General features: G+C 47.8%; 2 protein-coding genes across 2 annotated transcripts in view; one reads left to right on the top strand and one right to left on the bottom strand.

The window, feature by feature from the left end:
• Positions 1–24,665: 24,665 nt before the first annotated feature.
• Positions 24,666–53,628, bottom strand: caly (calcyon neuron-specific vesicular protein). Its single transcript, XM_078428515.1, has 5 exons — positions 53,408–53,628; positions 42,044–42,196; positions 39,233–39,352; positions 38,696–38,809; positions 24,666–30,926 (listed from the first exon to the last, which is right to left on the bottom strand). Exons 2-5 carry the CDS (start codon positions 42,170–42,172, stop codon positions 30,723–30,725), a joined length of 567 nt encoding a protein of 188 aa, XP_078284641.1. The 5' UTR covers positions 42,173–42,196; positions 53,408–53,628; the 3' UTR covers positions 24,666–30,722.
• A 12,293-nt stretch (positions 53,629–65,921) lies between these two features.
• The window catches only part of LOC144609994 (uncharacterized), a 16,451-nt gene continuing 10,283 nt past the window's right edge, over positions 65,922–72,089 (top strand). Inside the window, exon 1 of the mRNA XM_078428422.1 lies at positions 65,922–65,997. Coding sequence (XP_078284548.1) covers positions 65,990–65,997 — 8 coding nt within the window. The 5' untranslated portion in view covers positions 65,922–65,989. The remainder of the gene's footprint in view (positions 65,998–72,089) is intronic.

Below are 72,089 nucleotides of genomic sequence, written 5' to 3'. Positions count from 1 at the left end.
GTAAATTAAACTAAACTAAACTAAACTTATCTAAAGTAAACTAAACATCAGTGAAACCCTCAGATATAATCCACACCTGACTACCAATGGATGCCTGTCATCTGTCAAAGGGTTAAGCAACTTAGTGTTTGGAAACTTTTCTCCTGCAAGTCATGGTGAATAGAAGGATACAGCTTGGAAATAGCCTCTTCGGCCCATCGAGTTTGTGTCGACCGTTAGGCACAAGCACGTTTAGCCTGTGCCTGCATTAGGCCCATGTCCCTCCTAACCCTCCCTCTCCATCTGTCTGAACATTGTAAGTGGATCTGCCTCCACAGCTTCCACTGGCAGCTCATTCCAGGTACGGACTACCCTCTGGATGAAGAAATTGTCTCTGGGGTCTCTCTTAAATCTTTCCCCTCTCATGTTAAGCCTACATCCTCTAGTTTTGGAATCCTCTACTCTGGGGAAAAAGACCGTTCACTTTCTCCATGCCGGTCATAGTCTTGCACAACTCCACAGGGTCACCCCCCCCCCACAATCTCTGCTTCATGTTTCAAAGCGGTTTCAATGTTCACCACCTCAAGGACCCAGCCATGATCCTTAAGGCAAGCAGCAGTACGATCCCCCCCCCCCCTCCTGCCTGACCAGAACACGTCTCTCAGAGGCATTTGGATGACATGTTGACCTGGATAGTCAGAGGTAGTCGTAGCTTGGTTTGCAATGCAAATGCAGCAACACTTTGAAAAGGAAAAGAGAAGGATTAAGGTCAGTCTAAGATGCCTTTGGGCTTTGTAGATTCCCAGTTACAGAATGTTCCCATTACGCATGACCGCACACTCTCACCAAGGGACAACATTGCCATATTCCACAGCCTTTCACTTTTCATTCTCTTATGACGTAAAGGCACCACCCAAAGCTCTCAGCTTCTCATCAGCAGTTAGTGCAAAGCCCAGGTGTATTCAAAGGAACTGCCAAAGTCAACAATGAGAAACATAAGTTAAAAGTGAAAGGGAGTTTCAGAGCACTAATCTGCACTTCCAGTTATACATCATCCATCAGTCTCTTCCAATGCTTCTTGCCGATTTATGTATCAGTTTTTAAATAAAACCAGACCTGAGAAGCAGAACTAGAAAGGTAATTTCTTTTACTGCTCTTTCATTATTATTAAAATTACTTTGGAGCCGGAGTAGATTTTTCCAATTCTCAATCATGAGAGTGACCTATGTCTCGGTTTCAAAGGCAGTCAGTTAAAACCACAGGAAAGCTGCTGGGTTTGGAGTCTGAAGCACAGACACAGATAGATGCTCGGTGGGGATAAGGAACCAGAACCATTGTCTTTGAAGAGTGGAGATGCACCAAGCTGGAGAATCTACAGCAGACAAACAGCTCACTGGAGGCTTGGCTGCTGCTTCACCTCACACTAATATCATGGAGTCATAGAGTCATACAGCACACAAACAGGCCCTTCGGCCCAACTTCTCCATGCCGTCCAAGATAATCCATCTACTCTCGTCCCATTTGCCTGCATTTGGCCCATATCCCTCTAAACCTTTCCTGTCCACCTATGTCTAAGTGTCATTTAAACGTTGCTTTTTAACCTGCTTCAACTACCTCCTCTGCTGCTCGTTAAATGAACCCATCACCCTCTGTATGAAAAAGTTGCCCCCTAAATCTTTCCCCTCTCATCTTAAACCTCAGCCCTCTTAATTTCCCCACAATGTAGATGGACTGTGCATTCATCCTCGCTCTGCCTCTCACATCTCTCAGATCAGCCCTCAGCCTCCTGTTGTCCAAGCAATAAAATGCCCACACGGAAACCTGCAAATCTCCATGATCATCCCTTTGGCCCATCTTGTCCACGGAGACCAGGTTTACAGACGGGGCTCGTCCCAGTTACCTGCATTTGGCTCATATCTTCCTAAACCTTTCCTATCCATATATCTGTCCAAATGTCTTTTACAAGTCGTTATACAATTTTCTTTGTGTCTCAGTACAGACAATAATTAACCAACACCAATACCAATACTTATTGATCATGACATGGAGATGGAAAGGGAATGGGATGTAATTCCCAGAAGGGATAGAATGTGCAGATACAATGAACTGCAGATGCTGGAATGTTGGATGTTGGAATCTTGATTGAAACACAAAGTGCTGGAGTAATTCAATACATCGGGTAGCATCCCTGGAGGGCATGGATAGATGACCTTTCAGGTCAGGATCCTAATTCAGACAATTGAGTGCGAACGTGTGTGAGGAACGAACTTTGCTGTGGCTTCCCAGCCCAATAAATGCGGGATTTCTTCTGAGAGAGGATTTTACTTCATGGTTACGATGAGGAATCTTGGCCATGTGCTGAGAGTTGTGGTGAACACATCTTGAGTTCTTCCAGAACTTTGCCACCAAGGCATCGTTATTCTTATTTGGATTATGAAAATAAGGAGCTAATGTGGTCATATCCCGTGATAGCAATTAGCCAATGTAGCAAATGTCATGGGTGACAGTTTTAGATAAACAACCTGCTGTTCCTTCATTAAACTGCAATGAATGCACAGGGGACCATGATCTTTCTGCCTCTGAATCTCTGACCAAACCTGCCTTCAGGGACAGATAAAAACAGAATACTTGTCAAAGTTAATTTGATGGCAAAACATTCCTTGTTGTTCATTTGTTCACTGACAGTAGGAGCAATCTCACTCATTCACACACTCACTGACTGACTGACTGACTGACTCACTCACTCACTCACTCACACATCCACGTGCGAACTCCTCTGGGAAATCCCGAAGGCCACATTTCCACGGTGCCTATCAAATGTCCTTCAGCACATTGCATGGTGCATCACAGAGCAGTCTGGGCAGTATAGTAAGTCCAGGACTGTTGCAGTATTGTCGTGGTGTAAGCACAGTTGCAGCCTTGTAATGCTGCTGCAGTATTGTGGGTAACATAGGCAGTGGTGCAGTGGGATAGGTGGTAGAAACTGCGGCAATGTGTAGACACTACTACAGTGTGCAGACACTGTTACACGGGTGTAAACCCTGTTGCAACAAAGTAGAGCATGTCGCAACAGTGCAGGGATTGTTGCAATGGTATAAAGTCTGTTGCAACAGTGCAGAGATGGTTTTAATGGTGCAGGGATTGTTGCAATGGTGCAGGGATGGTTGCAATGATGCAGGGCTTGTTGCAATGGTGCAGGGATTGTTGCAATGGTGCAGGGATTGTTGCAATGGTGCAGGGATTGTTGCAATGGTGCAGGGATGGTTGCAATGGTGCAGGGATTGTTGCAATAGTGCAGGGCTTGTTGCAATGGTGCAGGGATTGTTGCAATGGTGCAGGGATTGTTGCAATGGTGCAGGGATTGTTGCAATGGTGCAGGGATTGTTGCAATGGTGCAGGGATTGTTGCAATGGTGCAGAGATGGTTGCAATGGTGCAGGGATTGTTGCAATGGTGCAGGGATTGTTGCAATGGTGCAGGGATTGTTGCAATGGTGCAGGGATTGTTGCAACAGTGCAGAGATTGTTGCAATGGTGCAGAGATGGTTGCAATAGTGCAGAGATGGTTGCAATGATACAGTGACGTTACAGTAGCGTTGTTCCAGATTCCAGCCACCCTGGAGTGAAATAATTCCCTCTCGTCATGTTAAATGGCTTGTAAAGCTGCAGCAAGTAAGAATTTCATTGTTCCGTTGCCGAGAACACAACAATTAAACACTCCACTCCCAAAGGAACAGCTAGAACATTGGTAAATAGAAACAGAACTCAGATGGAATCCTTCCATGGTTATCAATGATATTTGAAATAGGGAGTCTGGATAAGGAGGTTGTTGTTAATTCAGTATAGTTTAGTTCAGTTTAGTTTATTGTCACAGGTACTGAGGTACAGTGAAAAGCTGTTGTTGCTGTGTGCTATCCAGTCAGAGGAAAGACTGTACATGATTACAATCGAGCCGTCCACAGTGTACAGATACAGGATAAAAGGAATAATATTTAGTGCAAGATAAGGTCCAGTGGTCAGATTATAGATAGTTCATGGGGCTCCAATCAGGTAGATAGTTGCTCTAAACTGCTATATATTGTTTCCCTCTCCCCACACTCTCAGTCTGAAGAAGGGTCTCAACCCGAAATGTCACCCATTCCTTCTCTCCAGAGATGCTGCCTGACCTGCTGAGTTACTCCAGTGTATTGTGTCTATCTCTAGTTGGTGATGGGATGGTTGAGTTGCCTGTTAGTAGTGGGGACAGGCAACTCAACCATGCCTGTGAGGAGGCAGGCTGATGAGCCTTGGCCTGTACAATGCCCCAGGACAGGGACTATTTCACTTACTGATTGCTAAGTGAGATCACAGCGAAACAGAGAAGGGCCGAGAATTGTGTCTGCAACTTTACTACCAGAATTAAATCATTTTTAATATGTTTAAGTTGTGAATGATGCTAAAACTGAACAGAGCATTGGTGAGCAGTCAATACAGTTGCCATGGGCTACTCAACGCTTACATCTGTTCCAGCCAATTAACTCATGACAATTGTCTTTGGGTACATTACAAACATTTAATACGATCCAGATCGCTGGCTGTTTAGTTATTGCTTAATTTAATTAATTTTATCTTTTCATCAAGACCCAGTCTGCAGCAGGGAAATGCTGACCAACATGCTGGGAAGTGAACTATGATGTATTACGGGTTGGGGGGTGGGGGGGTCTTTGGGGGGGAGGGGGGGTTGAGGGGTGGGGGGGTCTGTATCTTTCCCATCTGAAGCTGTGGATGAAGCGCATGCCTTTGAAAGACTGCGAGGGGCGATGTGTGTGGGTGGGGATGTGTGTGGGTGGGGGTATGTGTGGGGTGGGGGTGTGTGTGGGGTGGGGTTTGTGTGGGTATGTGTGGGGTGGGGGTGTGTGTGGGGTGGGGGTGTGTGTGGGTGGGGGTGTGTATGGGGTGGGGGTGTGTGTGGGTGGGGGTGGGTGTGGGTGTGTGTGTGTGTGGGGTGGGGGTGTGTGTGGGGTGGGGGGGTGTGTGGGGTGGGGGTGTGTGTGGGGTGGGGATGTGTGTGGGGTGGGGTGTGTGTGGGTATGTGTGGGGTGGGGGTGTGTGTGGGGTGGGGGTGTGTGGGTGGGGGTGTGTATGGAGTGGGGGTGTGTGTGGGTGGGGGTGGGTGTGTGTGTGGGCTGGGGGTGTGTGTGGGGGTGTGTGTGGGGTGGGGGTGTGTGTGGGGTGGGGGTGTGTGTGGGTGTGTGTGTGGGTGGGGGTGTGTGTGGGTGGGGATGTGTGTGGGTGGGGATGTGTGTGGGTGGGGGTGTGTGTGGGTGGGGATGTGTGTGGGTGGGGGTGGGTGGGGATGCGTGTGTGTGGGGATGTGTGTGGGTGGCGGTGTGTGTGTGTGTGTGGGGGTGTGTGTGGGTGGGGATGTGTGTGGGTGGGGGTGCGTGTGGGTGGGGATGTGTGTGGGCGGAGGTGTGTGTGGGTGGGGATGTGTGTGGGTGGGGGTGTGTGTGGGGTGTGGGTGTGTGTGTGTGTGTGGGGGGGTGTGTGTGGGTGGGGGGTGTGTGTGTGGGTGTGTGGGGATGTGTGTGTGTGTGGGGTGTGTGTGTGTGGGGTGTGTGTGGGGTGGGGGTGTGGGTGGGGGTGTGTGTGGGTGGGGGTGTGTGTGGGGTGGGGGTGTGTGTGTGTGGGGTGTGTGTGTGTGTGGGGGTGTGTGGGGTGGGGGTGTGTGTGTGTGGGGTGTGTGTGTGGGGGGGTGTGTGTGGGATGCTGGTTTACAATAAAAAGACACAAAGTGCAGGAGTAACTCAGCAGGTCAGGCAGCATCTCTGGTGAACATGGATAGCTGATGTATTGGGTTGGAACCTTAATGTTTCAAGACATGTCCAATGTAGAAATATTTCTTCTTTCTCCAAAAAGGTCATTTTTTAATATATAATATATTTCTTTACTAATATATGTACGCTGGAATCTTTATCAGCACTCGGTGAAGGGGTAACTCGTTAAGTAACTTTCTATTGATCAGAGTTCTTTCATGGGATTGGCGTCTCAGGCAGCTTGCTGGAGCCCACTAGTTGGTCACCATTGGGCAGGTGGGTGCCCGTGAGTGGGTGAGATGTGAATGGTGGGAGTGAGCAAGCACTGGACCGTTGTGAAGAGCTTTCCTCCTGGACAGTGCAAGTCTGGTGCTGGCTCGACGGGCCGAATGGCCTCCTCCTGCACCTATTGTCTATTGTCACGCCCAGGCCCTGGTGGATGATTCATGGAGATGGCAGTTACTGTGCCTCATACACTGTGGCTCTGATAACCATCCAGGTGAGCTCAAATCTGACCTGTACTGCATTTACATCTCTTTATTTGAGTCCCGTTTATATGTATCTTCTTTGTATAATGTCTTGCACTAGTCTGAGACAATATAATGATTCATTCTGAGGGGCTGTATGTAGCATGCCTCTGTGTATACACATCTCATGATGCGTCACAAGATTTCAGGAGTTAATGTACGTCTTAAATGCAGAAATAAACCATTGCAAATTAAATCATGAAGGGGTAAAAACTGGCATTATAACATTAAATGCATGGACAGGTAACGCTTCATATTGGGACCCTTCTTCAGACAAGGGTCCCAACCCAAAAAGTCACCCATCCATGTTCTCCAGAGATGCTGCCTGACTGCTGAGTTACTCCAGCACTCTGTGTCCATCTTTGGTATGAACCAGCATTTGCAGTTCCATGTTATTAAATATTAGATGCATTGTTGGAGATTGTGTGATGCATCCTGGGAATTGTCCTTGAGGAAACAATGGGCAGCCAAGCCTTGTTCCCTCAGTCATTCAAAGAGTGAGAGACTTGATTGATGCGCATGAGATGCTAATGAGTTGTGGCTGGGTGGATGTGGAGAGGACCTTGCCTCCTGTGGGAGAATCTAGAGCTCACGGTAAGCGGTCATCCATTTACGACAGAGATGAGGCAATTACTTATTCAGGAGGGTCTTGTTACTTTGCCAAAAAGTGACAGAGCAGAACCTTTGAATAATTGAACAGGGATCCTGGATAAGCAAAAAACCCCCCACAAAGTGCTGGAGTAACTCAGCGGGTCAGGCAGCATCTGTGGAGAACATGGACAGGTGACGTTTCACAGAGTGCTGGAGTAACTCAGCGGGTCAGGCAGCATCTCTGGAGAACATGGATAGGTGACGTTTCACAGAGTGCTGGAGTAACTCAGCGGGTCAGGCAGCATCTCTGGAGAACATGGATAGGTGACGTTTCACAGAGTGCTGGAGTAACTCAGCGGGTCAGGCAGCATCTCTGGAGAACATGGACAGGTGACGTTTCACAGAGTGCTGGAGTAACTCAGTGGGTTCCATGTGCCACCATCTTGTGTAATTTGAATTTTGTTTGTAAATTATAAGAAACAAAATATGCCACCTCAACATCGAAAACATGAAAGAAAATACAATAGCTCACTACAAAAAAGAAATACTTTCCCCATATTTTGGAGGCCTATTATAGCAGACAGGAAGCTCTGGGGCACTTTGGAAATGTGGTCTTCACTCGAACAGTTTTAGTGCTGTCAGTCAAGATCCTGAAACAATGCTGTAAATTAAATAATATCAAGTAATTATTGGCCATTGGGAAACCTCTCTGTCCCTCTTCCATTCATTACCACAGGATGGTTTACGTACACCTGGGACAGAGCACGATGTGAAAGGCAGCCCCTGTGACCATGCCACACGCTCTGTCAGTGCAGGCTGGGCCTCCCCAGAGAGACGGGGTGCAGGGTCTGGCGGGGGTTTGATCTCTGTGTGCCTGAGACCTTGGTTCCTCAGTCACCCCCTCAGGAGAGCTCATCAAAACATTAATTGCCAGTTGGTAGACACAAAACACTAGAATAACTCAGCGGGACAGACAGCCTCTCTGGAGAAAAGGAATAGGTGACGTTTTGGGTCTTCTTCAGAAGAAGGGTCTCGACCTGAAACGTCACCTATTCCTTTTCTCCAGAGGTGCTGCCTGAACCGCTGAGTTCCTCCAGCTTTGTGTGTCTATCTTTGGTTTAAACCAGCAGCTGCAGTTCCTTCCGACACATCTTAGTTCCCAGTTGTCTGTTCCCTTTAATTAATGGGCTTTGTCTCCATCAACATTACTAGGAGCTCAGTGGCAGTCATCAGTCCAAGCCAACCACTGAATACTGCATCTACTGCAGAACAAATGGGGCAATTGATTTCCAGCACAAATCCTGTTTACTGAAAATATCCAACGTATTTGCTGTGACTTGCATCATCTGGCCAGCCAGTAACACATGTGCTGTGAAATATCATTACAGGCTGTTTTTGATCCCTAAATGGATACCATTCAGAATTTATCCCAACAGCGGTATGAGATCATTAAAACCAAATGTCACAAGATTTCAAAGCCTGAATGGATGCCTTTCATGGCCCACCTCTCCATCTTGCTCAGAACATGCATGTGTGTGTGTTCATAGCCATCAGTTATAGTCAATTTGATCCACAAACATAAATAACAACAGGAAATGCCAAAAATACCCAGGAGGTCAGGCAGCATCTGTGGAGTAAATAGATTTAGCAACGGTGACCTTTCATCTACAACTTGTATTCCACGTACATGCAGGTACTTTGCTGCGTTGTGCCTTCTTCTCCTTCCCCTGGACAGGTAGGTTGCCAGGATTAGATACCACTCTAATACTGAAGCCCACCTCCAGAGCCTGGTGGACAATGTTGCCCCTAGATATGGACCCACAGAAACTGGTGTGGGACACGCCATTTCCATCTTTAGCATTATTCACATTTGAACATTTTCCTGTGGTTCTGCCTTACTTCAGATCAGACACTCTCCCATCCATTCCCCTTTGGCGTTTGGCACCAGGTGAAGTAAGTCTCCCCAAGTCAACATCCTCCGACATTTCCATCACCTCCAACAAGTCACATCTTCCCACCTCCACCCCTTTCCACCTTCTGCAGCGACCACTCCCTCCACAACTGCTTGGTTCACTCATCCCTTCCCGTCCAAACCAACCACTCTCCTTTGGTACTTTCCCCTGCAATCGCAGGAGATGCAACACCTGTCCCTATACTTCCTCCCTCACCTCCATCCAGGGACCCCAGCAGCCTTTGCAGGTGAGCCAGAGGTTCACCTGTTGGTGAGTCCACATTTGGAGCATTGTGTTCAGTTTTACTCACCTTGCTATGAGAAAGATGGCATAAGTGAAAAGAAACGGAGAAGATTTACAAAGATACTGTGAGTGTGAAGTGTGAAGGCTTCAGCTGTTGAGAGACATGACTTTATTTCTTGGAACACACGAGGCTGAGGGATGATCTGATAAAGGTGTATGAGTGGAAGATAAGGTGAATGCACATATCAAGAACCAGAGAATGTAGACACAAAATGCTGGAGTAACTCAGCAGGTCAGGCAGCATCTCGGGAGAGAAGGAATACACACGTCAAGAACCAGAGAACATCGGTTTTAAGGTGAGAGGGGAAATATTTAATGGTAGTCTGAGGGGCAAATTTTCCACACAGAGTGGTGGGTATATGGAATGAGCTGCCAGAAGAGGTAGTTGAGGCCGGCATAAAAACAACACACTTGGACAGGTACATAGATAGGAAAAGTTAGAGGGACAAATTTGAGGAAGGATATTCTTGCTATTGAGGGCGTGCAGCGTAGGTTTACTAGGTTAATTCCCGGAATGGCGGGACTGTCATATGTTGAAAGACTGGAGCGACTAGGCTTGTATACACTGGAATTTAGAAGGATTAGAGGGGATCTTATCGAAATGTATAAGATTATTAAGGGGTTGGACACATTAGAGGCAGGAAACATGTTCCCAATGTTGGGGGAGTCCAGAACCAGGGGCTACAGTTTAAGAATAAGGGGTAGGCCATTTAGAACAGAGATGAGGAAAAACATTTTCAGTCAGAAAGTTGTGAATCTGTGGAATTCTCTGCCTCGGAGTGCAGTGGAGGCCAATTCTCTGAATACATTCAAGAGAGAGCTAGATAGAGCTCTTAAGGATAGCGGAGTCAGGGGGGTATGGGGAGAAAGCAGGAACGGGGTACTGATTGAGAATGATCAGCCATGATCACATTGAATGGCGGTGCTGGCTCGAGGGGCCGAATGGCCTACTCCTGCACCTATTGTCTATTGTCTATTGTCTATTGATATGGGCCAAACGCAGGCAAATGGGCCAGGCTTAGATGGGGCATCTTGGTCAGAATGGACAAGTTGGGCCGAAGGGCCTGTTTTTGGTCTTGCTCAATGAGATGGTGATGCTTCTATTAACTAGGCTGATCACAACCATCCATTTGACTTATGGCAACTTTAAGACTTTGCTGACTGTGATTGTTACTGCAATTACGTGGTCCTGAAGGCAGCTGTGTTGAAAATAAAACAGGGATGATGTCAGAGTCATCCCACGAACCACTGGCAGTTTGGCTCAGCTGGATGTTCGTTGGGGAAACACTGCCATCGTGAGTTTGCCACTGTATCTGCCAGCAAGCCGAATGATCAGCGTGCTTTCATGATCACACCATGCTAGAACATCATAACACATAACTCTCTGCACAACACAAAACTCTCAGCTACAGATAACGCTATGATACAGATAGATAGAGTGGCCAGTCAGAATGTTCTCCCAGGGTGGGACTGTCCAAGACTAGAGGGCATAGCTTTCAGATGTGAGGGGCAAAGTGAGAACCAAGCGTGGTGGTTGGAAGATGTCTGAAGAAGGGTCTCGACCCGAAACGTCACCCATTCCTTCTCTCCTGAGATGCTGCCTGACTTGCTGAGTTACTCCAGCATTTTGTGAATAAATACCTTCGATTTGTACCAGCATCTGCAGCTATCTTCTTATACACCAAGTGTGGTAGTGGTGGAAGCAGATACTATAGTGATGTTTAAGAGGCATATGGATATGCAAGGAAGCAAGGGATATGGATCCTGTGCCACAGAAAGCATTTTATCGGGATGCATCACAACATGGTTTGGGAACAGCTCCATCCAAGACTGCATGAAATTGTAGAGAGTTGTGAACCTAGCCCAGACCATCACGCCAACCATCCTCCCTTCCATTGACTCCATCTACAACACGCTGCCTCAGCAAGGCCAGCAGCATCATCAAGGACCAGTCGCTCCCTCTTCTCCCCTCTCCCATCAGGCGAGAGGTGCAGAAGTTTGAAAAAGCACCCCTCCAGATTCAGAGACAGTTTCTTCCCGGTTGTTATCAGGCAACTGAACCGTCCTTCCACCAGCCAGTGTGGCCCTGACCTCCCATCTACATAATTGGAGACCTTTGAACTATCTTTAATCGGACTTTATCGAACTTTATCTTGCACGAAAAGTTGTACACTTTATCCTTTATCTGTGCACTGTTGATGGCTTGCTTGTAAACATGTATAGTTTTTTCCTTGACTGGTTGGTACACACCAAAAGCTTTTCACTGTGCTTTGTACATGTAACAATAATAAACTAACCTAACCAAACTAAGAGATTATTTTAACCTGGCATTATTTTTGACACTGGCACTATGGGCCAAAGGAACTATTTCTGTGCTGTGTTGTTCTATGTTATAGTGCCATGAAAGTGAACGTGTTTAAGTTAACAAATCTCTTTAAAATCTGGACTGATCAGAATAAGTGAACACAGTTTGAGGTTCGTCACAACTTAGTCAGTCTTATGATCAAAGTGAAGGGGATTAGAATGTACAGCACAAGTTCAGTGTATTGTTTCAAACCGTGAACCGTTAATATTGTTGCTAAATCATAACCACGAATTATCATTGCTTTGGTAAATTAAATTCAAAAATCTACAGATGCTTGTAATCTGAAATATAAATAGAAAATGTTCAAAATACTCAATAGACAATAGACAATAGGTGCAGGAGGAGGCCATTCAGCCCTTCGTGCCAGCACCACCATTCAATGTGATCATGGCTGATCATTCTCAATCTGTACCCCGTTCCTGCTTTCTCCCCATACCCCGATTCCGCTATCATTAAGAGCTCTATCTAGTTCTCTCTTGAGAGCATCCAGAGAATTGGCCTCCACTGCCTTCTTAGGCAGAGAATTCCACAGATTCACAACTCAGAAGGACAGGCAGCGACTGCAGAGAAAAAAAGCAGTTACCATTTTAGATGACAGGCCATTTCACCAATTTTCACCTTTGATCTGAAACATTGACTCAGTTTCTCTCTCCACGGGTTCTATCTGACCTGCTGAGTATTTGCACCATTTTCTGTTCTTTTTTACCGCTTTTCGCTAGTTTTATTAAATGAGAATATTTGGGAGAAATGTACATCAAAATGTACATCAAATCGGAACGCATTTGTTGAGCCAAGGGGTTGTGCCGAGCTGTTCATCTAACTCTACTGAGGACTGTAATTGTTCCAAGGCTTTACTGACGACGGGAAAAGATGTTGAAAACATTCAAGAAACAAAATATCTGTCCACGACCACAGCTCGAAGTATTTCTAATGCTTATGAGAAATATTAAAAATAACAACCTCTAAATCGCCTGCCAACTTCAAATTATTATAAAGGTTCCAGATATCCTTTCAAACCAATTGCTCTATAAATGCAGACTTATGCAGAACTTTAGCCAGTTATAAACAATAAGTACAGGCTGTAAAAAGAGCAGTTGGTTCCATTTCAGTGGTTACCATTAATTGAATGGAAGTAACCACTTGCCGGCCTTAAAAAATCAGAAATGCACATTGAATATAAAACCACTTCCACAAACAATATCAGTGGGATTATTTGAGCGTTAATAAGCTGCAATGGTTGTGCCTCAGTTGGTTACGTAACATTTCAAAGGTTCCAGATAATATTGGAGAACTGATAAAAGCAGTGGAACTCTTTGGGAAGTGGGGAGGTCAGTAGATTGTGAGAATGTGGCCTGGAACTATGTGTATGTGTGTATGTGCCAAAGGGAAGCTGGCATCTTTTGTACATCACACGGTACGTTTAGGTTTAGGTTTATTATTTTCATGTGTACCCGAGGTTCAATGAAACATTTTGTTTTGCATGCTGTCCAATCAATTCAGAAAACATTATCCATAATTACAGTCCGTCCTCGTTATTACGGACCTCTTTATAACGGATTACAGTTATAGTGGGCAGAGCCCCCACAGTAATCAACCACTACTGTCTCTGAGAACACAGGCTGCTAGAACCACACAGAAACAAGCCCAGCTCGGGATTGAACCAACCTGCACTGATCAGACCAGACAGAGGCCAGGACTAGAAGGCATCTGCTCATGCCTGAGAGATACCGACACAAAGTGTAACGCCAGCCGTTGTGGGATTTACCCCTTACTCAGGACAGAAATCATTCTGTTGTGTTTTACATGAAAGGTGTCTTTGAGCTCAATAGTTCCAACAATTATCTCTCAATTAACCTAAACTCAACTCAACTCAACTCAACTACTAAACTAAACTATAAATTTAATTAAAATATACAATACTAAACTAAACTAAACTTCTAAACTAAACTATAAATTTAACGAACCTAAACTAAACTAATAAATTAAAGTAAACTATAAATTAAACTAAACTAAACTAAAATATAAATTTAACTAAACTAAACTATGAATTTAACTAATCTATAGTATACTAAACTAAACTTCTAAACTAAACTATAAATTTAACTAAACTAAACTATAAATGTAATTACACTATACTATACCATACTATACAAAATTAGACTAAACTAGGCTGGACTAGACTAGACTACACTAAGCTACACTATACTATACTAAACTAGACTATACTATACTATACTATACTATACTATACTATACTATACTATACTATACTATACTATACTAAACTAAACTAACCTAGACTAGACTATACTATACCATACTAAACTAAACTAAACTATAAATGTAACTACACTAAACTACACTATACTATACTAAACTAAACTAAACTAGACTAGACTAGACTATACTATACCAAACTATACTAAACTAGACTAGACTAGACTAGACTATACTATACTAAACTAGACTAGACTAGACTAGACTAGACTAGACTAGACTATACTATACTATACTATACCATACTATACTAAACTAGACTAGACTAGACTAGACTAGACCATACTATACTAAACTAGACTAGACTAGACTAGACTATACTATACTATACCATACTATACTAAACTAGACTAGACTATACTAGACTAGACTATACTATACCAAACTATACTAAACTACACTAGACTAGACTAGACTAGACTATACTATACTAAACTAGACTAGACTAGACTAGACTATACTATACTATACTATACCATACTATACTAAACTAGACTAGACTATACCATACTATACTAAACTAGACTAGACTAGACTAGACTAGACTAGACTAGACTAGACTAGACTATACTATACTATACTATACTATACTATACTATACTATACCATACTATACTAAACTAAACTAGACTAGACTAGACTATACTATACCAAACTATACTAAACTAGACTAGACTAGACTAGACTATACTATACTATACTATACTATACTATACCATACTATACTAAACTAGACTAAACTAGACTAGACTAGACTGCACTAAAAACCTCTCACCTTTGGGGACTCCCCTTGTGATAAAGTTGCCCTTGCTGTTACTCTCTGCAGATGCTGTGTACCTCGTGTTATGACGTTAACAGCATTCTGCATCATTATCATTCCCTGTGGGGCTTTGGCTGCTCTCCGTCAGTTGACTCTCTCCTCCGTTTCCACGGCAACTGTGATCTCCGCAGAGCTTTGTTCAGGGCAACATTACCTCTGCGTGTCCCACTCCACCAGTCCGTCATTCACCCCACATGGTCATGGCAAGACTAATCCCTTTTCTTTTTCTTCTCTGACCACACTGTTATTTTAATGTCTCTGCGGTTCATTTTATCCGTCCTACCTGTGATGAATAAATTGCTGTTGACCTCTGTGCGGCCTCACCCTCTCCACTTCCAGTTGGAACCATATTTGCATGACTTCATCTTCTTACTATGGTTTACCTCAAGAACACAATTACTCTCAGCTAATCTTCTCAATTCTCAAGTCAATTTCATCCTACAAGTGCACATGAAGCCAGATTCCTGTTGTCTGTTGAACGTGGAATTTATGTGCAAGGCATGGTCCAGAGGGATTTACTACTTGGTTGCTTTTATTGGATTACCTTCCCTAAACCCCTGCCTCCATTTTCCCATCTCGATGTAGAACTCCAGTGGACATATTATCCTTCCCGGCTAGAAACCTCGACACTTTTAATTCCATCTCACGCCGGCACGTCTGAACACCCACCCCGCCTCCTTCCCTTAAATGTCACGGAAAAATAGTAAGAAACTGTAAAGATGAGTTAACAAATGGAGGAACAGAGGTGAGGAAGGGGAAGAATCCAAAACTGGGACTTGAAGATCAAACAGTCAACAGAATGGAGATAAGGCTGTTCCTGGCCAAGATCCAATGCTACAAACTAGGTTTACATTATCCCTTGTGTTTGCCTAGACCTATCCAAACATCAGTCACAAAGCTAGCACAGGGGCCGGCCGCTTAGGTTATTGGCTGACACTTGAGAGATTTTCCAATGTGTGCTTGCCTCTTTCCTTGGGGAGGAAGTGAGAATTTAATGGAGAGAAAATTGAGGAAATACTTAAATAAAATGAATGAACTAGGGAGGAAAGTATTCTCCTAATTCCAATGGAAGATGTAAATGTATTACATTGGTAATTTTACATTCCTTGCACTGTGCTCCCCAGAGAGTGATTGTTCTACAATCTAATGTTACCCAGTTTTACTTTTATTCACTGGACTTAAATGCAAGAAATTGAGCCAACATTTTAGTTAAGCTTCTCAATCCAGATTTAAATGATTAAAAAAGAAAAGGAAATGAATTTATATTAGATGCAAAGCATTTAAGATCTGCAATCCCTCATTGGAAATAGTATTGAGTACCAAAGTTGGGACATCATGTTGCAGTTGTACAAGTCTTTCGTGGTACCACACTTGGAGAGTTTGTAGTTGTGGGTGCCCAGGTACAGATGAATGTCATTAAATTGGAAAGAGATTCACCAGGATGTTACCTGGGCTTGTGGGCGTGAGTTATTGAGGGAAGTTGGTTAGGCTAAACATTGTTTCTTTGAAGTGTCGCGGGCTGAGTGGTGATTTTGTTGGAGGTGTGCAAGATCATGAGGGGCATGGATAAAGTGACCGCTCACTGTCTTTTTCCCAGGGTAGAGGATTCAAATACTTGAGGACACAGGCTTAAAGCGAGAGGTGGGAGATTTAAGAGGGACCTGAGGGGCAACTTTTTCATGCAGGTTAATCTATAACTGGAACAAACTGCCAGAGAAGGCTGTAGAAGCAGACACAATTATGATTTTTAAAAGTATTTGAACAGATATATGGATGGGACGAGTTTAGAGGGATATGGGCCAAATTATGGGCCAAATGCAGGCAAATGGGACTGGCACAATATGTCAATTTGCTCAGTATGGACAAGTGGGCCTAAGGGTCTGTTTTTGTGCTTTACTATACAATGAATACATGACTCTATAACAGTGCCAGTAATAATTTCCAAAGACTATGAAATGAGAATGCAAAGAGCATTTGTACTAGACTTCAATATTCCAGTAAATTCTGGGCACTTCTACCGGGAGAAGAATGTTATCCTCAAGGGGAACAAGGCAACCTGTGGTTACGTGAAGTTATTAAACATCACACAAGGAAACATGATGGAAGCTGGACTAATATTCTTCAGCAAAGAGTTTACCGTGGTCCAAGGGAGGTTCACAAGGTGACAAAATTGTAAGGCCAGTTAATCCAAGGAAGCTGGTGACCACAGAAGCTAGTGACCACAGAAGCTAGTGACCACAGAGGCTAGTGACCACAGAAGCTGGTGACCACAGAAGCTGGTGACCACAGACGCTGGTGACCACAGAAGCTAGTGACCACAGAACCTGGTGACCACAGAAGCTGGTGACCACAGAAGCTGGTGACCACAGAAGCTGGTGACCACAGAAGCTGGTGACCACAGAAGCTGGTGACCACAGAAGCTAGTGACCACAGAAGCTAGTGACCACAGAGGCTAGTGACCACAGAGGCTAGTGACCACAGAAGCTAGTGACCACAGAAGCTGGTGACCACAGAAGCTGGTGACCACAGAAGCTAGTGACCACAGAACCTGGTGACCACAGAAGCTAGTGACCACAGAACCTGGTGACCACTGAAAGTTCAAGTCTAAATGTAAACAATAAAAGTCTGTTTTAGATGATGCATTGGACATATATTGAGATAGTTTGGAAAACTGCTGATGCTGGCAATAAGATTATTTTGAATGCAATCAGATGTGTTTTGAAGAGGCAAGTGAATGAGTCATTAATTCGCAGAGTCACACAGCACAGAAACAGGCCCTTCAACCCAACATGGCAACCATGATGCCCAATTAAACTCGTCCCGTTTGCCCTCATTTGGTCCATATCCCTCTAAACCTTTCCTATCCATGTACCCGTCCAACTGTTTTTTAAATGTTGCTATTGTATCTAAAAGACATGTACACTTACCCTAACAATCTGCCTCGTGGTGAGAGTTAAATTGAGAAATATGTTCATCAGTTATAGGAGCAGAATTAGGCCATTTGGCCCATCATCTACTCCACCATTTAATCATGGCTGATCTATCTCTCCCTCCAAACCCCATTCTCCTGCCTTCTCCCCATAACCCCTGACACCTGTACTAATCAAGTATCTATCAATCTCCGCCTTAAAAATATCCACTGACTTAGCTTCCACAACCTTCTGTGGCAATGAATTCCATAGATTCACCGCCCTCCGACTAAAGAAATCCCTGCTCATCTCCTTCCTAAAGGAATGTCCCTTTATTTTGCCCTCTGGTCCGAGATTCTCCCACTAGTGGAAACATGCTTTCCACATCCACTCTATCCAGGCCGCTCACTATTCAATGAGGTGCCCCCTCATCCTTCTAAACTCCAGCGAGTGCAGGCCCAGTGCCGTTAACCCTCTCATCCCCGGGAACATTCTCGTAATCCTCCTCTCGACCCTCTGCAACGCCAACATATCCCTCTTCAGACGTGGGGCCCAAAACTGCTCACAACACCAACCTGTCACTGAAAACATTGAATAAGTTTGTCCAAGGATGAACTTCCCGTTTGAGTTTGTGCTGCCTCTTGTCTTCCATCCTCAGATGCTCTCAGGGATATGTGGTTCTCGTGACCTCTTGTGCCATCTGCAATAAGCAAACAGGCCTTTCGCCCCCTGGAGGCACAGAGGAACTGCAGGTGCTGGAATCAAACAAAGTGCTGGAGGAACTCTTCCAGTCAAAGAGGAGGACAGTGGACCTGGGGAGAGATGGAGGCGGGGGGGGGGGGGGGGGGGGGGGGGGAAAGCGGGGGGGGAGCATGGGGAAGGGTGGGAGTAAGGGGACTGGGGAGAGGTGGAGGGGGTAGGGAGCAGAGGGACTGGGGAGAGGAGGGGAAGGGAGGGGTCTTGGGGATTTTGCAGACCATAACACAGAGGTGTGAGGAGACACAGCTGTAGGTGACCCTGTAATGTGACAACTGCAGAGAAAGTTGACAGAACGCAAACACAGAGCGCGGATAATTCGCTGCTTTCATTTCATTTACTGCGAGAGTTAATAGCTTTAGAAGACCGCCTCCGTCTAGCGTGTGCTGTATTTAGATGCCCCGTGCTAATATCACTTGTACAGAGCGTGAGAAGGCAAAGCATGAAGCTGTAAATCATGGGAGATGTTATCACGTGAAGGCTTCAGGGCATCGGATCAGATTGCACTCTGGCATTTTAATAGAGGCTTTGCCCCGTTTATTTAAATGGGTTAATATGGTGTGAGCGGAGAGAGTGGGATTTGATTAAACAGAGGAGAGATCATTCTCAGAAGTGGCCAGACAGCAGTCTTTAAATGGAGGGGAGGGGTAGGGGGATGGGGAGGGGTAGGGGGATGGGGAGGGAGGGGTGGGAGGATGGGTAGGGGGAGGGGTAGGGGGATGGGTAGGGGAGGGGGAGGGGGATGGGGATGGTAGGGGGATGGGGAGGGGTAGGGGGATGGGGAGGGAGGGGTAGGGGGATGGGGAGGGGTAGGGGGATGGGGATGGGGAGGGGTAGGGGGATGGGGATGGGGATGGGGAGGGGGATGGGGAGGGGTAGGGGGATGGGGAGGGGTAGGGGGATGGGGATGGGGAGGGGTAGGGGGTGGGATGGGTAGAGGGGTAGGGGGATGGGGAGGGGGATGGGGAGGGGGATGGGGAGGGGGATGGGGTAGGGGGTAGGGAGGGGGATGGGGATGGGGAGGGGGAGACAGCGGTTTTTAACTGTAATTTTGAGGCAGATTGCACCAGTTCGCTTCAACATTAAAAGCCACAATGTGCTCTTGCTCCAAGATGAAGTGTCGTGTCAACTTAGTAGCACGGTGTGTGTGAACATAGATGTGACAGAGATGGTGGGGAAGACACAGATAGACACAGATAGACACAGATAGACACAGATAGACAGTTAGACACAGATAGACACAGATAGACACAGATAGACACAGTTAGACACAGATAGACACAGATAGAAACATAGAAACTTAGCTGCAGGAGTGGGCCATTCGGCCCTTCGAGCCAGCACCGCCATTCAATATGTTCATGGCTGATCATCCAAAATCAGTACCCCGTTCCTGCTTTCTCCCCATATCCCTTGATTCCGTTAGCCCTAAGAGTTAAATCTAACTCTCTCTTGAAAACATCCAGTGAATTGTCCACCACTGCCTTATGTGGCAGAGAATTCCACAGATTCACAACTCTTTGCGTGAAAACGTTTTTCCTCATCTCAGTCCTAAATGGCCTATCCACGGTCTATAGACTCAAAGTAAAATCACAGATAGGGGAGGAGAGCAGTGGTGGGGGGCGGTGGTGGGGGGCAGTAGTGGGGGGCAGTGGTAGGGGGGGGCAGTGGTAGGGGGGGGCAGTGGTAGGGGGGGCAGTGGTAGGGGGGCAGTGGTGGGGGGGGGGGCAGTGGTAGGGAGTACCATTGTAAGCAGGATCAGGAGGCAGTGTATGCAGGCAGGACAGCTGCCGATGAAGGGAGAACATGTTGGTATGCGATGCACGGTGTAAATTGGAAACAGATTGAGCATCTTAAATATAAACCTGCTCCACCAATAATGAGGGTTGAAGCATTTGCAAGAATGATTTCTAATTTGTATTCCAAGGAGCTTGAATAGTTTTCCAAAGTATGAGACCAATCTAAAAATAAAATTCAAAGCACAGCTCAGCCATGTTCCTTGTCGATTGTTGATTTAAGATGTTTGTTCTTCCTGAAGTTGTGTGAAAGCTCTGGTGTGTCGAGAGACCAACACTAGCTTTGGTGAAACAAGCTGTGGCTCTGGTGAACTTACAAAGCAAATGGGAAATCGCATTTGGCATCTTGATTGTTTTTTAGAAAAAAAGTCACGTTCAGCTTAGGCAAAGGGCACAGGCGCGTGGGGACAGGGTCTCACATGAAGACCCGGCCTTGTGCACCCTCACGCAGGGGTGGAGTGGGGGAGGGGGTGAGGGGAGGGGAGGGGTAGGGGGATGGGTAGGGGGATGGGGAGGGGTAGGGGGAGGGATAGGGGATGGGTAGGAGGATGGGGGAGGGGTAGGGGGATGGGGAGGGGTAGGGGGATGGGGAGGGGTAGGGGGATGGGGAGGGGTAGGGGGATGGGGAGGGGTGGGGATGGGGAGGGGTGGGGGGATGGGGAGGGTAGGGGGATGGGGAGGGATGGGGAGGGGTAGGGGGTATGGAGGGGACAGGGGAGGGATAGGGGATGGGTAGGAGGATGGGGGAGGGGTAGGGGATGGGGAGGGGTAGGGGAGGGATAGGGGGATGGGGAGGGGTAGGGGGATGGGGAGGGGGGGTAGGGGGATGAGGGAGGGGATGGGGAGGGGTATGGGACGAGGGAGGGGTAGGGGGATGGGTAGGGGGATGGGGAGGAGGGATGGGGAGGGGTAGGGGGCTGGGGAGGGGTAGGGGGATGGGGAGGGGTAGGGGGATGGGGAGGGGTAGGGGACGGGGGATGGGGAGGGGTAGGGGATGGGTAGGGGGATGGGGAGGGGAATGGGGAGGGGTAGGGGGATGGGGAGGGGTAGGGGATGGGGAGGGGTAGGGGACGGGGGATGGGGAGGGGTAGGGGATGGGTAGGGGGATGGGGAGGGGAATGGGGAGGGGTAGGGGGATGGGGAGGGGTAGGGGATGGGGAGGGGTAGGGGGACGGGGGAGGGGTAGGGGTATGGGGAGGGGTAGGGGGATGGGGAGGGGCCGGGGGAGGGGTAGGGGATGGGGAAGGGTAGGGGGATGGGGAGGGGTAGGGGGACGGGGGAGGGGTAGGGGGATGGGGAGGGGTATGGGACAGGGGAGGGGTAGGGGGATGGGGAGGGGTAGGGGATGGGGGAGGGATAGGGGATGGGGAGGGGTAGGGGGATGGGGAGGGGTAGGGGATGGGGAGGGGTAGGGGGATGGGGAGGGGCCGGGGAGGGGGAGGGGTAGGGGATGGGGAGGGGGATGGGGAGGGGACGGGGAGGGTAGGGGATGGGGAGGGGGATGGGGAGGGGGATGGGGAGGGGACGGGGAGGGGGAGGGGACGGGGGAGGGTAGGGGTAGGGGGATGAGGGAGGGGTAGGGAGATGGGGAGGGGTAGGGGGATGGGGAGGGGTAGGGGGATGGGGAGGGGGTGGGGAGGGGGATGGGGAGGGGACGGGGAGGGGGAGGGGGAGGGGTAGGGGACGGGGAGGGGTAGGGGGATGGGGAGGGGTAGGGGTAGGGGGATGGGGGAGGGGTAGGGGGATGGGGAGGGGCCGGGGGAGGGGGATGGGGAGGGGTCGGGGATGGGGGAGGGGCTGGGGGAGGGGTTAGGGGCACTGATGCTCATGGGACCTCCTCCTCCTTCTTGATCACAGTGTCATCTTGGATCATTCCATCACTGTAAAGTCATTACATTTGTGTCTGGGAGCTCATGGGGTTACCGACTGAAAGGATGAAGAATTAACAATGGAAGTGAATAAAGATTTGAAATGAGTGGTACGTGGAGTTGAATCTCCGGCCAGCAGCAGGTGGTGATTCCCAGCTTCTCCTGAGACATCTCAGTGACATCCAGCCACGAGGATCATTCTGAAGGTCACATCGTGAAACGTCACCGGTCCATTCCCTCCACAGATGCTGCCTGACCCGCTGTTCCTCCAACACTTTGTGTTTTGCTGCAAGTATTTAACAGGTGTTGATATTTTTTAATAAATCACTAGAGTTGGTGTTGCATGGATTTTAATTTAGTAACTTAGTTTTATAAATTCCAAGGAAGATAGTGAATTTTCTAACATTTTACTGCACATCGACCTAGTTGGAAATGACAGATGTTTGTATAACATTTTCAGAATATTAAGTTGTAAGCCAATATAGATGGTAATCTAATTTCAAAATACTTCAGCATATTGGTGGTAAATTAAAAATTGTCTTGTTCTGAATATTAAATGAAAATCTCAGCAGGTTAAAATTTCAGAAGCATTTTGAAGTGGTGTAATGTAGCCCAGCTAAACACTGATTTTGTTTGCTTGTGTGGGTGTGATGTGTCAGTAAGGCATGGCGCCATCTCTAACCTGGACATGTTTATTCACCACGCTTAGCTAAACGATAACGTGAACGAATTAGAGCTTTGTTTAGACTAAAAGTTAAATTAATATTTTACAAGTTAAAGTCGCCACTGCTGGTTATATAGGTGGAAAGATTGTTGATGTGCAGCTTACATGTTTAATTGATATGAATACTGTCACCTTTTTGGCAACAAATAAAAGCACTGGATCTAAGTAGAAACAAGGAGCTGGAGATTCTGGTTTACAAAACCAGACACAAAGTGCTGGAGTAACTCAGCAGGTCAGGCAGCATTTGGCTTCTGCATCTTCAATAAGTGATAGTAGAATTAGGCCATTTGGCCCATGAAGTCTCCACCGCCATTCAATCATGGCTGATCTATCTCTCCATCCTAACCCCATTCTCCTGGCTTCTCCCCATAACCCCATGACATCCTTTCTGTTCACATATCAGCCCAAATGGCTTCTAAAAGCTGTAATTGTATCCGTTTCCGTAGCTTCCTCTGGCAGCTTATTCCAGATCCGGATTACCCTTCGAGTGAAAAAGTTGCCCTTGAGGTCTCTCTTAAATCGCCCCCCTCTCACCTCAAGCCTGTGCCCTCTAGTTTTAGAATCCTCTACCTGGGAAAAAGACTGTGAGCTTTTACTTTATCCATGCCCCGTGTGATTTTGTGCATCTCAGTGTCGTCACCCCTCAGGTTGCTACCTTCCAAAAAAGGAGTGTCGATTTCAGCAGATAATTCCTGTTCTTGACAAGAACATCTCTTTGCCACAGCAGTGTTTGAAGTCAGCACGACAGAATCACGGAGCGGACTCGATGGGCCGAGTGGCCTAATGGGGAAGGGAGCCCTGGTCTGTGTGTGGGCGCTGAGTGGCTTCCCAATGTGGGCGCTCTGGGTCTGATACCACGAGATAGCCAGGTCTTGTGAGAAGTGCCACTAGTTTCCTGTGAACACAGTGGCAAACCCATAAACAGCTTGTCAGCCCATAATAAAGACAAGAAGCTCCCGATTAATGGGAAAGCACAACGTGGCCCTGCAAGTGGATGTAGCTTGTGGTCTGGACCGCAGGGAGTTGAGTGAGAGCCTTTGCTGAACGTTCCAGCACTCCTCAGATCTAAGTTAATGGGCAGTTTCACCTCCTGACTCCATCCCAGTAGAAATACAGTTTATAGAACTCTAAATATGAAAGGAAATCTCCATTTAAAAATTGCATATTTTTCCCGTAAGACGGCAGCACAGAAAATCTTTTGAAGTCCGTCTTGCAAGTTTCAAAACACCTTTTAGCTACTGATTATACAGGAAAGCAGTTTCCTTTACTTTGAAGGCATGCTGATAGAGGGGAGGGAAACCTTCATTAAAATCCCCGAACAGACTTAGTTGCTGCCTTACTGCCTAACAGTGGTGTCAGGGCTTTTCATTGAGCTGCTCAGAATAGGTAGCACCTGTAACTCAAAACACATACTTTACTGCTCAGGAAACCACAGCTGGTTGTGTTCGGCCTCCCTTCTCACTACACATACTCTCCACCTTCCAACGGCCCTCTGACAAAGGAGGTACAAGGTGTGGAACAGAGTCAAAGTGTTTCATTGTCAGATTAAATTGTCTTTCCATGTTTAATTATCATTTGTACCGGCATCGAAAACAAGAACATTCTTACTTGGTGGAGCAGGACCCCAAAACGTATGTCATAAATACACAATAATCAGCAATACAATAGCTTAATAACTGTAATACCAGGCACCCTAATGGTGCAAAACCAAAGTCTGCAGTACAACCATCGACACAGTCCATCGACGACCATGGTTTACGTCAGAAACAGGTACAGATTTCAGGCCTTCTTTCCCGATCAATAAGACCATGCATGCTCCTTTCCACTGACTGGTCAGCACGCAACAAAAGCTTTTCCCTGTACTTCGGTACATGTGACACTAAACTCAACCCAACCTTGGCCCCACCGCCACTGGCCCCACCGCCACTGGCCCCACCGCCACTGGCCCCACCGCCACTGGCCCCACCGCCACTGGCCCCACCGCCACTGGCCCCACCGCCACTGGCCCCACCGCCACTGGCCCCACCGCCACTGGCCCCTTGCTCTACCCATGTCTGCACTGACCACAATGACACCCACCTACCTGCACGTTTCCTTTAGTTTACTTTTAGTTTAGAGACAGAGTGGAAACAGGCCCTTCGGCCCACTGAGTTCATGCCGACCAGTGATACTAGTTCTATCGTACATACCAGGGAGAATCTGGTAATTAACCTACAAGTCTTTGGAATGTGGGAGGAAACCGGAGCACCCCGAAAAACCCACGCGGTCACAGGGAGAACGTACAAACTCCGTACAGACAGCACCCGAGGTCAGGATCGAACCTGGGTCTCTGGCGCTGTGAGTCATGTGTCCTCTATGCCCTGTCTGTTCAGGAACCTGTCCATGTGTCCTGTGTATAAACATAATAAATGCCTATCCAACAAATATATTCCAGTGACCATCATCTAAAGGTACTGATTTATTGGCGCATGTGACAATGCTGAATTAATTCAGGACTCTGTTCATTTACTTCTTGCACTGATCCTATCACTGACTGTATCAGCTTAATGCAACAATTACTCCACTGGGAAATGCCAATACATTGCGGTCATCTTTCATAATTCAGAGAAGCAAGTTCGGTTTCCAATTCCAGATGGTACTTCATCATCCAATCAGTTTTCACATTTGCAGTACGGATTAAAAGCTACCAAAGAATGTCTTCAGCTTCAGAGTGGAATGTGGGCTTATGTGTTTCTGTAAACATTCAGGAACAGCTTCTTGCCCACTCTCATCAGACCACTGACTGCAAGGGAATAGACCCCATCTCCCAACCCATCTGTCTGTGGATCCTGTAGCACTATAACATTATAATTCTAAACTCTGATATCTTTCACTCAGTCAACTGTTGGCGGCACGGTAGTGCAGTGCTAGAGTTGTTGCCTTAGAACGCCAGAGACCCTGGTTCGATCCTGACTACGGATGCTATACCCGAAACGTCATCTATTCCTTTTCTCCAGAGATGCTGTCTGACCCGCTGAGTTACTCCAGCCTTTTGTGTTTATCTTTCCTCTAAACCTATCCTATCCATGTACCTGTCTAAATGTTTCTTAAATGTTGTGATAGTATTTGCCTCAATGACTTTCTTTGGCATTTGGTTCCATCTATCGCCCTTTGTGTAAAATAAAGTTGTCCCTCAGGTTCCTATTAAATCTTAAACCAATGTCCTCTCATTCTTGATTCCCCTACTCTTGGTAAAAGACTGTGCATTTACCCTATCAATTTCTCCCATGATTTTGTACACCTCTATAAGATCACCCCTCATCCTCCTGTGCTCCAAGGAATAGAGTCCCAGCCTGCTCAACCTCTCCCTACAGTTCATGCCCTCGGGTCCTGGCAACATCCTCGAAAATCTTTTCTGCACCATTTCCAGCTTAACAACATACAGTATTTCCTATAACAGGGTGACTAAAACTGAACACAATACTCTAAATGTGGCCTCACCAATGTCTTGTACAACTGTAACATGACCGCCCAACTTCTATACTCAATACTCTGCCTCATGTAGAGTCTGATTTGATAGGATAGCAAGCGGAACAAGATTTTAATTGTATCTCACTGCACATGCCAATAATAAAACACATGACAATACTAAATCCGCAGATGGAATCAGGAGAGTTATATAGGAATCCACCCCTATCAGCATAAATAGTGGGCAGCACAGCACTAGAGGGCCGGAGACCAGGTTCGATCCTGACGACAGGTGCTGTCTGTACAGAGTTTGTACGTTCTCTCGCGTCGTTTTTTCTGGACGCTCCAGTTTCCTTGAAAGAAGTACAGGTACATTGGATAATAGACTTTGGTAAAATTATAAATTGTCCCTAGTGTGTGGGATAGAACTAGTGTGGACAGATTAGTTGCTGGTCGGCACGGACTTGATGGGCCGATGCGCCTATTTCCGCGCTGTTTCTCTAAACGACTTTAGACCTCAAAGTAAAGTCTCCTTTGTCCTTCACACGTGTGTGCAGCGTCCCACAGCTCCGTCAGTGAGATGCAGGGGTGGGGGAGGATGTGCCATTCTCACTCTGACCGCAATGTTGGGGCAGTTTACACAGACTCTCTGCAGGAGCAGGTCATGCATATTCAGAGGCCAAGGAACTCGTGTCTGAAGAGAAATCAGCCCATTTATTTTATTGGTTTCAAAGCAAGTAATCATAATCTCCATTTGGCACTTAAACACCCCAACGTGCTGGCTGCAATGCACAGCTCACAAGATCTATAAATACATACGTGTTGCTAAATTAACAGTGTCACACCGTGAACATTGGCTGGTGCTAAGACGTTGGCTGACAGATATCACAACAGTATTACAACATTCACTACACTTATTAGAAGCAACGTCTCATTAGATTTTTAGACAAACAAAGGCGACCTGCAGCAACTTAATTAAAAATCTGTCAGCTCCTGAGCTTCTGCTCACAAGTGAATGTGACAGGAGAGGGGATCTCATTAGTGGCACAGCAGGTCACACAGACACAGACCAGCGCTACACATCTGCTGCAAGATGCATCCCGTCTCAGGCACCCCGCAGCACATCTGTCCAGTGAGACAATCCACACATCTGTCCAGTATGATCCCATCCACACATTTGCCCAGTGATCCTATCTACACATCTGTCTAGTGATCCTATCTGCACATCTGTCCAGTATGATCCCATCCACACATCTGCCCAGTGTGATCCCATCCACACATCTGCCCAGTGATCCTATCTGCACATCTGTCCAGTATGATCCCATCCACACATCTGCCCAGTGTGATCCCATCCACACATCTGCCCAGTGATCCTATCTACACATCTGTCTAGTGATCCTATCTACACATCTGTCTAGTGATCCTATCTGCACATCTGTCCAGTGATCCCATCCACACATCTGCCCAGTGATCCTATCTACACATCTGTCCAGTATGATCCCATCCACACATCTGCCCAGTGATCCCATCCACACATCTGCCCAATCCTATCTACACATATGCCCAGTGATCCTATCTACACATCTGCCCAGTGATCCTATCTACACATCTGTCTAGTGATCCTATCTGCACATCTGTCTAGTGATCCTATCCGCACATCTGCCCAGCGTGATCTCTAAACATATCTGTCCAAATGTGATCCCATCCCCACATCTGTCCACTGTGATCCTATCTGCACATCTGTCCAGTGTGATCCTATTGCACATCTGTCCAGTGTGATCCTATTGCACATCTGTCCAGTGAGATTGAGTCCTCACATCTGTGTGCAGGAAGGAACTGCAGATTCAGGTTTACACTGAAGACGGATACAAACTGCTGGAGTATCCCAGCGGGTCAGGCAACATCTCTGGAGAAGTCTGAGGAAGAGTATCCCAGCGGGTCAGGCAACATCTCTGGAGAAGTCTGAGGAAGGGTCTCGACCTGAAACGCCACCTATACCCTTTTCCCAGAGATGCTGCCTTGCCAGCTGAGTTACTCCAGCTTTTTGTGTCAATCTTGACTCACATCTGAGCAGGTGATATCACATCATCAACTGTCATAATCCACAATGCAAAGTGGAAGCTTGGAGATTTGTGTTCTCACATACACCCCCCCAACCTCCCCTCAGAGCTGGACTAAACTGCTTGCCCTTTAAACACTGTGATGCCCGGAAGGTACCCGGTCTACACTGCCCCAGTACATGTCTCCTTGCGTCTGCTTGTTGGTCTGAGTGCATCCTCGGAGAGCCAGCTTTCAGAGACCAGGTGGCATGGGGGAATCTGCACGCACAGTCTGCTGCTAATTCCAAGTATCAATGCTCCGGGCAGCTGGAAGGAGCTTTGTGCCTCTACCCAGCTCGGTAGAATATACTCATTTGGCAATAAGAAGGCAGTGGTCAGTGGCAGGGCTGAACTGTCTGCCCTATTGCTCAAGACTCTGGAAAAAAAACAGCACACAATGTTCTGGGGTAACTCAGCGAGACAGGCAGAATCTCTGGAGAGAAGGAACAGACGAGCTACCGGGATGGGACCTTTCTTCAGACTGATGAACCCTTTGCTGTGATGAACTGTTAAGTGCATCGGATACTGCTCTTCCTTCACCACTGCGAGATTATGTCACCAGACAAGCCAGACAGACTGTGTCCTTTACTCTCCCCGACTGGCAGAGAGCCTGCCCCATTCAGGCTCCCCGCTGCCGATTCCCTCCAGATGTGGATCTACTGGTGGATGTATTAACATAGTCAGAGTTGTACAGCACGGAAACAGGCCCTTCGGCCCACCTTGTCCATACTGGGCTAGTTTGCCTGCGTTTGGCCCATAAATCCCTCTAAACCATTCCTATTCACATATCTATCCCAATGTCTTTGGCAGCTCATTCCAGATAAGCTCTACCCTCTGAGTGGAAAGATTGCCCCCTCTGTTTGCCTCCTCTCTGGCAACCTCTTCAAGCACTATCCAGATGGCTGCATCATCAGTCCAAACCATCACCAGCCTGGCCTAACCCCACCAAGACAATGTCCTCCACCTCCCTCAAGCTCCGCAACATGAAACCATCTCCTCCCGTTCCCAACTCTGACCAAACGTCATTGATGTGAAACATTATCCGGTTCTCTCTCCACAGATGCACCCTGATTGTCTCCAGTTCTTTCACACTTCCAGCGGCACAATCCTTGCAAGAACCCCATCAGAAGGATGATTGAACCAAACATTGGGATGATAGGAAACTCGACTTAAAATTAATTACAATTACTCAAGACCAAAATTATTCGTAAACCACAGAACATGAACAATTTACATTTCATTATTACTGTAAATCAAGACAGTTTTAACGATGGTTGGCGTGGCGATGCTGGAGATGGTAACTCTCGGTGATCCTGGCTCTGGGCTACAGTGTAGGTACAAGGGTAACACACAAGTACAAGAGCAATGGTGTGCTGGCTCAGTCAGTGGGAAACCACAAGCAGTGGGCAATCCTGGCTCTGGGCTACAGTGTAGGTACAAGGGTAATGCAAGCACAGTGTACATCACAAGCACAAGTACTAGATCAATAGTGCGCTGGCCCAGCAGGTGGGAAACCAGAAGGGGGCGGGGGGGAGGGATAAATAAGTAAATAACATTATGCATTTCAATAGTCGTTGTTCACCCAGTATCTGCAGTGTGGAGACTCCACCATCTGCCATCCACACCGTTGTCCAAGCAAGTCTCACCTACATTTGGTTCCATCACCAGTGCAAAGCTGCAAGAAGTCTACGTGTTTGGCTGAGATTAATTGAACACAAACTGTTAACGTGAGGCTGCATCTGTGAATCGCCTGATCATTCCTTCTCAGCTGTAAATGATCAGGACCTTTATTTCAGGCACGCCTTCCTGCTCTAACTGCGGGTCTCTAAAGAGAGGACACACACTCTGCCATGGGGTCGGGGAGAAGGAGGAAGCCAATCGCATCTGATAAAATGGAAACAATCACAACACCGTCACAGAAATACTGGCAAGCATTGTAGTAGCTGGCAGGAGTTAGAATGGACCTACTGTGGCCCAACTGCATTGCAGGATCCCACAAATTATTCCACAGGCCCTTCTTAAACCTGGTCCCTGAAGCCGATTTGGATGAAAATGCATTTACAGTTCAGTCCTGCTGCCTCTATCTATGCAGTCGGGTTGGATTATACATTGCTGGCCAAGTTGACCTTCACTTTGACCCCAACATTAGCTGGACAAACTAACCGAGTTAATTATATGATATGATGTGATTGTGGTTCGCTCCCCATTTCTCTCTGTCTCTGATACACCAGACTCAGGTAAACAAAACTACACACAAACACACACACGCATGCGCACACACACACACATGAACACTCTCTCATGCACCCTATTGCACAGACAGAAACAAATGATCACACACACTATGTGTGTGCACACGCCTACAATATTGCACAGACTGACTCGTGCACTCAGGCATTCACACAAACACTCACTCACACATCCCCAATCGAAAGTCCGGCTCCTGGCAAGTAGATTTATATAATGCTTGATTACTCAATAAACAAGAGGAGATTGATGTGTTCTCCTTCTCGACTCCTCTAATGATGAGGGGCGGTCGGCTCATCCTTTGATTTTGCTGGTGCTTTCAAGGCAGGAAGCACCGGTAGCCAGGGTGAGGAGAGGTCGGGGATGGTTCTCTTGGCCTGGCTTAAGTGGCTAATGACAGTGTAGAGGCTTCCCCTTGGTCCAGTCTCCTGCTGGGAGTAATACATCTCCAGTGCCGCCGGGCTGCAGTGTTTGTGCTGCAGGAGAAACAAGTCAAACATGAGTGAGAGTGGGCGCCCACCAAAGATCCCCCACAATAGACCACGTCCTGGATCAGGGATGTGCGAGACGTTTGTACAAGATGCTGCTCAGGTGAAGATGTGAAGACCTTGCTCAATGTTCTTGTCTTCACTACATTGACACATTTACAACTGAAGCACATACGAGATGTCAAGAGTCAAACATGTTGACTTGTCATATACACAGGCTAGGGAACAATATACTCTCACTTGCTGCAGCTTTACAGGCACATTAATGCAAAAATGCAACAAATAAAAATATTCAGTGGTGTGGCACAGTGGTGCAGTTCGAGAGAACTACTACCTCACAGCATCAGAAACCCTGGTTCAATCCTGCCCACGTGTGCTGTCTGTGTGGAGTTTGCACTTGGCCATGTGAGTTTACTCCGGGTGCTCCGATTTCCTCTCATGTTCCAAAGAAGTGGGTGTTTTAGGTTAATTGGCCTCTGAAAATTGCCCGTGGCGTGGGAAGTGGATGAGAAAGTGGAATAACCCAGAACCAATGTGAACAGGTGATTAATGGTCAGTGTGTACTCGGTGGCCAAATGGTTTGTTTGTATGCTGTTAAACTCAAATTATCAGTTACTCCAGGTAAAGCACACCTTAATAATGCAAACCAAAGTAGGTCGTGTAACCTACACATAGCCCAGAGTAGACTCTTGCTGAGATATGTCATTGGAGATATGTTTCTCTTATTTCTTTACTTCATAGGTGGCCATTTGGCCCATCAAATCTATGCTAGCCACGACTGGGGCATTCACGTGGTGCAACTATTCAAACGATGGGCAGGGTGTGAACACAACAGAATAAGGGAGAAACCAGGAACTACAGATGCTGGTTTCCAAAAAAGACACAAAGTCTTTCACAAAGACGTAATTCTGTAGGTCAGGCAGCATCTCTGGAGACCAGGGAGAGGTGATGTTTCACAGAGTGCTGGAGTAACTCAGCGGGTCAGGCAGCATCTGTGGAGAACATGGATAGGTGACGTTTCACAGAGTGCTGGAGTAACTCAGCGGGTCAGGCAGCATCTGTGGAGAACATGGATAGGTGACGTTTCAGGTCGGGACCCATCTTCAGACTGATTGTTGAGTTGGAAGAAAGCTAGAAGTGAGGTGTGACAGGTGAACACGGAGAGGTGGGCTTGTGATGGGCAGATAACTGGACAAAAGCCAAAGATAAAAAACCCAAAGGTGTGAAACAAAGGGAGTGATGAGTTGTGAATTGTCCATCCAGAGGAGGAATGTGGGGGCAAGGGGAGGAAAAGGTGCGAGTCCAGGTGGGGCACGGTGGAGGGGGCATGGGAGGAAAGGGGGTGTGGGGAGAAAGGGGGTGTGGGGAGAAAGGGGAGGGGGTTGTATTCAATGATCATACAGTTGGGTTGTAAGCTATCCTAATGGAATATGCAGTATAGCACCTGACACTTTGTCCCGTCGCTCCCCTTTGCCGGCATTCTCTCCCCCCCCCCCCCCGCCCGTCCCACAATCAGTTTGAAGAAGGGTCCCGATCTGAAACGTCACCTACTGCTTTTTACAGAGATGCTGCCTGACCCACTGAGTTACCCCAGCACTTTGCGTCTTTTTTTGTAGATATACAAGGATTTAAAGCGTAGGAAGATGCTGCTTTATACCAAAGACAGACACAATATGCTGGAGTAACTCAGTGGGTCAGGCAGCATCTCTGGAGAAACAGAATAGGTGATGTTTCAGATTCTGCCCTGAAACGTCACCTATCCATATTCTCCAGAGATGCTGTCTGACCCGCTGAGTTACTCCAGCACTCTGTGTCTATAAGGAATTTCATTGCTGCTTTGCTATCTGTGGGCTCTGGTCTTCAAACAAGTGCAAGAAATCCTACTGCACACCAGCTTATTAGTCACACAACGGTTGTGCAAGAAACCACAGTGTTTCATTGACACTAACAGCGTTTCTGCCCTGAATAATTGATGTATAAATTTACATTGCAGAGAGGAGCTTGCAGAGACTGACAATGCATCCTGTTGCTATGGTGAATCATGAATTTTCAAGCAGCTTCACAACAGGACGCAGCGCTTTGCTGCTCTCACCCAGGCCCCATTGTCCAAGGACAATGCACACTAACCTCCATTTTGTTGCCAATTTTCAGCTAACTAGGGAATTATAGACCAGTGAGCCTGACATGAGTATGTTGAAAGGAGCAAAGAGGTCCTTCTACAGTTGTACCGGGCCCTGGTGAGACCGCACCTGGAGTACTGTGTGCAGTTTTGGTCTCCAAATTTGAGGAAGGATATTCTTGCTATGGAGGGAGTGCAGCGTAGGTTCACTAGGTTAATTCCCGGAATGGCGGGACTGTCGTATGTTGAAAGGCTGGAGCGATTGGGCTTGTATACACTGGAATTTAGAAGGATGAGGGGGGATCTTATTGAAACATATAAGATAATTAGGGGATTGGACACATTAGAGGCAGGAAACATGTTCCCAATGTTGGGGGAGTCCAGAACAAGGGGCCACAGTTTAAGAATAAGGGGTAGGCCATTTAGAACGGAGATGAGGAAGATCTTTTTCAGTCAGAGAGTGGTGAAGGTGTGGAATTCTCCGCCTCAGAAGGCAGTGGAGGCCAGTTCGTTGGATGCTTTCAAGAGAGAGCTGGATAGAGCTCTTAAGGATAGCAGAGTGAGGGGGTATGGGGAGAAGGCAGGAACGGGGTACTGATTGAGAGTGATCAGCCATGATCGCATTGAATGGCGGTGCTGGCTCGAAGGGCTGAATGGCCTACTCCTGCACCTATTGTCTATTGTCTATTGTCTATTGACATCGGTGGTGGAGAAGATGCTGGGGTCAATTATTAAAGATGTAATCGCGGAGCATTTGGATAGCAGTAACAGGATCGGTCCAAGTCAGCATGGATTTACAAAGGGGAAGTCATGCTTGACTAATCTTCTGGAATCTTTTGAGGATGTAACAAGTAAAATGAATAAGGGAGAGCCAGTGGATGTAGTGCATCTGGACTTTCAGAAAGCCTTTGATAATGTCCCACATAGGAGATTAGAGGGCAAAAATAAAGCACATGGTATTGGGGGTAGGGCATTGACATGGATAGAAAATTGGTTGGCAAACAGGAAACAAAGAGTAGGAATTAACGGGTCCCTTTCAGAATGGCAGGTAGTGACTAGTGGGGTGCCGCAAGGCTCGGTGTTGGGACCGCAGCTTTTCACAATATATATTAATGATTTAGATGAAGGAATTAAAAGTAACATTAGCAAATTTGCAGATGACACAAAGCTGGGTGGCAGTGTGAACTATGAGGAGGATGCTATGAGGATGCAGGGTGACTTGGATAGGTTGGGTGTGGGCAGATGCATTATAATGTTGATAAATGTGAGGTTATCCACTTTGGCGGCAAGAATAAGGCAGATTATTATCTGAATGGTGTCAGATTAGGAAAATGGGAAGTTCAATGAGACCTGGGTGTCCTTGTACATCAGTCACTGAAAGTAAACATGCCGGTACAGCAGGCAGTGAAGAAAGATATTGGCATGTTGGCCTTCATAATGAGAGGATTTGAGTAGAGGAGCAAAGAGGTTCTTCTGCAGTTGTATAGGGCCCTGGTGAGACCACACTTGGAATATTGTGTGCAGTTTTGGTCTCCTTATTTGAGGAAGGACATTCTTGCTATTGAGGGAGTAGTTTCACAAGGTTAATTTCCGGGATGGCGGGACTGTCATATGATGAAAGAATGGAGCGACTGGGCTTATTGAAACATATAAAATTAAAGGATTGGACACGCTAGATGCAGGAAACATGTTCCCAATGTTGGGGGAAGTCCAGAACCAGGGGCCACAGTTTAAGAATAAGGGGAAGGCCATTTAGAGCTGAAATGAGGAAAAACCTTTTTACCCAGAGAGTTGTGAATCTGTGGAACTGTCTGCCACAGAAGGCACTGGAGGCCTTCTCTTGTTCCCATCTCCCCCGACTCTCAGTCTGAAAGGTCTCGACCCGAAAGGTCACCCATTCCTTCTCTCCAGAGACACTGTCTGTCCCACTGAGTTACTCCAGCAGTTTGTGACTATCTTCCATTATGTCGCCTAATCTATTCTAATCCACTGTGATTTCTCCTTCAACTTTGGTTGCTCCTCCCTGGGCATGTATAACATGTCTGACGATCAGAGTCTTGTGTAGGAAGGAACTGCAGAGAAGGAATGGGTGATGGTTGGGGTCGAGACCCTTCTTCAGACTGAGAGTCAGAGGAGAGGGAGACATTGATATACGGAAGGGTTAGGTGTGGAAACAACAGATCAAAGCAGACGATGATCAAGGAGAATGTGGAATGGCTCATTGTTGGCTGAGGGGCAGTGACAAGGGGGCATACAGTCAGTAACAGTCAGATCCTCTCGCTTCCTACAGATCTGTAATGGACACTGTTCTGGGCGGTGCGGGTCAGAGTGGAGGTGCACATCCCCCACCCACCCACCCCCCACAGCCCATCCTGCGGTCACTTCCACTCCCAACTAGAGCTGTCCACCTCACAACTCCCACAGCTGCAGCATAGACAGCTTACTGTCGGGTTGCATCACACCTTGGCTTGGGAACAGCTGTGCCCCAGACTCGAAACCTTTCCTATCCTATCCATATCTTTGTGCGTATGTCTGTCACTGTGTGTGTGTCCATGTGTGACCCATCATGTCTGTGTTTCCACCTCACCCCCCCATCCTAAATGGTGACTCCTTATCTGAATCCATGCCCCTTAGTTCTACATTTCACAACTAGGAGAAACTCAACACCTCCATGAAGCTGCCTGTCCTGCTTGTTTACTCCAGCATTTTGTGTCCATCTTCGGTGTAAACCAGCATCTGCAGTTCCTTCCTGCCCACCTGCCCATCTCCCTCAGAACAGTTTACATTTCAATGAGACCTCCCCTTCTCCTGTATACCACCCAACCAGCAAGTCAAAAACGCTTGCAACAATACTTTGTTTGATTTGGCAATTAACTTAGTGAACCTTCCCTGAACTCCCCCCCAATGCAATAAATCAATCCTTAAACCAGGAGGGCAAATCTCCAAACTATCCAGTACTGCAGATGTGTGCTCACCAAAGCCCTGTGCAGATGTGGCAAGACATCCAGACGTTTGCATTCCAGGTCCCTCACAAGAAATATCATACATTGTACATGTACATTGGATTAGGTTTAATCCCGTGTAATTAATGTTTCCAGACCTTCTGACATTAACAGCTTGAACATTTGTTCGTTGCTGGAGATGGTGATGTAGTTTGTACATTCTCAGCGATCCAGATGTGCAGATGTTTAGCAGTGTTGTGTGGTGGGACAAGGGGCCGCAGGAACCTGGAGAAGATCCATGGACGTTGGGCTCAGGAGACGGCACAATGAGCAGCAGATGCTGAGGAGGAATGTCACTGGACCAACAGAACATCACTTTTCTATCTACTGAACCTTTTACCGTGTGGACTGTTTGAATCTATTTTCTTAATGGTATTGAAAACCTCAGTTACCCATCTCAAAGACATTAATCCAGGCCTGATAAACCTCCCAGACTTCACCTCACTATATGCCCCTATTCAGCTTGTCTCCGCAGATCATTAAATAAGGCATTAGATTGCTAGGTTTGTATCACCGAGGTCATACATTGGCAGGACTTCCCCATGTCTCCAAGGCCTGGTGCTGGGGTTATACACATGATGAGTACATTCTACACCATGTGTGGGCATTAGAACACTAAAGCACTGCTGAATTTATCAAACATTCAGCAGAACACTTCAGATTATTTTGTTCTTGCATTGCATAAAGACTGTTCTCATTGGATTTACATAGAACAGTACAGAAGAACAGACCCTCTGGCCCACAATATCTGTGCTGACCATGATGCCTGATTAAACTAATCCTGTAGAGTGAATCCACAGGATCAAATATTGTTGTATTGGCAAGAATCAGAACAGGACAGGTTTGTTCATTCAGAAACAGTTTTATCTCAAACAAGAATTGCTGCCGCAAATGTCAGTGAACAAATGCCATCCTTTGCTTTCTGAATGACTGCTGTTGACTTACAATGGAATGAACCTTTGTGTGCTTGAGATAACCACACAAGTGCTACGGGAATTAAGCTAAAGTGGAATGGATTTGTTCTGTGGCTGAAATGCAGTACCAGGTTTTGAGAAAACTCAATAACTACCTGGCCACGACAGTCTGACGAGAACAGTAATCGCAACTCCCTGCTTGTGAGATAGCCACCATGGAAATGATAGTTAACCAGGGTCAATTCTGAAATTACACACTTTCACCCATCAATAAAACCATGCAGGGAAGCCAAATATAGCTAGCTCGTCACAATGGCAACAGAAAGACTTTCATATGGACTTTTAAGTCAATGTGACTGCTATTGTGACAAACCAAGAAAGGAGCCCTGCCAAGGACATACATTTAATGTCCCAACAACATGGAATGGGTTCATAGTGTTCAGACCATCGCGGGTACTGACCTCCCCATCATCTAGTGGATCTACAGAGGGTGAGGTGAACACTGCCCGGTCCATCACGAGTACTGACCACCCCATCATCTAGTGGATCTACAGAGGGTGAGGTGAACACTGCATGGTCCATCACGGGTACTGACCTGATTCATTTGACACCTGGCATTGGGAAGAAGGTACAAGAGCCTGAAAGCCATGACCTCCAGGTTCAGGAACAGCTTCTTCCTCACAACCACTACAAACACCAACCAAATTTCGAACTACAAATGGTCTTGTTTGCTCAAGAGACTCTGGGCTTTTGTTTTGATTCGCTCTAATATCAGAGATTTTTATTTATTTATATTTGTCTTTGTTTGTTTATTATGTTCACTATGTACACTGTGTGTAGAGGCTTGTGCAGGAAGGAACTGCAGATGCTCGTTTAAACTGTAGACACAAAATGCTGGAGTAACTCAGCGGGACAGGCAGCATCTCTGGAGAGAAGGAATGGGTGACATTTCGTGCCGAGATCCTTTTTCAGATTGTTGCTGTTGCAAGTAAGAATATCATTGCTCCATTTCAGTACATGTGACAATTAAACACAGACTCTTGAATGTGCAGAGCCTGGGTGCAGAGTGGTGCAGTAAAGTGTTCAGATAACGAGTCATAGATCACACACGATCAAAAATACACCATTGAAGGGTGAAGCTGTGCAGTGGCAGTGAGCTGTGTATTGTTGTCGTCAGTACACGACCATTGTGCAGTACATTGTACGTTGCTGAATGGTGCTTCAGTGTAAATCAGTGGCATAGTGAGTGGTACTGTGTGTTGGTACAGTGACTACACAGTGTATTGGTACAGTGACTACACAGTGTATTGGTACAGTGACTACACAGTGTATTGAATAGTGTTTTGCACCACTGTGATATAACAGTGTTGTGTGCAGGAAGGAACTGCAGATGCTGGTTGACACCGTAGACAGACACAAAAAGCCGGAGTAACTGGGCGGGACAGGCAGCATCTCTGGAGAGAAGGAATGGGTGCCGTTTCGTGTCTGAGTGTTGTGCGATGCATAGATATATTCCAGCAGGCAGCACAATGGTAGAGTTGCTGCCTCACAGCGCCAGAGACCCGGGTTCGATCCCGACTACGGGTGCTGTCTGTACGGAGTATGTACGTTCTCCCCGTGACCGCGTGGGTTTCCTCCGGGTGCTTTGGTCTCCTCCCACATCCCACAGCCGGCATGGACTCGGTAATGCATGGAAGTCACAGAAACTTGATGTCAGCTTACCTTAAATACAAACCCTTCAGGGCAGCTGAGCTGGTCGTACCAGAAGGCCTTGTACATGACCAGCATCAAGAGGCAGGCAAGGAAGGCCATGGTGATGAGGATCAACCCTGTCAGCTGCACAAATCAAAGCAAATAACACCATAAGACAAAGGAGCAGGGGAGGCCATTCAGCCCATCTAGTCTGCTCCACCATTCAATCATGACTGATCTATCTTCCCCTCTCAACCCCATTCTCCTGCCTTCTCCCCATTGCCCCTGACACCCGTACTAATCAAGAATCTATCACAATACCCACTGACTTGGCCTCCACAGCCGCCTGTGGCAATGAATCCTACAGATTCACCACCCTCTGACTAAAGACATTCATCCTCATCTCCTTTCTAAAGTGCGTCCTTTTATTCTGAGACTGTGCCCTCTGGTCCTAGACTCTCCCACTGCAGGTAATATCCGGTAATGCCTGTAAGGAGGTCACATAATGGGAAGAGCAAGGACCAAGGGGGCAGAACGTTTGGACACGCGGCGGGTGGTGCAGATTACCTTGACTTTCTCAGAGAACTCGGCGTAGAAGTTAATGTTGAGCTTCTTGATCCCAGGGATATGCAACTTCTTCTTCTTCTTCTGCTGGATCTGGTACTCAGTCCTGGTCTTCACCACCACCTGCAGTAGGACACAGATACAGAGGTCAGATTCAGCCAGCACAAAGTGCAGAGGGATTCATACACAGAGTCTTTTACCCAGGGTGGGGGAATCGAGAAGCAGAGGACATACATTTAAGGAGAGAGGAGAAATATTTAACAGCAAACCGAGGGACAACCTTTTCACACACAGAGGTTATTGAGTACATGGAACAAGCTGCCTGAGAATGTAGTTGGGGAAGGTACTATAACAACATTTAATAGACACTTGGACAGGTACATGGATGGGAAAGGTTTAGATGGATATGGGCCCAATGCAGGCAAATGGGACTGGTGTAGATAGGGCATGTTGGTCAGTGTGGGCAAGTTGGGCCGAAGGGCCTGTGCTGTGTGACATTGGTCTCCCTGCCCCTATTAGACAATATTCCAGTTTCCCTGCCCAACTCTCGGGAGTCAGGAGTGTAATCCTCACACAAACAGACTCTGGCTTCACAATTCCATCCTTTTCATTTACACCAGCTGCTTTAATCTGTTGTTTGTTCCAACCATCTTCCTGTCACAATTCTCCCTTCCCTCACCCGGTACCCACCACGTTTTGTCCTCCCTCTTCTCTCCCAGCTGTTTTTCCACCTCTCCCTACAATCAGTCTGAAGAAGGATCCCAGCTCGAAATGTCACCTACCCATGTTCTCCAGGGATGCTGCCTGACCCGCTGAGTTACTCCAGCACTCTGTGAAACGTCACCTACCCATGTTCTCCAGGGATGCTGCCTGACCCGCTGAGTTACTCCAGCACTCTGTGTCCTTTTTTGCAGCAAAGTAATAGATGGATGTGAAAGGGATGGAAAAGGCACATTGGTGCCAGGGGTGAGGACAACGCCAACCACTGACGGCTCCGTTCTTGTGCTACACCTGGCACCAGGTACACAGGGAAGGCTGAGATACTCTCCCTGTCAGCTTCCAGCAAAGCCCAGCAAGCCATCTCACTCACATTCTGCCAGTCCCCCCCCACATTCAAACTTCACTAGGTTAATTCCCGGAATGGCGGGACTGTCGTATGTTGAAAGGCTGGAGCGATTGGGCTTGTATACACTGGAATTTAGAAGGATGAGGGGGGATCTTATTGAAACTAAGATAATTAGGGGATTGGACACATTAGAGGCAGGAAACATGTTCCCAATGTTGGGGGAGTCCAGAACAAGGGGCCACAGTTTAAGAATAAGGGGTAGGCCATTTAGAACGGAGATGAGGAAGAACTTTTTCAGTCAGAGAGTGGTGAAGGTGTGGAATTCTCTGCCTCAGAAGGCAGTGGAGGCCAGTTCGTTGGATGCTTTCAAGAGAGAGCTGGATAGAGCTCTTAAGGATAGCGGAGTGAGGGGGTATGGGGAGAAGGCAGGAACGGGGTACTGATTGAGAGTGATCAGCCATGATCGCATTGAATGGCGGTGCTGGCTCGAAGGGCTGAATGGCCTACTCCTGCACCTATTGTCTATTGTCTATTATTGAATGATAAAATAGAGGTAAAGAGTTGGTTTCATAAAACCTTTATTACTTCTAAAACTGTCTATTAAAACTAGATCAGAGCAGTTAAAAGGAGAGCACATCTCCAAACTGTATCCAGCACTGCAGATGTGGGCTCACAAAGCCCTGTGCAGATGTGGCAAGACATTCTGACTTTTGCATTCCAAGTCCCTCACAAGAAAGATCACACATGTCCATGTACATTGGATCAGGTTTAATCCCGTGTAATTAATGTTTCCAGACCATCTTGAACATTTGTTCGTTGCTGGAGATGGTGATGTAGTTTGTGCATTCGCAGTGATCCACACATGCAGATGTTTAGCAGTGTTGTGCAGTGGGACAAGGGGCCGCAGGAACCTGGAGGAGATCCATGGACGTTGGGCTCAGGAGATGGTACAATGAGCAGCAGGTGCTGAGGAGGGATATCACTGGAGCAACAGAACAACGGCCTTTCTTAATCACCGGTTACTTTACTGAACCATTTACCTTTTGGACTGCTTGAATCTCTTTGCTCAATGACACTGATCCGTTAGCCATCTCGAAGGCATTAATCCAGGCCTGAACACCACCTCATTAAATGCCCCAATCAAGCTTGTCTCCACAGAACATTAAATATATCATTACTTTGCTGGATTACAATGGACCAATCACAAAAACATTGGCCCGTTCCCCCTCAAACACAGAGCTGGTGAATGGGATTGGCCAGTGGCCTGGTCACTCGTTTCAGTGGATCAACAACTCTGCTGCAGCTTGTACTGGGACAGGAGCAGGAAATGGCCACTAAGGACCAGCGTAGGTGGGCTTCTTGGTCGACTGGTGCTGTCTGTGTGGAGTTTGCATGTTCTCCCTGTGACCATGTGAGTTTCCTCCGGGTGCTTCGGTTTCCTTCTCCCACATCCCACAGACGTGCGGGTTTGTAGTTTATTGACCCTCTGTAAATTGCCCCTAGTGTGTCGGGAGTGGCAGAGAAAGTGGGATAAGACAGGACTAGTGTGAACGGGTGATCAATGGTCAGTTTGGATGGTGTGCTGAAGGGCCTGTTTCCATGCAGTAACTAAACTAACCTAATACAAAGAAAGCCCATCAACGCCTCTACATCCTGCACACATTGAGCAGGTTTGGGACGTCACCGAATGCTGTATCGAGTTACTCCTAGTGTAAGGAGGCGATCGTACTGACTGGATGTCCACATACCTTCTCAGGAAGGGGCTGCTCCAGCTGGTTGACATCTAGCGGAGTGATCAGGGGGATGTTATCAAAGCCATCGTCCCCACCCTGCTCCTTCAGCGGCTTGTCGGAGAAGCTGTACCCAGCCTTCACCATGATGAAGCTGGCGATTAGAACCACCTGCAAAAGAGGGAAGAGGTTTGTGAGGAGCTCACTCTGAACAAGGAACTGCGTGCATGTAGACTGGCCCCAATCACACACTCCACTGTGCCAGGGGGTCATTGCGAATCCACTGAGGGAGGCTTGGGTCCGTAAGACAGACCCTCCTTCCACACGTAGACACAAAGTGCTGGAGTAACTCAACGGGACAGGCAGCATCTCTGGAGAAAAGGAATGGGTGACGTTTTGGGGCGAGACCCTCCTTCAGACCCGAAACCTCACTCATTCCTTCTCTCCAAAGATGCTGCCTGTCCCGCTGAGTTACTCCAGCATTTTGTGTCTATGTTTGGTGTAAACCAGCACCTGCAGTTCCTTCCTGCACATACATTCCACACATGTAGTTGGACCCACTGAGATTTACGCCATTTTGTGATTGTATTTCAGGGCCAGTAAAAGCAGCTCCGAAATTCCTCCAACATTTGAAAACTGCATTATCTCTCTCATTCTTCGCTTTCACTATTTTTACTGCAAGAAAATAAACAATGACTGAACGACTACGTTGCCAAACTGTGACTTCAGTTTCCCAGCTCCTGCCCTGATTTGTGCTAATGGGTGCTGGCAAGACATCTCGACTTTTGCGTTCCAAGTCCCTAATCCATGACCCCGCTCATCTGCAGATCAGCAGCCAGGGATGGTCTTTGCTCTCAGTCTACCAGCCGTCTCGACCCAAGGCTCCTCCACATCGGACGCTGCCAGAATAAAAGACTTCTTGATATTAAATAGTCAGTGGCCGTTTACCCCAGGCAATACATCCAGCTCCCTTACACAGCCACAGCGACTTTGGTGGGTGGCTGGAGCCTCCAGGACCTGTTAAAATCCAGCACTCTTTCATCAACCTTCTCCCAGCCCAAACAAGCATGTCTCTTTCCAACAGGACAATCTACTGACTCTCTCTCAAAGGCATTTAGCATTTCATACATCTCAGGTAATGATATCCCTCTGGGTCATGTCCAACCCAGTTAGTCTGCATGTTACAACATTGCTTTATCTGCATCGATGTGGATGTTCACCTTGTGGATTGTATGATTGGTGTACTGTGATTTAACGTTGACATGGGCTGCAGAGTGGCCAGGACCCAGGTCCAATCCTGAGCTCAGGTGCTGTCTGTGTGGAGTTTGCACGTTCTCCCCATGATCGTGTGGGTTTCCTCCAGGTGCTTCGGCTTCTGCCCGAAGACATGCGGGTTTGTAGGTTAATTGGCCCTCTGTAACTTGCCCCTTGTGTGTAGGGAGTGGATGAGAAAGTGGGATAACATGGAACTGGTGTGAACGGGTGATCGATGGTCGGTGTGGACTCGGTGGCCGAATGGCCTGTTAACTTGCTGCATCTTTCAATCGGTCAATTCCCTACTTTGATTGGAGACTTTGCTCACTGACTAAATAGTTGCTGACTTGCTGGTTCCAGTATTGACTGCTCTGGTTATATCCAGCCTGCTACTCTGGTCAAGTCCTGCCGTCAGATCTGACAGTTTAACTGCTGAAAGTAGATCCATATGTTTACCCTACAATTCATTCATCCCGTTACAGAACAAAGACTACAATGTCAAGGAGGTTAGCCATGTGACACTTCACTGTTACATCAGCCATAGTCAACACAGTTGAACTGATGATAGAAGTGAGAGTGGTGAAGGTGTGGAATTCTCTGCCTCAGAAGGCAGTGGAGGCCAGTTCGTTGGATGCTTTCAAGAGAGAGCTGGATAGAGCTCTTAAGGATAGCGGAGTGAGGGGGTATGGGGAGAAGGCAGGAACGGGGTACTGATTGAGAGTGATCAGCCATGATCGCATTGAATGGCGGTGCTGGCTCGAAGGGCTGAATGGCCTACTCCTGCACTTATTGTCTATTGTCTATTGTCAAACAGCAAAAGTACTTGTGGAGCTAAACAAAACTAACAGAGTGCTGGAGCAACTCAGCGGGTCAGGCAGCATCTCTGCAGAACATGGATAGCCAACATTTTTGGTCGGGACCCTTCTTAAGCCTGATTGCGGAGGAGAGGAATAAAGAAACCTGGGAGAGAGGAGAGGCAGGACAAAGCAAGGCAGGTAATAGGTGAGCACAGGTGAGGGGGAGGGGGGGTCAATAGGCAGACAGTTGGATAAAGCATCCCATGATGTGGCCTCCTCCCCTCACCTGTATCCACCTATCACTTGCCAGCCTTTGCCTCACCCCCACCTGTTGTCCAGCTTTCTCCCCCCTACTCCATCGGTCTGAAGGGTCCCCACCAGATACGTTGTCTGTCCATTCCTTCCACAGATATTGTCCGACTTGCTGGAGATCCCAGCAGCTGCAGTTTGCTGCGTCTCTGAGTGAGGCAGATTATCTCGCTGTGGGATACGTGTCTCCATCGCATTAAAGCTACATGAGGACAACCCTTTGTACTTGGCAATATTTAATAGAGTTTTAAATGTATTCCCTCGGTTCCTCACCAGCTGGTGACCAGGGCTGCCTCCACTGGTCTCCTGTGCTCTGCCTCCACTGGTCTCCTGTGCTCTGGCTCCACTGGTCTCCTGTGCTCTGGCTCCACTGGTCTCCTGTGCTCTGGCTCCACTGGTCTCCTGTGCTCTGCCTCCACTGGTCTCCTGTGCTCTGCCTCCACTGGTCTCCTGTGCTCTGGCTCCACTGGTCTCCTGTGCTCTGCCTCCACTGGTCTCCTGTGCTCTGCCTCCACTGGTCTCCTGTGCTCTGCCTCCACTGGTCTCCTGTGCTCTGGCTCCACTGGTCTCCTGTGCTCTGGCTCCACTGGTCTCCTGTGCTCTGCCTCCACAAGTCTCCTGTACGCTGCCCCATAAACCTCATGGCCCATTTCCCTTTACTTTCCTTCTGTCAATGGAAAGGAATGGAAAATTGGGGTCTGGACCCCAACAACTGTGCTTTGTTGCTTCACACCCAACCTCACACTGGGCACCAATCTGGTATTTGTGAGATCTCCCCACCACACAATCTAGAACTTGTGGTTGCCAGAGGATTGGAAATCTGCCACTGGTGGAGATTCTGTTTGTGTGCTGGCAGGAGACCAAGGAAAGAAATGATAGAGAGTGCGATTATCATGTCATCTTGATCGAGATTCATTTAAAAAAATTCAATCAAAGTTGCCTTTGGAATAAATTGCTTCTGTAATAGATTGTTGTAATTGATAGATTCTGATGAGTGCTTGAAACTATGGATGCTCCAGAAGAATATCTGGCTTCTATTGTTACATTAATCAGGGAACTCAAACCCCAATCAAACCCCAGGGTGAACATTAACAATGCGGGGCAAAGCCGTGCAGCGGGTAGTGCTGCTGTCGGCTTCAACCCCGACTTCTGGTGCTGCCTGCGTGGAGTTTGCAGGTCCCACTGGGTTTCCGCTGGGAGTCTGATTTCCTCCCACACGCCAAAACATGTCTGAAGAAGGGTCTCGACCCGAAACGTCACCCATTCCTTCTCTCCAGAGATGCTGCCTGACCTGCTGAGTTACTCCAGCATTCTGTGTCTATCTTTGATTTAAATCAGCATCTGCAGTTCCTTCCTACACAAAACGTGCCGTGACTCCCCCGGTGTGGGTGAGTGGCAGGAACACAACGCATGAGAGACAGGCTTACTGCTGTAGGATTGTTACTGTCACAGGTGCCCAGGTACAGTGATGGGTCACCCAGGTACAGTGATGGGTGGGGGTGGGGACTGAGTGCCAGCACAGGCCCCGTGGGCTGAATGGCCTCCCTCTCTGATACAAGATAATATGATAAATGAGGCAATGCTGCCCCTTCCACGGTTGTATGTCCTGCCAGCTCTGCCTTTAGGAAGCAGGAAGGTCTGGATCAGTCCCAGGCTGATGGGTTGGGCATTAGAGAGACTCATGACCCCAATGTTTCCCATGCACAGTCCTTGGGTGGGGAGGGATTAATGCACGATGCAACCCCACCACCCACCCTGAAACAACCAGTGGCCCTCATGCTGAAGGTTGCCCCACACTGGGCCACCCTGTGGGGTATCCTGCCGATACCAGCACCTGAAACGTTCATCCCTCTCCCTCCACAGATGCTGCTTGACCTACTGCCTTCTTCCAGCAGTTTGCTGTCTGCTTCAGATTTCAGCATCTGCTTTATGAAGGGCAGTTGTTATTCCATATATTCCATGCCCTGTAGCTGTAGCCTTGCTTCCAGCTGTGACCTGACTGCAGGAGTATAATCTAACCAGATGCTGCCTGACCTGCTCAGTTACTCCAGCACTTTGTGAATAAATACCTTCGATTTGTACCAGCATCTGCAGTTATTTTCTTACACTATCTAACCAGGTATAATCTGATCTGAGTTAGAACATTACCAGTGTGAAATGTATGTGTAGCAAATGTCAGAAAACTTCACATGATCACAAATAGCTCATCTTAACCTTCACACATTATCTAGGCCACTTTCATCTTGGAAAACAAGAAAATAAAATGATGCCACAAAGAGATACAGGAGTGAAATATCAGGGCGCCGACAGGCTTATCCACTTGTGCGTGTGTGGCGTTTCTAACGAGAAACCTCTCTGGTCTCTGAAACTCAGCGTGTCAGACAGCATCCGTGGAGGGAAATAGAGTCAGTCATTGAGCCAGGAAACAAGTCCTTCAGACCAACAATAAGATAGACAAAATGCTGGAGTAACTCAGTGGGACAGGCAGCATCTCTGGAGAAGGAATAGGTGACTTTTAGGGTCGAGACCCTTCTTCAGCCCAACACATTCGTGCCAACCAAGGTAGTCCTATTTGCCTGCATTTGGCCCATAACCCTCTAAACCCTTCCTATCAATACAAGATCATAAGACAGGAGCAGAATTAGGCCATTCAGCCCATTTATTCTATCCCGCCATTCAATTATGACGGAACTATCTCTCCCTCTCAACCCCAATCTCCAGCCTTCTCACCGTAACCTATGACACCCGTAGTAATCATGAATCTATCAGTCAATACTTTACAAATACCCAATGACTTGGCCTCCACAGCCATCTGTGGCAATGAGTACCATAGATTCACCACCCTCTGGTGAAAGAAATTCCACATTATCTCCATTCTGGCTTTAAGGTGAGAAGTGCAAAGTTTAAGTTAGATGTCCAGGGCATGTTTTTTTTTTTAACACAGAGGGTGCTGAATCTATGGAAGGCACTGCCAGGGAGGATGGTGAAAGCAGATGCTATAGTGGACAGTTAAGAGACTTCGAGACATACACATGGATATGCAGGGCATGGAGGGATATGGACCATGTGCAGGCAGAGAGATTAGTTTAGTTTGGCATCGTGTACAGCACAGGCATTGTGGGCTGAAGGGCCTGTTCCTGTGCTGTTCGATGTTTTTCATTTGCAAGTTATTTGAACTTGTGTTTCGAAACATTTAATAACACATTCTTCTTTTTAAATTAAGGCAATGGAATAGAAATATATTTTAAATAAATGTGCTGAATCAAAAGGCAATTAGATTATTGCTTTAGCCGTGGTAATTTCACTTCTATGCCACATAGTGATGGAAGTTGTGTGAACAAGTCATCATGTTTTGCTTACAGAAGAGGCAGTTCACTGCCCAACCCGGTTCCCCACCCTGGCAACAGCAGACTCACGCCTTATTGCATCGACATCCTCACGCTCCGAATCAGAAGCGATGGAACTCTCCAAATACTCCACTTTGCACCAATTTCCTCGGTCTCTCTACCACAGCACTGCAATGCCGCTCAGCATGAAAGCAATTCTGACGTTTGTTTGATGTACAAGGAGGCTTGTATCAGAGGAGAACGTTGAAGAAAAAAGGCAATAGGTTGAAAATCTTGCATGCAAAGCATTGAGTCGCAGAGCCTGGAGTCAATCACAGTGGAGCCATGACAAATCCCCATGCCAGGAGATTCTTAAAATTCCACTGCCTTTTGCATTCATCTAATTAGTTTCTGTTTGATCTGACAACAGCAGTTTATGGCTATGAAGCTTTAGCTTCAGGCAACAAAGGGGTGAATATTGTCTCACCAATTTATGCAGGCTGGAGACACTAATGAGAAACAAGTTCTTCCAAATATGCAGGAGAGAATAAGTGACCTTCTCTACGGGGGGTTATATGATGCCCACCCCTTTTGTTACTCTGCATCTAATTAATTTTCAATCACAACAATGATATCCATCCCCAAATTTCACATTGCAAGTCCTTTAAGTAATTACCATAATAATCCGGGCATTTTTAGCCCTGACCTCTGAAGGTACCTCTGAACTTTCTAGCGGTCTTTTCTTTGCAAATAGCAATAGTGAACTCCAATGTAATTTCTGTACATTCTGTTGCTTTGCACGAAGTTGGGATTTTCTGCAATTCTCTGGAAGCAGCAATGGACCTTCAACCCAAACTCATCACCCAATCTCAATCAGGCAATGCTTGGATTTTAAAATCCTTGGCCTCTTCTTGAAAGCATGATCGAGCCTGCAGTCCCCAGTCCCAATGCCTCGACCTTTTCTTCCACTGATCAATTGTTAAAGCATCGTGGAACATTACTCAGAGGCACAAGAGGATGCAATGTTGAAATCGTGAGCAAAACTCAAAGTACTGGAGGATCTTGATTCTTGATTAGTGCAGGTGTCAGAGGTTATGGGGAGAAGGCAGGAGAATGATGTTAGGAGGGAGAGATAGATCAGCCATGATTGAATGGCGGAGTGGACTTGATGGGCCGAATGGTTTAATTCTGCTCCTAGTCATGTCCTCGTGATCTCTGTGAGTCAGGCTTTGTCCATTCTGCCCACCCCCTCCCCCACACACCTCTGGTTTCCTGCATTCTGTCCTCTAATCCCATCAGTCTGGAGCAGGATCCCTCCACAGATGCTGCTTGGCCCACTGAGTTCCTCCAGCACATTTTTGGAATATTACTTATGGTAATATAAAATCAAGTTGTATTTTAAGTTTAGTTATATTACGACCTAGTCTCCATCTGTTACATCCCAACATGGCAGAAGAGTCCGTCCAGCAGAAACATTGTTACATTCCTTCATTGCAGGCCCAGCCTTCAGTACAACCAACAATATTACAAGAGACTGCAGGTGCAGGAATCCTGAGCAAGAAGCAAAGTACTGGAGGAACTCAGCGGGTCAGGCAGCATCTGCAGAGGGAGATGATGTTTGAGGACGGGATCTTTTTTCAGACCGGGTGCCCAGCTGGCCTTTCACAGGTTGCCCAATGAACCATGCAGCATCTGGGAGGGCAGGAGCTCAGCCCCAGGGGTTGCCCCCCTATGGGGGGGGGGGGGGGGTGGAGAGGGGGTTATTACTCCTTATCAGCTAATGTAACTTGTAATCCCACCATGACAAGACATTCAGCATTGATAAATAACGTACATGTTCATGGGGGCATGGATAAGGGGAACGCTCAGTTACTTTTCCCTTTGAGTAAAAGATTCTAAAACTCGAGGGCACAGGGTTAAGGTGAGGTGGAGAGATGTAAGAGGGAGCTCAGGGGCAACTCAGGGGCGGCACGGTAGCGCAGCGGTAGAGTTGCTGCTTTACAGCGAATGCAGCGCCGGAGACTCAGGTTCGATCCTGACTACGGGCGCCGTCTGTACGGAGATTGTACGTTCTCCCCGTGACCTGCGTGGGTTTTCTCCGAGATCTTCAGTTTCCTCCCACACTCCAAAGACGTACAGGTATGTAGGTTAATTGACTGGGTATATGTAAAAATTGTCCCTAGTGTGTGTAGGATAGTGTAGGATAGTGTTAGTGTGCGGGGATCATTGGGCGGTGCGGACTTGGTGGGGCCGAAAAGGCCTGTTTCCGCACTGTATCTGAAATATGAAAATAAAAAATATGAAACTTCTTCATTCAGAGGTTAGTCCTGTATCTGGAATGTTGCCAGAAGAAGCTATAGAAATGGATACAATGACCATATTTAAGACACTGGGTGGGTCTATGGGTGGGGGGGGGGGGGGGGGGGGGTTCACTGGGCCAGGGGCTAAATGTAGGCAAATGGGACTAGCCCAGTAATGCCAACCTGGTCATCATGGACCTGGTGGGCCAAAGGGCCTGTTACCTGATGTACAGCTCTATGACTGTACTGTTACTAACAAGTTAATGTTAAGAAAGGAGGGAGAGAGAAAACGGGTAATTATAGGCCAGTTAGTCTGACATCAGTGGTGAGGAAGATGCTGGAGTCAATTATAAAAGACGAAATTGCTGAGCATTTGGATAGCAGTAACACGATCATTCCGAGTCAGCATGGATTTATGAAGGGGAAATCATGCTTGACAAATCTACTGGAATTTTTTGAGGATGTAACTAGGAAAATTGACTGGGGAGAGCCGGTGGATGTGGTGTACCTCGACTTTCAGAAAGCCTTCGACAAGGTCCCACATAGGAGATTAGTGGGCAAAATTAGAGCACATGGTATTGGGGGTAGGGAACTGACATGGATAGAAAATTGGTTGACAGACAGAAAGCAAAGAGTGGGGATAAATGGGTCCCTTTCGGAATGGCAGGCAGTGACCAGTGGGGTACCGCAAGGTTCGGTGCTGGGACCCCAGCTATTTACGATATACATTAATGATTTAGATGAAGGGATTAAAAGTACCATTAGCAAATTTGCAGATGATACCAAGCTGGGGGGTAGTGTGAATTGTGAGGAAGATGCAATAAGGCTGCAGGGTGACTTGGACAGGTTGTGTGAGTGGGCGGATACATGGCAGATGCAGTTTAATGTAGATAAGTGTGAGGTTATTCACTTTGGAAGTAAGAATAGAAAGGCAGATTATTATCTGAATGGTGTCAAGTTAGGAAGAGGGGATGTTCAACGAGATCTGGGTGTCCTAGTGCATCAGTCACTGAAAGGAAGCATGCAGGTACAGCAGGCAGTGAAGAAAGACAATGGAATGTTGGCCTTCGTAACAAGAGGAGTTGAGTATAGGAGCAAAGAGGTCCTTCTACAGTTGTACCGGGCCCTGGTGAGACAGCACCTGGAGTACTGTGTGCAATTTTGGTCTCCAAATTTGAGGAAGGATATTCTTGCTATTGAGGGCATGCAGCGTAGGTTCACTAGGTTAATTCCCGGAATGGCGGGACTGTCGTATGTTGAAAGGCTGGAGCAATTAGGCTTGTATACACTGGAATTTAGAAGGATGAGGGGGATCTTATTGAAACATATAAGATAATTAGGGGATTGGACATATTAGAGGCAAGAAACATGTTCCCAATGGTGGGGGAGTCCAGAACAAGGGGCCACAGTTTAAGAATAAGGGGTAGGCCATTTAGAACGGAGATCAGGAAGAACTTTTTCAGTCAGAGAGTGGTGAAGGTGTGGAATTCTCTGCCTTAGAAGGCAGTGGAGGCCAGTTCGTTGGATGCTTTCAAGAGAGAGCTGGATAGAGCTCTTAAGGATAGCGGAGTGAGGGGGTATGGGGAGAAGGCAGGAACGGGGTACTGATTGAGAGTGATCAGCCATGATCGCATTGAATGGCGGTGCTGGCTCGAAGGGCTGAATGGCCTACTCCTGCATCTATTGTCTATTGAAGTGACCTTCAGACTGAATGCTGCAAGGTAACTCTTCTAGCTGTGGTGTTCCCCAACCCACCCCCCCCCCCCCGCCCCAATCAGTGTGAAGGAGCGTCCCCACCCGAACCATCACCTATCCATGTCCTCCACAGATGCTGCCTGACCCGCTGAGTTACTCCAGCACTCTGTGTCTTTCCTTGGTAAGCCAGCCCGACCCGAGGTTAATGTTGGGCACCTATTCTTTTCTCACCTCCAGCTCTTTACCCCTCCCCCACCCATACTTTTAGCCTCATGAAGGGTCCCGACCCAAAACATCACCCATCCTTTTTTCTCCAGAGACGCTGCCCGGCCCGCTGAGTCCATCTCCACCCGCACCAATCCTGCGGCAGACGGTAGACAACGTGACCGCGGCCCCACAAACACAACAATCTGCCTCAAAACACGTCCCCAAACCAGCCCCAGACAGAAGCTACAACACAAGCAGCGAATGACAGGCAGAAGCCATTCGGCCCGCACATCCATTCTACCCATTATGATTAGGATCCGTGTATCTCAGCCAGGACTTCCTGCAAAAGCCGGTCCCTCAACACCTGCACATCCAACAGCACAAGGATGTCATTGATCACCTCTGTCCACTGAGGGCCAACGCACCTCCCGTATCCAACACCCCCCCCCCCCCATATCCACCGCCACCACCCCCGTATCCACCACCCCCCATATCCACCGCCGCCACCACCCCCGTATCCACCACCACCACCCCACCCCCCCCACCCCCCCCCCGTATCACCACTTCCCGGTATCCACCACCTTCCCGTATCCACCATCTCCCCGTATCCATCACCTCCAGAGGCCAGCGCAGTTCGGAGCATCTGCGACCCGGGGAGAGAACCCCGCCTGCGGCGCCCGTCACCCCCCTCCCTCCCTCAATCTCCCTCCCTCCCTCCCTCCCATCTCCCTCCCTCCCTCCCTCCATCTCCCTCCCTCCCTCCATCCATCTCCCCCCCCTCCCTCCCTCCCCAGCCCCGCGTACAATGGGCGCCTCAGTTCTCCAGCATCATCCACGGAACCGTCTCATTGTGCGGAGAGTTAACGCGGCCCCGCCGCCCCCTGTATTGTCCCCACCGCCGCACCACGGGCGGCTCCTGGCCGCGTTACACCTGCCCCTGGGGGAGACAGTCACCCCCCCCCCCCACCCTCACCCCATCACCCACCCCCTCACCCCATCACCCACCCCCCCACCCCATCACCCACCCCCCCACCCCATCACCCACCCCCCCCCCCATCACCCACCCCCCCCCCCCTCATCACCCACCCCCCCCTCATCACCCACCCCCCCCTCATCACCCACCCCCCCCCTCACCCCATCACCCACCCCCCCCCCCCTCACCCACCCCCCCCCCCCCCTCACCCACCCCCCCCACCCCACCCTACCTCCACCCGCCTCTGGGGGAGACAATCCCCCACCCCCTCTCACCCCCCGTCCCCCACCTCCATCTCACCCCCATCACCCACCTCCCCACCCCCCGGTTACCGGCCGCGCACCGGAGCCGCTCGACCAGTCGTATCAGAGACGCACCGGGGCGATAATCTGTTTCCCCCCTCTTTTGGGCGAAGCGACCCTCTCCCTTTCCCCTCCCCCCCCCCCATATCACCCCACCCCCATATCACCCCCCTCTCCCCCATGTCCCCCCCCGGTCCCGTTCCCACACCGGACACTCACCGGGCGAGGCTGCGGCTGCGATGAGCTGGTGACCGCGCGGTGAACGGTGGAGCTGAGACTGACTGAGAAACAGGGAGGGAGGGAGGGAGGGAGAGAGGGGAGGGGGAGAGGGAGGGGAGGAGGGGAGGGGGGGAGGGAGGGGAGTGGGGGAAAGGGGGGAGAGAGGGGGGAGAGAGAGAGAGAGAGGGAGAGGGATGAAGAGAGGGATGGAGGGAGGGAGAGAGAGATGGAGAGAGAGAGGGAGGGAGGGAGAGATGGAGAGATGGATGGATGGAGGGAGTGGCCGGGAGGTGCCGGTCAGTGTTGCTGCCCCCGCCGGCTGTGGGGGGAGCGAGAACCCGCGGGCGGGTCAGAGGGAGGAGAGGGAGGGGATGGACTGCGCCGGTTTACAGCGCGGCGCCATCCCAATGCAGACGGGTCAGGCAGCGTCTGTGGGGCAGTGGACAGACCGTGTTTGGACAGACCGTGTTTGGGGTCAGGACCCGACTTCAGGCGCTGAGTTCCTCCAGCACTTTGTGTTTTGCTCCACATTCCTGCATCTGCAGTTTCTCTCGACCCCAATGTCCAAATATAAAGTCTGTTCACAATAATGAACACCTGCAGAACAAGAGACAGTCAGTCAGTGTGTGTACATACATTCATTAATTGTTGTTGTTCAGTCGCGTCCACCTCTGTCCTTAAACCCTGCGCCCTTGGGGGGATGGACATTGTCTTGTTTCCTGGTTCTCTCTTGTGTGTCCTATCCCCACCCTTCGGCCCCACAGTCTGTACTATCCCCACCCTTCGGCCCCACAGCCTGTACTATCCCCACCCTTCTGCCCCACCCTGTGTACTACCTCCACCCTATGGCCCTACTGTGTGTACTATCCCCACCCTTCGGCCCCACTGTGTGCCTGCCCTTACCATTCGGTCCCAGTCTGTACTATCCCCACCCTTCAGCCCCACTTTGTGTACTATCCCCCCCTTTCAGTTCCACTCTTGGTATTACCCCCACCCTTTGACCCCACTATTTGTACCACCGCCCACCTTTCAGCCCCGTCACACGTACTTCCGTTCACCCTTCGGCCCCACTCTTTGTACTAGCTCCTACCCATTGGTCGCACTCTGAACAATTGTAGGCCATATTTTGGTCGCACTCTGAACAATTGTAGGCCATATTTCACGTAAATAAGATATGGGAAAATAAAGGCATTCTGATGAAGACAAATGATGATGAAATCCCACCACGAGCCTGTTGGATAATTGACGTGGATCTGTGGACCACCCAGCTGCCTCTTCTCTTCTGACACCAGTGAAGGAGAAGGGCGATCACTTTGTTCTACCTCAGGAAACGTGTCTCCTGGGGAATGGGTTGGGGCCATTGGAGATGCAGATTCCAGTCTCTGCACCTCATGTTCATGAAGTCATACGTTTTAGGAGCTGAATTAGGCAATTTGGCCCATCAAGTCTACTTCACCATTCAATCATGGCTGATAGACAATAGACAATAGACAATAGACAATAGGTGCAGGAGTAGGCCATTCAGCCCTTCGAGCCAGCACCGCCATTCAATGCGATCATGGCTGATCACTCTCAATCAGTACCCCCGTTCCTGCCTTCTCCCCATACCCCCTCACTTCCGCTATCCTTAAGAGCTCTATCCAGCTCTCTCTTGAAAGCATCCAACGAACTGGCCTCCACTGCCTTCTGAGGCAGAGAATTCCACACCTTCACCACTCTCTGACTGAAAAAGTTCTTCCTCATCTCCGTTCTAAATGGCCTACCCCTTATTCTTAAACTGTGGCCCCTTGTTCTGGACTCCCCCAACATTGGGAACATGTTATCTGCCTCTAATGTGTCCAATCCGCTAATTATCTTATATGTTTCAATAAGATCCCCCCTCATCCTTCTAAATTCCAGTGTATACAAGCCCCAATCGCTCCAGCCTTTCAACATACGACAGTCCCGCCATTCCGGGAATTAACCTAGTGAACCTACGCTGCACGCCCCTCCATAGCAAGAATATCCTTCCTCAAATTTGGAGACCAAAACTGCACACAGTACTCCAGGTGCGGTCTCACCAGGGCCCGGTACAACTGTAGAAGGACCTCTTTGCTCCTATACTCAACTCCTCTTGTTACGAAGGCCAACATTCCATTGGCTTTCTTCACTGCCTGCTGTACCTGCATGCTTCCTTTCATTGACTGATGCACTAGGACACCCAGATCTCGTTGAACTCCCCCTCCTCCTAACTTGACACCATTCAGATAATAATCTGCCTTTCTATTCTTACTTCCAAAGTGAATAACCTCACACTTATCTACATTAAACTGCATCTGCCATGTATCCGCCCCACTCACACAACCTGTCCAAGTCACCCTGCAGCCTTATTGCATCTTCCTCACAATTCACTCTACCCCCCAACTTAGTATCATCTGCAAATTTGCTAATGGTACTTTTAATCCCTTCGTCTAAGTCATTAATGTATATCGTAAATAGCTGGGGTCCCAGCACCGAACCTTGCGGTACCCCACTGGTCACTGCCTGCCATTCCGAAAGGGACCCATTTATCCCCACTCTTTGCTTTCTGTCTGTCAACCAATTTTCTATCCATGTCAGTACCCTCTACCCCCAATACCATGTGCCCTAATTTTGCCCACCTATCTCTCCCTCTCAACCTGCCTTCACCCTGTAACGCCGTTGGTTAGTAACTTGCCTTACGAGTAAAGAATCTGTCAATCTCTGCCTTAAAAATATCCATTGACTTGGCCTCTACAGTCTGTGGCAATGAACTCCATAGGTTCACTAACTAAGTTCACAGGTTCTCTGACTAAAGAAAGAAATTCCTTCTCCTCTCCTTTCTACAGGTACGTCCTTTTATTCTGAGGCTGTGCCCTCTGGTCCTAGACATTCCTACGAATGGAACCAACGTGGCAATGAATGAACTAAATGACTAACTAATAACAGGAGCATTTCAGAGAGATCTGAAATGATAAAGGAGTAGAATATAATGTCACATTTCACAAACCCGCACCCTTACCTACAATTGTTCTCAGCTGATGACTGTGAGGTTGTGGAAGTTATGCACATTTCCATGCATTGATTTCCTCTGCAGTATCAAACGACTTTTAATAATTGTTTATTGGATGTTCTCTTCAATTCTACGGTGATTAATCACAAATGAGTCACTGCCACCTATGAGCCAAAACCAGGAGATTGCTTCATGTGTTACAGTGTCGACCTGGTGGATGTAAGGGCTGAATCTCTTTTATCTTTACCCCTCTCGTATGGCATCTCTCTCCCACTAGTGGAAACATCCTCTCCACAATGTGGAATGGTGGCACAGCGGGTAGAGTTACTGCTTTTCAGCGCCAGGGTCCCGGGTTCGATCCCGACTACGGGTGCTGTCTTCACGGAGTTTGTACGTTCACCCCGTGACCTGCGTGGGTTTTCTCCAAGATCTTCGGTTTCCTTCCACACTTCAAAGACGTGCAGGTTTGTAGGTTAATAGGCTTGGTATCAATGTAAATTTTCTCTAAAGTACGTAGTACTAATGTGTGGGGATCGCTGGTTGGTGCGAACTCGGTGGGCCAAAGGGCCTGTTTCTGTGCTGTATCTCTAGACTAAACTAAACTAAACTAAATTAAACTATACATCCACTCTATCCAGGCCTTTCACTATCGGTAAATTTCAATGAGGTCCCTCCTCAACCTTCTAAACTCCAGCGAGTACAGGCCCAGTTTCGTCAAACACTCATCATTTATTAACCCACTCATCCCTGGGATCATTCTCTTCTCTCGAAAGCCACTGCATAATGGAGCAACCTATGTTGTACCCAACTTTCCAAATGCAGCCCAACCAAAGTCCAAAAAACTGCGACAGTTCTATAACCTCATCAAGCTGCCTGAAGAATTCTCACAGTCTGCGAAGCAGGAACCAATTTTAATTAACTTCGCAAGCAGAGGGCTAAATAAAGATTTGGATCATATGCATGTGATTGAACCAGGTCTTGAAATATCATAAATAAATTGACATTTTAATGTTATTGAAATATGTTATGTAATGTTATGTTGTCTTGAAATCCCTCATGCCTTGATAAAGTACTGTCAGAAAATTGCAGCACACAGATATCATATTAATACTTCAGTTCCAGAAAGGATACTGAGGTCTAATCATCACGTCCTTTAGCAAATGAATAACTTTCCTCTACTGATTGCAAGCGGACAGATAAATGATACAACTTATGTCATGTCATGCCATTATCTTTCAACATAACCCTCATGAAGACAGAGGTTAGACACAAAATGCTGGAGTAACTCAGCGGGACAGGCAGCATCTCTGGAGAGAAGGAATGGGTGACGTTTCAGGTCGAGACCCTTCTTCAGACAGAGGCACGGCAGAGTGCATCTGCTGGAATCAGAGCAGGAAGTGGGGCCAGGATCAGGAACAGCGGACTTACAGCGCCAGAGACCTGGGTTCGATCCTAACTACAGGTGCTGTCTGTACGGAGTTTGTACATTCTCCTTGTGACCACATGGGTTTTCTCCTGGTGCTCTGGTTTCCTCCCATATTCAAAAGACATACAGGTTTGTAGATTAATTAGCTTCGGTAAAAATTGTAAATTGTCCCAAGTATGTAAGATAGTGCTAGTGTATGCGGTGATCGCTGGTCAGTGCAGACTCGATGGGCTGAAGGGCCTGTTTCCACATCGTATCTCTAAAGTCTAAAGTGTCCCAAGAGTGTTTTGTGGGTTTTTTTTATTTCAAAAAGTTTGTAGAAGTTTTTTCAATTGTTTAATATGTTACTGAAACACTGTGAGAAACAGAGTGGAAGTGTTTGGGTGACTGTGCATGCCAGCCAGCTCTACAATGCAAAGTCCGGGCAAGTACTCAAACACTCCATCATCTTCCAAGCGGTCTAATTTTGTGGGAATTTATATTTAAGTCATAAAATAAATCTAGTAGGAGAATAATTGTCTGGGTTGCACATGAGTTGTGATATAAACTGACAAGTTGATCGTGTTATCTCCTTCACTTTAATTTTCTTTCTTCGTAAGCACAGTGAATGCTTGCAGCTTGAGCTGACAGACTTGTTGTGCTGCTGCACATTGTAATTCAGGAGGTGTGTGTCTCCCAACTCTCTATATTCACCGTCGTCATGTCAACAGCAAGAACGTTTTACTGTCTTCCTGGAGACTTATCTACCCCAGATAAACTGCAAGGTCAGCTTCCAGTTCATCAGCGGGATGTAAATGCAGGACTTTTGCCCTGGCCTCAAGATAAAGAAGGGATCTAGAAAAACTCAAATTGTAGCAGGGCCATTTCTCTCCTCCGTAGTAAGTCTTGCCTTGCACAGTAAAGCTTTAAAAAAAAGACACACAGTGCTGGAAGAACTCAGCATGTCAGGCAGCATCGCTGGAGAACATCGATAGGCAATATCATCTTTCTTCCCACTGATTTTATTTCCCCTCTCTTCCCTGTGCCCCACATGTATGCGCCCACATTGCCCCCCTCTCCCTTCCCCCAATCTCTTCCATCTGTGTCCCTTCCCATGGATTCACATTTTATACCTCTTCTATCCTTATCTCCTAATTCACACAAGAAGGGTCTCGACCAGAAATGTCACCTATCCATGTTCTCCACAGATGCTGCCTGACCCGCTGAGTTATTCCAGCACTCTGTGAAACGTCACCTATCCATGTTCTCCACAGATGCTGCCTGACCTGCTGAGTTACTCCAGCACTCTGAAATGTAACATATCCATGTTCTCCAGAGATGCTGCCTGATCCACTGAGTTACTCCAGCACTCTGTGAAACGTCACCTATCCATGTTCTCCACAGATGCTGTCTGACCCCCTGAGTTACTCCTGCACTCTGTGAAACGTCACCGAACCATGTTCTCCAGAGACACTTTTTTTGTAAATCAGCAAGTATTGTCTGTATAACTGTTTATTCAAAATAACACCTTGGAAATATTGCACTGCAGAATTTTTCAAATATAATTTTCAATATTAATAAAGCTTATTTAAAATAAAGTCTGGCATTCTCTTTTAAAATCTCTCAGTTTCTCTGCTCGGCTCCCCTCTCAATCACTCTTTAAAATCTACTTCCTTCATGCAGCCAAATTGTACCCAATAATGCTCCAATGAAAGCTCTTGGCCATTAGCACAGAAACAGAAACATAGAAAATGGGTGCAGGAGTTGGCCACTCGGCCCTTCGATCACGGCTGATCATCCACAGTCAGTACCCCGTTCCTGCTTTCTCCCCATATCCCTTAATTCCTTTAGCCCTGAGAGCTAAATCTAAATCTCTCTTGAAAAGTGGAACTGTTGTCAGCAACTAGAGAGGGCTTACAAGTAAACGAGGCATTACCTTGCACTGCTCATCAGCCTGAACAAGTTCAGTGTTTCCGAGCTAAAGGGCAGCACGATGATTCCCAGCCAGAAGTGAGCAAATGCACGCCTTGCTTCCCAGTAGTGGTCTGCTGAACGTCACTTGTGGAAACGTTCATAGTATGGCGAGTCTGGAGGAGAGATGTCATTGCGCTTTCCTTGCCCCAGGCAGTGTGAGGTTGGCAGGCTTTGGTTTCCTGGGGTGGAAAGTAGAACGTTTCTGAGCACAGTTTGTCATCCAGTCTGTGCAGCAACCCCTGGTTGGAACACTGTCTGGTAGCAGCGGGAGTCCCGTCAGGTCAGGCAGAAACCTCAGAACTGGACCGAGGTGCTGGGTGGGTCCTGTGATAGTAGGGGAGGGGGGAGTAGGGGGAGGGGGAGAAGGAGGGGGAGGGGGGAGTAGGGGGAGGGGGAGAAGGAGGGGGAGGGGGGAGTAGGGGTTGGGGGAGTAGGGGGAGGGGGAGAAGGAGGGGGAGGGGAGAGTAGGGGGAGGGAGAGAAGGAGGGGGAGGGGGGAGTAGGGGGAGGGGGGAGTAGGGGGAGGGGGAGAAGGAGGGGGAGGGGGGAGTAGGAGGGGAGGGGGGAGTACGGGGAAGGGAAATAGGGGGAGGGGGAGTGGGGTGGGGGAGGGGGGAGTAGGGGGATGAGGGAGTAGGGGGAGGGGGAGTAGGGGGGGAGTGGGGGGGAGTAGTGGGGGGAGGGGGAGTAGGGGTAGGGGGGGAAGTAGGGAGGGAGTGGGAGTGGGGGGAGGGGGTGGTTTGGCTCAGGGTTTGCTGTTGTTTTTCAGCTTGAATATTCCTGCTGCCAAACTGAAGGAATCACAGCTGCAGACCATTCTGGAATGTCATGTATGATTTTATTAAAAATGGGATTAAAAGTAATGTTGGCAGACGTCAGGAAGTGTTTTGTTACAGAGACTGAGTGAGGAGCAGCTGGAATGGGTTGCTGGGAAGTGAGATGGGAGCAGGAGACGAGACTCTTCAGGTGAACTATGAAAGGGTGGAACCTGATGCACATGAGAAGCCTTTATTATCTAATCAATCTTCAGTAGGGCTGTGGACCTTCCACTTGCTCGTGGCTGCAGGATACAGCTCTCCATCAGCACGCCCATGTCTATCAGGAACATGTAACCATGGCAGAGCAGTTCATTAGATGTTATTTATGTTATTCCCTTTGTCATGTGTCTGGACACTGTGAACTGCTCGATTGTAATCATGTACAGTCATTCGGCTTACTGGATAGCACGCAACAACAGCTTTTCACTGTACCTCGGTACACGTGACACTAAACTAAACCGTGCTTTGCTTGATTCTGTCCTCTCACACCCTCTACGCTGCGCTTGGCCTTTGAAGAGCAGTACTTGAGTTGCTTCCGTTGCCACAACAACTGAGTGGAAATAAATTCTCCAAACCCACAATCATCCTGGCATCAAACAGCCGTTACCACTGGAGTCCCTTGTATTGAACTGCCGTTACCACTGGAGTCCCTTGTATTGAACTGCCGTTACCATTGGAGTCCCTTGTATTGAACTGCCGTTACCACTGGAGTCCCTTGTATTGAACTGCCGTTACCACTGGAGTCCCTTGTATTGAACTGCCGTTACCACTGGAGTCCCTTGTATTGAACTGCCGTTACCACTGGAGTCCCTTGTATTGAACTGCCGTTACCACTGGAGTCCCTTGTATTGAACTGCCGTTACCACTGGAGTCCCTTGTATTGAACTGCCGTTACCATTGGAGTCCCTTGTATTGAACTGCCGTTACCACTGGAGTCCCTTGTATTGAACTGCCGTTACCACTGGAGTCCCTTGTATTGAACTGCCGTTACCACTGGAGTCCCTTGTATTGAACTGCCGTTACCACTGGAGTCCCTTGTATTGAACTGCCGTTACCACTGGAGTCCCTTGTATCTCTCCCAGTCTTTCTCCTCAGTCTCGGTGATAATTTGAATTCATTGATCCCTGATCAATAATCCCTCAACAATTCAATGCTCTCATTAAATCACCTTGTTTCGTTCTTTGAAGATAGATACAAAATGCTGGAGTAACTCAGCGGGACAGGCAGCATCTCTGGATAGGAATGGGTGACGTTTAGGGTCGAGACCCTTCTTCAGACCGTCTGAAGCAGGGTCTTGACCCTAAACGTCGCCCATTCCTTCGATCCAGAAATGCTGCCTGCCCGCTAAGTTACTCCAGCATACGACGGCAGGGGAAGAGAAAATACATTCTGGCCTTCCATCACAGTGAGGAGGGGACTGGAGGAGACTCACTGTGATGGATGTTTCTTTTTTTGTGTGTTGGTTGGGGTTGTGTAATTTGCTTATTTTACTGCTTTTATTGTTGGACTGTGGGTGACAAATAAAGATATCCTGAATCCTAAATCCTGAATCCTGATACGATAGAACTTTATTGGTCAGAGGAGGGAAATTGATCTGCCAACAGTCATAAAAACACAAAAGACATGAAACATGAAGTTAAAGTGACGAGTGGAAAGGATGGGGGATGGGCAATGATTGGTGCTGGTTTGGGGAGGGGTCAGTCTCAGTCTACCCATGTCAGAAGGGGGAGGGGTTGTACAGTTTGACAGTCACAGGGAAGAAGGGGGAGGATTTAAACTAATGTGGCAGGGGGATGGGAGCATGAGCAGAGACAGAGGGGTGTAAAATGAGGGTAGAAGCAACAGGTAGCAAGGTGAAAAGTAAAAGTGGCAGGCAGACAAATCCAGGGCAAAAATCAAAAAGGGCCACTTCTCAACATAATCGTATAAGGGGTAAGAGTGTTGTAAAAACAAGCCTGAAGGCTTTGTGTCTCAATGCAAGGAGTATACGTAATAAGGTGGATGAATTAAATGTGGACATAGTTATTAATGATTATGATATAGTTGGGATTACGGAGACATGGCTCCAGGGTGACCAAGGCTGGGAGCTCAACATCCAGGGATATTCTATATTCAGGCGGGATAGACAGAAAGGAAAAGGAGGTGGGGTAGCGTTGCTGGTTAGAGAGGAGATTAAAGCAGTGGAAAGGAAGGACATTAGCTTGGAGGATGTGGAATCGATATGGGTAGAGCTGCGAAACACTAAGGGGCAGAAAACGCTAGTGGGAGTTGTGTACAGGCCACCTAACAGTGGTAATGAGGTTGGGGATGGCATCAAGCAGGAAATTAGAAATGCGTGCACTAAAGGTGCAGCAGTTATAATGGGTGACTTCAATCTACATATAGATTGGGTGAACCAAATTGGCAGGGGTGCTGAGGAGGAGGATTTCTTGGAATGTTTGCGAGATGGTTTTCTAAACCAACATGTCGAGGAACCAACGAGAGAGCAGGCCATTCTAGACTGGGTATTGAGTAATGAGGAAGGGTTAGTTAGCAGTCTTGTTTTGCGAGGCCCCTTGGGCAAGAGTGATCATAATATGGTGGAGTTCTTCATTCGGATGGAGAGTGACAAAGTCAATACAGAAACAAGTGTTCTGAACTTAAAGAAAGGTAACTTTGAGGGTATGAGGCGTGAATTGTCCAAGATAGACTGGCAATTGATGCTGAAAGGGTTGACGGTGGACATGCAATGGAAGGCATTTAAAGGTCGAATGGATGAACTACAGCAAGTGTTCATCCCAGTTTGGCAAAAGAACAAACCAGGAAAGGTAGTGCATCCGTGGCTAACAAGGAAAATCAAGGATAGTATTAAAACAAAAGATGAAGCATACAGATTAGCCAGAAAAAGTAGCATACCAGAGGACTGGGAGAAATTCAGTGTCCAGCAGAGGAGGACAAAGGGCTTAATTAGGAAAGGGAAAATAGATTATGAGGGAAAACTGGCAAGGAACATAAAAACTGACTGCAAAAGCTTTTATAGATATGTCAAGAGAAAAAGATTAGTTAAGGCAAATGTAGGTCCCTTGCAGTCGGAAACAGGTGAATTGATCATAGGGAACAAGGAGATGGCAGACCAATTGAACAACTACTTTGGTTCTGTCTTCACTAAGGAAGACATAAACAGTCTGCCGGAAATAGCGGGGGACCGGGGGTCTAATGAGATGGAGGAACTGAGGGAAATCCAGGTTAGTCGGGAAGTGGTGTTAGGTAAATTAAATGGATTAAAGGCAGATAAATCCCCAGGGCCAGATAGGCTGCATCCCAGAGTGCTTAAGGAAGTAACCTCAGAAATAGTGGATGCATTATTGATAATTTTTCAAAACTCTAGATTCTGGAGTAGTTCCTGAGGACTGGAGGATAGCTAATGTAACCCCACTTTTTAAAAAGGGAGGGAGAGAGAAAACGGGGAATTATAGACCAGTTAGCCTAACATCGGTAGTGGGGAAAATGCTAGAGTCAGTTATTAAAGATGTGATAGCATCACATTTGGAAAGTGGTGAAATCATCGGGCAAAGTCAGCATGGATTTACAAAAGGCAAATCATGTCTGACGAATCTTATAGAATTTTTCGAGGATGTAACTAGTAGAGTGGATAAGGGAGAACCAGTCGATGTGTTGTATCTGGACTTTCAGAAGGCCTTCGACAAGGTCCCACATAGGAGATTGGTGTACAAACTTAAAGCACACGGTATTGAGGGTTCAGTGTTGAGGTGGATAGAAAATTGGTTGGCGGACAGGAAGCAAAGAGTAGGAATAAACGGGTCCTTTTCGGAATGGCAGGCAGTGACTAGTGGGGTACCGCAAGGCTCAGTGCTGGGACCCCAGTTATTTACAGTGTATATTAATGATTTGGACGAGGGAATTGAATGCAACATCTCTAAGTTTGCGGATGACACGAAGCTGGGTGGCAGTGTTAGCTGTGAGGAGGATGCTAGGAGGCTGCAGAGCGACTTGGATAGATTGGGTGAGTGGGCAAATGCATGGCAGATGCAATATAATGTGGATAAATGTGAGGTTATCCACTTTGGCGGCAAGAACAGGAAAGCAGAGTATTACCTGAATGGTGACCGATTAGGAGAAGGGGAGATGCAACGTGACCTGGGTGTCATGGTGCACCAGTCATTGAAAGCAAGCATGCAGGTGCAGCAGGCAGTGAAGAAAGTGAATGGTATGTTGGCATTCATAGCAAGAGGATTTGAGTTTAGGAGCAGGGAGGTTCTGCTGCAGTTGTACAGGGCATTGGTGAGACCGCACCTGGAGTATTGTGTGCAGTTTTGGTCTCCTAATCTGAGGAAAGACGTTCTTGCCTTAGAGGGAGTACAGAGAAGGTTCACCAGATTGATCCCTGGGATGGCGGGACTTTCATATGAAGAAAGACTGGATACACTAGGCTTGTACTCGCTGGAATTTAGAAGACTGAGGGGGGATCTTATAGAAACATATAAAATTCTTAAGGGGTTGGAGAGGCTAGATGCGGGAAGATTGTTCCCGATGTTGGAGGAGTCCAGAACCAGGGGTCACAGCTTAAGGATAAGGGGGAAGTCTTTTAGGACCGAGATGAGAAAACATTTCTTCACACAGAGAGTGGTGAGTCTGTGGAATTCTCTGCCACAGAAGGTAGTTGAGGCCAGTTCATTGGCTATATTTAAGAGGGAGTTAGATGTGGCCCTTGTGGCTAAAGGGATCAGGGGGTATGGAGAGAAGGCAGGTACAGGTTACTGAGCTGGATGATCAGCCATGATAATATTGAATGGTGGTGCAGGCTCGAAGGGCCGAATGGCCTACTCCTGCACCTATTTTCTATGTTTCTATGTTTCTATGTTTCTAAGGATCTCCTGTGGCGTTCTGTGCTGCATCTTGGTGGAACCAGTATGTTGCTGAAGGTGCTCCTCAGGTTGGCCAGTGTGTCATCTTTGGTTTAAACCAGCAGTGGTGTAGTCCAGCATCTGCAGTTCCTTCATCCACACTACTTGTTTCTTTCTTTTCTCCAATCATGGTTAAACGCGAAAGGTTTCCAATGCAATAGTTTGCCTTCCTTGTTTCCATCCTGACGAATCTATCCTGCAGTTGGCTGAAGTCCACAATACGTTACGTGGTTGTTTTATGACAGGCCAGGATTGCCGACACACATGAATCATTGCCTCTTGGGTCTTGCACTCTGTACCCCTGACATGATCGTGACACAACGCATAGTTTCCACACTCATGCACTATCGTTCCATCAACATGTATAACTTTGAACTTTGGCCATTGTTCGAAAGGTCTAATGCAATAAAAGGCCTCAGGTGCTTTCTTAGGCACAGCCATTTGAGATTCAAGGGCAACCAGCTGTTCCACAATGCAGAGGTAAAGTGAGAATTACGTTCTTATTATCTTGTTCCATTTTATACTGTGTTGGACATAGTTTTATACTGTGTTGGACATAGTTTTATACTGTGTTGGACATAAGTTGCATGAAGTGGATGCCTGTAAGGCAGTTACAGCCTAAATGTGTAGGAAGGAACTGCAGGTGCTGGTTTACACCGAAGGTAGACACAAAATGCTGGAGTAACTCAGTGGGACAGGCAGCATCTCCGGAGAGAAGGAATGGGTGAAGTTTCGGGTCGAGACCGTTCTTCAAACTGTTCAACATAAACCGGGCTGGTGTCAAGAGTGTTTAATTGTTAGATGTACTGAAACGCAACAATTAAATTATTTAGAGAGCTTTTGATTTGAAGGTTTGGCTGGGTTTGGTGTAGTGGACCCAGATCTAGTCCACATCACAAGTCTACAGAGTGACTTCACCACCAGATGCCCAGCGTGACTTTGCAGCCTGTGCTTGCATTTATAATGTTGCAGTGTTGCTTTTGCAGTGAGCTCTTTCTCACCGTCCCATGGTGGACTACCACTGTTCCAGCTCTGTACACAGCAGTGCCAGGAGTTGCATGTTAAAGCAGGAGGGTTTATGGTATTCAGACACTGAGCTCCCTGCCTGTGGATGGTCACCCCCTCCCAGAACACCAATCACTAGCTCTGTACGTTGGGCACGGAGCACACAGGTGCATGAGTTCTTGCTGTATGTCTTACGATGACAAATAGCTAGGGACCTTCACAAAGGTCTGAGTTCATCTCTGGCAAAGAATCGTTTCTTTAGAAGTGTAGTCATGTTGTGATGGTCAGTGGTGGAGCTTCTGCGTGTCGGATCCCTCCTACACTAATGGGCTGTCAGTGTTGGATATGCTTCTGTCTATAGTATTTTGCTCACTTTGTGCCAGCAGTAACGCTGCTGAACAAAAACTGACAGAAGTCATAAAGCTTGCTAGTGTAGGAAAGATGTCCCAAAGCACCACACAGATCACAGAGGACAGATGCAGTGTGGTCTTGTTGTAATGTGGCAGAGGTGGAGCAGTGTTGTGTATGGAGAGATCGCACCACAATGTGATTGCTACCCAATCACCTGTATATACGCCACAGTGGTGCAGCGGGTAGAGCTGCTGCCTCACAACGCCAGAGACCCGGGTTCGATCCTGACCTCGGGTGCTGTCTGTGTAGAGTTTGCACATTCTGCCTGTGACCGCGTGGGTTTCCTCCGGGTGCTCCGGTTTCCTCCTACATCCCAAAGACATGCAGGTTTGTAGGTTCATTGGCCCTCGGTGTAGGGATTGGATGAGAAAGTGGGATAACATAGAGCTAGTGTGATCGATGGTTGGCATGAACTCAATGGGCCGAAGTGCCTGTTTCCCTGCTGTATCTTGTAACTTAAACCATAAGTTGATGAGAATCCCCTTGTCTGGGGATACTGGGAGGAATTCTCTTCAAATTCTTCAGAGTGGTTTGAGATCTTTTACAAATTATCTGGAGGATTGACAGAGTCTGATGGAACCTATCTTGTGAAAGATGTCACCTCTGGCAGCAACTCTTGGCTGCAATAGGTATTCAAACACAGCCTAGAGTCCTTCAGTGCACCAGCACGCCACAGTTAACTCCTAACAACTCTGGTTCATGTACACTAAGTCTATATTACCTGTGCTAGTTTTAACATTTAGAGCGTAGGAGGTTGAGGGGTGACCTTATTGAGGTGCACAACTCCAGGGGGAGTATGGATAAAGTGTACGCTCACATTCCTTTTAGCAGGGTAGAGGATTCAAATCTAGAGGGCATAGGCTTAAGATGAGAGGGGAGGGATTTGTGGGACCTTGGGGACAACTCTCCACTCCCTGGGTAGACTGTATCTGGGATGAGCTGGGATGAGCTGGGATGAGCTGGGCTGAGCTGGGATGAGCTGGGATGAGCTGGGATGAGCTGGGCTGAGCTGGGATGAGCTGGGATGAGCTGGGATAAGCTGGGATGAGCTGGGATGAGCTGCCGGAGGAAACGAGAGAAGTGGATACAATTATGACTTTTCGTAAGTTCATAAGTCATAGGAGCAGAATTAGGCCATTCGGCCCATCGGGTCTACTCTGCCATTCAATCATGGCTGATCTATCTTTCCCTCTCAACCCCATTCTCCTGCCTTCTCCCCATAATCTTTGGCACCCTTACTGAACAAGAACCTGTCAGTCTCCACTTTGAAAATACCCAATGACTTGACCTGTACAGCCATCTGTGACAATGAGTTTTAAAAGACATTTGGACAGATATTTGGAAAGGAAGGGTTAAGAGGGATATGGGCCAAATTCAGGCAAATGGGACAAACTCGGTATGGCAACTTGGTCAGCCTGGACAAGATGGACACACCTGGACAAGCCTGGACAAGATGGACACACCTGGACAAGCCTGGACAAGATGTTCCGAGGAGCCTGTTTCAGTCTTGAGTGACTGTGCATGGAAATGTACTGGAAGCAAAGATTACAAAAGATGGGGTTGCTTCTGCAATCAGCATATTTTGAGCCAAGCAGAGGATTCAGTGAGCAGCACGATGCTAATTCAGTGCACACCGCGGGCTCAGGAGTCACAGAAGTTTCTACTGGTGGACGTGAGTGAATGCCTGATGCCGACCTTCAGTGACATAAAGTGCTCAGTCAGATCCACACAGCTTACCTTTCCTAAAAAAAAATCAGTCTCTGGCTCTGAATCTAACATGACATGGACCTTAAAAGGCAAGCTAAGTGCTGACAAAAAATAACCAACTTAAATAATCACTTTTGTTTAACTAGCTGAAGGGGGGATGTGGTGGAAAGACACGGGTCACCTGTGTACTGCCACTGGTACCGTGTGGCCCGCTGGTACCGTGTGGCCCGCTGGTACCGTGTGGCCTGTGTACTGCTGCTGGTACAGTGTGGCCCGCTGGTACCGTGTGGCCTGTGTACTGCTGCTGGTACCGTGTGGCCTGTGTACTGCTGCTGGTACCGTGTGGCCTGCTGGTACCGTGTGGCCCGCTGGTACCGTGTGGCCTGTGTACTGCCACTGGTACCGTGTGGCCCGCTGGTACCGTGTGGCCCGCTGGTACCGTGTGGCCTGTGTACTGCTGCTGGTACAGTGTGGCCTGTGTACTGCTGCTGGTACAGTGTGGCCTGTGTACTGCTGCTGGTACCGTGTGGCCTGCTGGTACCGTGTGGCCCACTGGTACCGTGTGGCCCGCTGGTACCGTGTGGCCTGTGTACTGCTGCTGGTACCGTGTGGCCTGCTGGTACCGTGTGGCCTGTGTACTGCCGCTGGTACCGTGTGGCCTGTGTACTGCCGCTGGTACCGTGTGGGCTGTGTACTGCTGCTGGTACCGTGTGGGCTGTGTACTGCTGCTGGTACCGTGTGGGCTGTGTACTGCTGCTGGTACCGTGTGGGGTCAAGGCACAGGCAGCCGGTGCAATAACATCACCTTGAATTACCAGAGAGGAGGGCCAAAGTTGGGACAGAATAATGTTATGGAGATTTTCAAATCTAGAGACAGACACAAAAAAGCTGGAGTAACTCAGCAGGTCAGGCAGCATCTCTGGAGAGAAGGAACTCAGCCAGTTGTGCTTTGAAATTGGAGCATAACATTGTACAAGAATACAAGAATAAAGATGCCTTTGTGTGTGTGCAGCCCTGTCTATCAACAAACAGAACAAGCTGAGACACCAAGTAACTCAGCAGGTCAGGCAGCATCTGTGGAGAACATGGATAGGTGACGTTTCACAGAGTGCTGGAGTAACTCAGCGGGTCAGGCAGCATCTGTGGAGAACATGGATAGGTGACGTTTCACAGAGTGCTGGAGTAACTCAGCGGGTCAGGCAGCATCTGTGGAGAACATCGATAGATGACATCTCAGGTTGTTGTTGATAACGTTGTTCAAGGAATTGATTTAAGCTTAATAAAGCATAAAGGTAACAAGGTTGTGGCAACTCTTCATAAATCACTGGTTAGACATTGGTCTCCTTTCCCAATTCAGGCCACGTACTCGGAAGTGATGGGTGTGTGGAAGACTCAGCAGTGCGGACTGATGAAGCAGCCAGCAGTGCTGGGGTGGCAGCTCAGTGAGCAGGGCACAGAGAACTAAAGCAACTGGCAGAAGGCCAAGAGTGAGTTCAGGAGAAGTGTTTTAAAAGCCACGAGTTGTTGTGTGTTAAAGCTCGCTGAGTAGAAAAGCAGAGGAAGCATATTCAGGCGACAGTTTGGAAAGGATTGGAGATATTTTTAGATGAGCAGAACAAAGAAATGGATGACCATTTCAGGGTCGGGGAGGGGAGGGGGGTGGGGGGGTGAGGGGGGGGGGGGGAGAGGGTCCCAGGTTCCATCAGTTCCATAACTCTGTGAATGTAGACACATGAACTGCAGATGCTGGATTATAAAATGACACAAAGTACTGGAGTAACTCAGTGGGTCAGGCAGCATCTCTGGAGAACATGCTTGTCCTATGACTGAGCTCTGACCAGGTCCATCCCCTCCACACTAGATGTCCTGCCTGCCCCCTCCAGTACAGGTTTCAATGTGCCCCTTTGTGGACCTTGTACGGGCCCGAGGCTCCACTCACTCACTCACTCACTCACTCACTCACTCACTCACTCACTCACTCACTCACTCACTCACTCACTCACTCACTCACTCACTCACTCACTCACTCACTCACTCACTCACTCACTCACTCACTCACTCACTCACTCACTCACTCACTCACTCACTCCATACTGACCCTTAGAGAGAGCATGGCCCTGATTCCCAACCCAGAAACAATGTCAGCAACTCCTGACTCCCAACCCACCCCCACACACAGCAAATGCCTTTCCACCCATTCCCATTTTTACATCAATATTAATACTGCATATGATCACACATGATGTGGCAACCTCCTGTCAATCAGTCGCCAAACTAGGAGTGTTTCTTGGTCCACAATAACTTTGTTTAGATGACTATAGAGAGGGCATGAAAACAGGCCCTGGAGCCCACCGAATACACACCCACCAAGTCAAGTCAAGTCAAATTTATTTGTCACATACACATACTCGATGTGCAGTGAAATGAAAGTGGCAATGCCTGCGGGTTGTGCACAAAAAGAATTACAGTTACAGCATATAAATAAAGTTAATAAGTTACTAAACATAGCACAAAAAGTGTCGACAAAAATTTAGTCTCTGGGGTTATAAAAGTTGACAGTCCTGATGGCCTGTGGGAAGAAGCTCCGTCTCATCCTCTCCATTTTCACAGCGTGACAGCGCTGTCAGCCTTGTCTGAAGAAGGGTCTCAACCCAAAACATCACCTATTCCTTTTCTCCAGAGATGCTGCCTGACCCGCTGATTTACTCCAGCCTTATGTGTCTGTCTTCGGTTTAAACCAGCATCTGCAGTTCCTTCCTGGACACTACTTCTATGTTTTCCCACTTTCTCATTCACTCCGACACACTAGGGGCAATTTTACAGGGGCCAATTAACCTTCAAACCTGCACGCATTTGGGATGTGGTAGGAAACCCATGTGGTCACAGAGAGAAGATGCAAACTCTACACACAGCACCTGAGGTCAGGATCGAACCTTGGTCTCTGGAACTGAGCCTCCTCACCTCTGAGTGAGATTCAGGTCGGGCACTCAGCAAAGTAGCTGCTAGTGAAGTAGCAGAAGGAAATAATGTGCCCATACAACCATGTGTGTTTCATCACAGAGAGTATGCGGAACAAATAAAATACACTGGACACCTCTGGATAGGGTTAGGGCCAAATGTGAACTTGGTTAAGCAACTTGGTCAGCATGGATGATTTGGGCCGAAGGGCCACTTTCCATACTGTATGACTCTTCCCAGTGAATCTTCCCAGCTGTTGTCAGGCTGTTATCAGGCCACAACCAGAGGGCAGCCCTGAACTACTATCCACCTCATTGGTGACCCTCAGACTATCTTTGATCGGACTTTGCTGGCTTTACCTTGCACTAAACGTTATTCCCTTGTCATGTGTGTCGGATGTGGGGAATCTGGGAGTCGGATGTGGGGAATCTGGGAGTCTGATAGTCTTCCAGACATCCACATCTGCTCCAGGTGTGACGAGATGGGGCTCC

Source organism: Rhinoraja longicauda, chromosome 35 (genome assembly GCF_053455715.1).
Source record: "Rhinoraja longicauda isolate Sanriku21f chromosome 35, sRhiLon1.1, whole genome shotgun sequence".
In the NCBI taxonomy this organism is placed as follows: Eukaryota; Metazoa; Chordata; class Chondrichthyes; order Rajiformes; family Arhynchobatidae; genus Rhinoraja; species Rhinoraja longicauda.
Note: the sequence above shows the minus strand (reverse complement) of the source record. Positions and strands in the feature narration are given on the sequence as shown.

Coding starts and splice junctions, on each gene's coding strand:
- caly (XM_078428515.1), bottom strand. CDS start 42,172: ATGGTGAAGGCTGGGTACAGCTTCTCCGACAAGCCGCTGAAGGAGCAG. Junction 39,353..42,043: donor AGCAGCCCCTTCCTGAGAAG/GTATGTGGACAT, acceptor GTCCTACTGCAG/GTGGTGGTGAAGACCAGGAC. Junction 38,810..39,232: donor AGTTCTCTGAGAAAGTCAAG/GTAATCTGCACC, acceptor TGATTTGTGCAG/CTGACAGGGTTGATCCTCAT.